This window comes from Macaca nemestrina, chromosome 2 (assembly GCF_043159975.1).
Source record: "Macaca nemestrina isolate mMacNem1 chromosome 2, mMacNem.hap1, whole genome shotgun sequence".
NCBI classification, from domain to species: domain Eukaryota; kingdom Metazoa; phylum Chordata; class Mammalia; order Primates; family Cercopithecidae; genus Macaca; species Macaca nemestrina.
Genome location: NC_092126.1, coordinates 142,075,698 through 142,147,786, shown reverse-complemented (window position 1 = coordinate 142,147,786; position 72,089 = coordinate 142,075,698). Strand labels below are relative to the sequence as shown.

Genomic DNA, 72,089 nt, shown 5'->3' with positions numbered 1-72,089 from the left:
AAAACATTCCAAATAGAAGTCTCCATCGCGCCTCAAATACAAGAAGAGCAGATTTAGAATTTTATTCAATTAACCTGTCAAGATTAGAAAATGAGGGCCTCTTGCTGGAAAACTGGATCTGCCTGTGCATCAGTAATAATGTTTGGTTGTTTCCTCATCTATCAGATTTTGCCATGGTTGTTACATAGCAGTGGAACGTACCATTAATTAGGATATACTCTAGTTTTTATAATTAACCCTAATATGTTAATATAGTGTGCTATTAAGTACAACATAAACCTGATTCTCTTTTATGCACCTGGGGAAGTGAAAATATTTAGCCAGCTTATTGTTTTGCTAAATTGGACATTTTCTAAAAACTGTATTTGAAAGATCTTCATTGTATTGACACATTTAGGGCCTGAATGTATGATAGATGGATAGATGGATGAAAAGGAAGAAAATGAGACTTGTTGAGCACATTTCATATCTCAAACACTCTTCTTAGCATCTCATATTTTTCTCATTGAATCAATGTATTTATTGATAGCCAGAACCCTAGGTTGTAGTTCCCAAGTAAGGGTCTCTTTGAGATATACATCCCACATAATCTTTCCCCTCAGAATGTGAAATGAAGTGTTTTTGTGGTGCTTTATCACTGCAATTTTCAAACATGTTAATGTCACTCCCAAAAGAATACTCTTTAAGGAGTCACATTTTGCACTTATTTTAATTTATATTTTTATAATGCCTCTGGAAATATACAGCTAGATTTTAACATCCGTAGTGACTCCCCCACTGCAATTAGGAAAGAAGAAGCCAATGCGTGTATTCATGTTCAGTGAATTGCTCTGTGTGGTTTCCAGCAAATTAAGATGTCTATTTCCTCATACAATTAGATAAAAATAATCATATCCTTGGGCTTATTTTTGGAGGAAATGGATAATATCAAAGTCATTTTGTCAAAAGTTGGCTCTTGTCAAGGTTGCAGTAATATGCAGAGAAGGAGGTGCCTATTACTATTATGATTGCTGTTGCAAATTTAGATATAACAACAAAATAATATATGTTATCCTTTATTGAACACACTGAAACTAAGGCTGTTTTGCACCCATTATTTCATGTTATACAAAAATAAAGGTTAAGTCTAAGAGATTAAATGATTTGCCTAATGTCCCATATACAAGAGAAAGAGAGAAAAAAGAGAGAATAATCCCAACATCCTAATCTTGGACTTTGGAATCAGGAATATTTTAGGTGAAAGCAACTAAAAATCCAACTCAAAGTGGCTTATGCAAAAATTAGGATTTATTGATTTATGCAACTGAAAAGTCACAGAAAATTATGCCTTTAGATGAGGCTGTATCCAGCAGCTCAAATGGTGTCTTACTCCTCCCTCACTCTCCCCATCTCTCCATCTCCTGGCTCCGCTCCCTTCTCTATTGTCATTTCCAACACAAAAGAATGCCAGCAGGAACTCTGGGCTTAAATTTTACCAGCTAAGTAATCCGGTAGTAACAGCTTTCCCTCTCACCCAATGATTCCAATCAAAAGTCTCAGAACTGAATATCAGTGGCTTTCCCTGGTTCACATCCCCATCCCTCAACCAATCACTGGACTAGTAATGGGATTGTCTTATTGGCCAGGCTTGGGTCATGAATCCAACTGATCCTATGGGTTGGAGCAGCACCACCAAGCCAAATGGAGTAAGAGTGGGAAAGGGTGTTTTCCCAAAAGACAAATGATGTTGTTTCATCAGAAGGAGAAATGGATGCTGGCCCAGATCCCAAGTGTCTACTATACCTACTTAGACAAAGAAACTCCTCTCATTCAGACTTGAGATGTCAGGCCTCAATGCCGTTCGTGAAGTTGGGTGGCTCAGTCACACTCATCTTAAAGTAACCGTCACAGTAGGTTATCTAACTTACTGCTTTAGAAAATTATTGAAAAGCTTTCATATGGCAAAATATACATATACAACTGGAAAGCATTTAATTATATAAATGGACTATTTTCCAAAAGAAAGCTTCCAGAATCATGAATAGGAAAGGATGAGGACTGAAGTTAAAGTAGTTACCATCAGTGAATAAACCAAAAATTATAATTACAATGGGTCCCTAGCTAGTCCTAAATATATAGAGTCCTAATATAGTCCTAAAATATTGAACAGTAAAGATTCAAGTCACATTCAAATCTAAACCAGCACAAGGTCAGGATTTATTTAAAGGGTGATAAAAAGATAATGTAAAAGATGTTAAAACTTAATCTATTTTAATACCGTTTGTTTTCTGTATATTTATTCTCTCTGAACTGGCTCACTCCTGAAACAGCCGCTTCTGGAGTTTATACAGTACATGGTTAAAAGGGAGAGCATTGGCAGCCACACAAATGACAGAATAATGACTAAATGGAAAAACAGCTGAGTGCTATAATTTACAGATGATATGACCACATCAAAACCAGGGAAATGAGCTCTCTCTGTTTAATAGTCTCCAGACTGCCGTCTCTGGCCATCCATTCTTCTGACTTTACAAGCCAGCTATGCTGCATTCAACTCTAATCAAAAAGAAATGAAGAGAGAAAGAACCTTGCTGTACTTTTTCATAAACTGCTCTGAGTGTTCTCTAAGCTTCTCCACTGGGGAACAGAAGCAATGCCATTATAACCATAGAAAGACTGACTTTTCTAGCAAATAAATATTATATATTTCTGGCAAATAAATATATATATATATATATATATGGATGGATGATTAACTGACAAGAATCTAATTGCTGGAGTAGTGAACATTAATAACCAAAGACTCTGACATCCTGTGAAAATCAGAGATGACGCATCTTCCTTCAAAATGTCTGTGTGTCAGTGCAGGTGTTGGGCTGAAAACCATACTGTTACTATTTCTTCATCTCCTGCAGGGATTCTATGCATATTTTTTTTGTATTTAAAAATCAGAATTTACTTACTACTTAATACTATTAGAGCTAAAGTAGCTGCCTCAAATTCCATTTTTGTTCACTCTCAGCTTTAGAACAGAAAGCTTTCTCTTTGTCCTTCCCAGTGATTTCCAGTCATAGGCGATCTTAATATTTTGCAGTAGTGTCATTGTAAAACCGGCAAGCCCAGCAGATACTTCTTGGGTGAGATAACCAGTCATGTATTTACCACTCATCATTTCAATTTAATCCTCACAGAAGTCTTAGGAGGGAAGCACTATTTCATATCTCTCTATTCCACAAACAAATAAGGAGGAAAGTGAGACTCCCAGAGGTTAATTAATTTGACCTAGGCTACACAGCAGCAGTGTAGACAGGATTCAAACTCGATTACTCCCTAAGACAAAGCCCAGCAACTCCTGCTTTCTAGTCATTAACACACTGCATAGCCTCAAATTATCTTCACTCCTCTCTGGATCAAAATCTACCCTCTGGGTTGTTCTTTCACATTTAGACAACAATCACTGCTAACACAGTCTTTAAGCAGTATGCATCTTGTTTATTCCAGGAATACTCATATTTTCACTTTTCTCAGATGTCTAAGCCATTGTTTCCCAGCATGGCTGTGCATGAGAATGACCTGGAGAGAGGTTGCTGGGTTTGTTTTCAGTAGAAATTTCCCATTCTCATTCTTGTGAGATTGATAACTCAGTCAAGTTAGAGAAGGCTCAATTTTTTTAAGCCAGAAGTTATTCTCATGCCTAGGCAGGGTAGAGTATCACTTATTTTAAAAAGATCAAGTTTTATTAGTGGCCTCAGGGACAGCAGCCTATATGCAAAGGAGATTTGAGGAAGCTGTTGATAGTCTGCAAAACATGCCATTAACAGATGTGCCAGATTTTGATATATTATCTTAGTCTATTCAAGCTACTATCACAAAATATCATAGATTGGGTAGTTTCTAAACAGCAAGAAATTAATTTACTCACAGTCCTCGAGGCTGGGAAGTCCAAGATCAAGGTACCAGCAGATTCGGTATCTGGTGAGGACCCCATTTCCTGATTCATAGATGGTGCCTTCTCACTGGCTCTTTACATGGTGGAACGGGCAAACAAGCTCCCTTGGCTCTTTCATAAAGGCAGTAATATCATTCATGAGGGATTTTCCTTCATGACCTAGTTATCTTGTAAAGGATCCACCTCTTAATACTATGGCATTTGGGATTAAGTTTCAGCATATGGATTTTGGAGGATGCAAACATTCAGACCATAGCATTTCACCCCTGGCCTCCCATAGTCGTGTTCTTCTCACACACAAGATATGTTCATGTCATACCCTTACCCCCCACACAAAATCCCAACTTGTGCCAGCATCTAGTCTAAATTGGAGTCTCATCTAAATATCATCTAAATCAGACATGGGTGAGACTCAAGGTAGGTTCAGTTTGAGGTGATTTCCTTTGCAGCTATGCACTTGTGAAATCAAACGAGTTGCATGCTTCCAAAATACAATGGTAGGACAGACACTCCCATTTCAAAAGGGAGAAACAGGAAAGAAGGGAGGAGTAACAGATCTTAAACAAGTCCAGAACCCAAGAGGGCAAGCAACATCAACTCTAATGGTTCCAGAATTATCTTCTTTGACTTGAGGCTCTGCCCTCCAGTCTCCACTGGGGCAGAGGTCCTGCCTCCACAGCTTTACTGGGCAGGGACTGGGCCTTCATGACTCTGTGCAGCCTTGCTCCCATGGCTTTGGATGGCCCCACCCCCACAACTTTGCTGGAGATAGCCCATATTGCTGCTTTTATGGGTTGGAGTAGCAAACCTATGGCTCTCCCAGGCTGGAACTAGTTCTACTAGTGTGAGGTATTAGAGGCAACCACAGTTCTACTGGGCATCACCCTCTGCCTGAGTCATGTGTCTGAGGCTCTGGGTACCTCCGTCCTTCAAAATCTAGGTGGAGGTACATACCCCCATGACTCACACACCCTGCCAGCTGGCAGTGACACCTCAAATACACTGCCGTGGTTTACCATCTGTGCCCTCCAAAGAAGGGGCAGCCACCACAGCCCACAATGCATCTAGAAGCACTGGAGCCAAACCTGGGGCAGCTGAGGAGTGCTGTGCCATAGGCAGGGAGCAGGGCCTTGAAGCAGGACCAGGCAGTGAGTGCTGAGGTCCCATAGGTACTTTAATTCCTTCCTTTGAAATTGTTCTCTTCTCAAGGCCCTTGTACTCTTGTTCTGTGATGACAGGGACAGCACTAATGATGGGGAAGTACCTTTGGGGTCATTCTTTCATTGTTTTGATGAATAGCACCTGGCCAGTGCATGCTAATCTCCTTATCAAACCGTTCTTGGCCACACTCTTGGTGTTCTCTCTTGAATATGATTTCTCATTTCCTATAACATGAACAGGCTGAAAATTTTCCAAATCTGTAAGTTTTACTTCCTTTTTGATTAAAAATTTCATCCTTAAATCATTCATCTCTTATTTTACTATAAGCAGTCAAGAGAAGCCATGACACACCTTCAAAACTTTGCTTAGAAATTTCTTTTGCCAAGCCAGGTGCAATAGCACATACCTATAATCTCAGTGCTGTGGGAGGCCAAGATGAGAGGATTGCTTGAAGCCAGGAGTTCAAGACAATTTGGCAACATAGCAAGACCCTGTCTCTAAGAAAATAAAAATAGAACAATATGCCAGGTGTGGTGGCATGTGCCTGTGCCAGCTATTTGGGAGGGTGAAAGAGGGGGTTCAATTGAGCCAAGGAGGTTGAGGTTGCAGTGAGTTATGACTGTGCCACTGCACTCCAGCCTAGATAACAGAGTGAGACCCAGTCTCTTAAAAAAAAGTAATAATAATGAAGAAAAAATTTCTTTCACCAAATATTCTATTTCATAGCTCAAAAATTCTACCTTCCACAAAATGCAAGGGCATGAATACAACTGGGCCAAGTTCCTTCTCACTTGGTACCAAGCACAGCCTTGCTTCCAGTTTCCGATAATATTTCTGCCCAAGACCTCATCAGAATGGCCTTTCCTGTGTATATTTTTATCAACTTTCTGTTCACCACCACTGAGATATTCTCTAAAAGTGAGGATTTCTCTACAACTCTCCTCTTCTTCTGAGCCCTCACCAGAATCACTTTTAATCATCCGTCTATGGCAATGTAGGCTTTTTAAAGCATATGCTTCAAAACTCTTCTACTCTCTACCAGTTTCAACCAATCCACATTGTTAGGTGTTTGTCAAAGCAACACCCCTACTTCTTTGTACCAATTTCTGCTTTCATCTGTTCAGGCTGCCATAACAAAATGCCATAGACTTGGGAGCTTCTAAACAATATAAATTTATTTCTCAGAGTTCTGCAGGCTAAGAATTCCAAGATCAAGGCACCAGCAGATTGGTGTCCTTTGAGGGTCGCTTTCCTGATTTACAGATGGTGCCTCACTGTGTCCTCACATGGTTGAAGGAGTAGACAAGCTCCCTCCAACCTCCTCTATAAGAGCACTATACCGTTCATAAGAGTTCTGCCCTCATGACCTAATCACCTCCTAAAGGCTCCATGTCCTAATACTAATACTGGCCCTTCCCTGGATAATTCAGGCTAATGTCTCAATTTTAAGGACACTTTGTTAGCAACCTTAATGCTATCTTCAACCTTAATTCCCTTTTGCCAGGCAAAGTAACATATTCATAGGTTCCAGGGATTAGGATATAGAGATCTTTGGGAAGCAGGGTATTATTCTGCCTACTATACTAGTATACAAATCAATAAGACTGAATGAATTCACCTAGGACATGAATTAGCCTAGTCATGAGTATGGGTAAGGAAGAAAAGCAATCCAGTGCCTAAGACTGGGGAGTTAAAGGGAACCAGCCAAAGAGATCAAGAAAGAGCAGATGGAGAGGAAGGAGGAAACATAAGAGAAGGTGGTGTTCCAGAAGTTAAATGAGCAAAGTCTTTCAAGGAAGAGAGAATGACCTATTGCACTAATGCTACTGATAGGCTCCATAAATGAGGGCTGAGATTAGGCCATTGGATTTGGCCATGCAAAAGTCACTGGGGACCTAGCAAAAGTGGGTGGAGAGTTCTGTGCAGGTCTGTTTCCCACCCTGATCACCAACACTGTTCATATTAGTTTCCCAGGCACCTGAATGAAGTGAAGTTGTCCATTCTTTGTCACCAGTATCTTCCATCTTTATAAACCCTCATTTCCACCAGCCTATTTTTCTTTTCCTCTTCCAACAAACTTCTTTATAGCATTCTTTTTGCTTCCTGCCTTCTTATTTTCTCTTGTACTCATTTCAGTCAAGCTTTTTTCCCTCCCTCTCCCTGAAAACAAGTTTATGAGTGGAAAGTTGCTAAGTGTTTCTAGGATGTTACTGAGAAATACACTATTGCAAATAAAAATAAGGCTGTCTCAAAGATGGAAAAGACAAGTTGTAAAGGAAAGGGAATGTTTTGTCTTCTTGTAATGCAGCAAGGTAGGAAGTTTTATTCAGATAGAGAAAAAATCAAAAACTTAGTGATGAGGCTTTTGCATTTTTTAATGACATATTCACCACTTGGCAGCTTTTATCCCTGTTGCTTTTCTTGTTAAAGATGTGCAGAAGGAGAGTAGCAGATATTCTGAAAATACAGATATTAGAAAGACACAATCACCTCTCTATGATTAACATGGAAGGAATAACTTAAATTATTGACTGCTGAGATGTGAGTAAGCTAGAAAGGCCTTTGATGCCAAAAGCCTAAGTCCTGGAACCATCTACCAGACTCCAGGGAGTCTGAATTCCAGTGTTTGCTGTGGTCTGTTTGGCTTTCTATTACATCTAAAATACATTTTAAGTGCTCAAGAGGAAAAATCATGACAAGAATTTTTACGAAACTGAGAAGTAGAAAAACCACTTATTTTTAACATCCATATAAAAGTGAGAAAACAAAGAGAATTTTTGCCCAGTACTTTACAGCAATTAAGTGACCATGCTGGACAAGTTCACAGTTCTGCTCAGAAGCTTGAAACTAAGGTTGTAAAAAGAAGTGGTAGTTGTCTGATTTTCTAATCAGACGACTGATTAGAACAGTTGTCCAAAGAGCTGATAAGAACACTTAGACACAGGAAGGGCAACATCACACACCAGGGCCTGTTGTGGGGTGGGGGAGGGGGGAGGGATAGCATTAGGAGATATACCTAATGTAAATGACGAGTTAATGGGTGCAGCACACCAACATGGCACATGTATACATATGTAACAAACCTGCACATTATGCACGTGTACCCTAGAACTTAAAGTATAATTTAAAAATAATAATAAAATAAATAAAATAGAGGAGATGTTGCTAAACATTCTATTAGAAAAAAAAATGAACAACAATAATCTAACTGGAATAAAATAGCAGTCATAGATTGCTATGGGACTGCAAAATGCCTTTCTCTGACTAGAGAAATTAATCATGTAAGATAATATACAACTGGCTACCATACTTACATTCTAGGATATTCAACAACTTCAAAGTCAGAGGCCTTAACCCTTCCCTCACACCATTTAAAAAACAGCTTCAAATTAGATCATAGACCTAAATTTACCATGTAAAGCCATAAAATTTCCAGAAGAACAAAGTAGGAGAAAAATCTTTGTAATTTAGGATTAGACCTAGGTTTTGATTTTTTTGTCTTTTGTGAGTGTGAGTGTGTGTGTGTGTGTGTGTGTGTGAGTTTTAGATAAGACTAAAAGACATGAAACCTAAAGAAAATATCTTAAACTTTTGCTCTTAACATACTGTAAATAAAATGAAAAAGAAAAGCCAGAGACAGGGAGAAAATATTTACAAAGTACATATTTGGTAAAATTCTTGTATCCAGACTATATAAAGAACTCTTAGACTCAATAAGAAGACATCCCAATAAAAGTAGCAAAAGATTTGAATGTACATTTGTCCATGATAGGTAAAGGATTGTAAATAACTCCATGAAAGGAGCTCAATATCATTTGCCATTAAGGAAATGCAAATTAAAACTACAGTGAGATAACTCTATAAGATGAGGAGTAACTGGAACTCTCATTTATTGCTGGTGGGAATGCAAAGTGATACAGCCACTTTGGAAAATAGTTTGGAGGTTTCTTTTAAAGTAAAACATACACTTACAATATGACCAACAATTCTACTCCTAGGTATTTACCCAAGAGAGATGAAAACATGTCCACACGATAACCTGTACATGAATGTTTATAGAAGCTATAATAACCAAAAAATTGTAAAAAAAAAACAAATGACCATCAACCAGTGTATTTTTCTGTTCTCGCACTGCTATAAAGATACTACTTATGACTAGGTAATTTATAAGGAAAAAAAGGTTTCATTGACTCACAGTTTCTCATAGCTGAGAGGCCTTGGGAAACTTATAATCATGGCAGAAGGTGAAGGGGAAGCAAGGCACATTTTACAAGGACACAGGAGAGAGAAGAGGGGAGCACTGGACATTTATCAAACAACCAGATATAGAGAGAACTCAGTCACTATCATGAGAACAGCATGGGGGAAACTGACCCATGATCCAATCACCCCCCCACCATGTCCCTCCCTCAGCATGTAGGCAGCACAATTTGTATTACAATTGAAGATGAGATTTGGGTGGGTACACAACCAAACCATATCAACTGGCTTAATAAATTGTGGTATGTCCGTACAATGGACTAATACTCAGCAATGAAAAGAAAGCAGCTACTAATACATGCAACAACATTCTGGAAAACTATAGGGATAAAGCACAGACCAGAGTTGCCAGAGCCTGCGGGTCTCAGGAGTAACTAACTATAAAGCACCGAGGAATTTTGTGGGGTGAGGAAAATGTTATATATTTTAATTGTAGTGGTGGTTGCATGCCTACACTTTTGCCAAACCTCATCACACTACATACTTAAAAAGGGTTAATTTTGCTAGATGCAAATTATACTTCAAGAAAACTGACTTGAGTCAGAAGAAAGAATGAATTTAAAGTAGAAAAAAGTTAGGCCAGGGAGATAAAATTGGGTATAGTTCTAGCTAAGAGAAATGAAATGTAGTAGGTCAATTTTAAAAAGGTGTTTTTCAAGTTGCCATCCATGGCCTGCAATTTAGTCATTTGTCATCTTATATTGGTCAGTTGTCCTACAATGTAGTATAAGTGAATATTTTTAATGACTTGCCAACCCCTGAAAGACCCAAGGAGTTTCACATAAAAACCCACACTTTCTAGCTATTTGTTAAAATAGCATGAAGATCTGGTCACACTGGGATGGCACTGAGATATAGCAAAGCCTAGATGAGTTTAGAAGCTCTAGGCCTGACCTTGTTTGCCTATCTGGCCCCCATAGGCATTTCTGTTTTCCACTGTGGCTTTATTTTAAAACAGCCCAACTAATGCCAACTAATGCCAACTAAAGCCATGATGTTAAGTGGCCAAAGATAGTAAATTCAGAATGTGCGGGCTAAAATGCTAAACCTTTATACTATCAAGATTCTTGAATGCAGATTTTAAGTTTTAAAAATTCAATTTGGTTAAAAGTATTCAGTTTAGTTATACTTCAGTAGTTTTTTTGTTTTGTTTTGTTTTGTTTTTTTTTTGAGACAGAGTCTTGCTCTGCCACCCAGGCTGGAGTGCAGTGGCCGGATCTCAGCTCACTGCAAGCTCCGCCTCCCGGGTCTACGCCATTCTCCTGCCTCAGCCTCCCGAGTAGCTGGGACTACAGGCGCCCGCCACCTCGCCCAGCTAGTTTTTTGTATTTTTTAGTAGAGACGGGGTTTCACCGTGTTAGCCAGGGTGGTCTCGATCTCCTGACCTCGTGATCCGCCTGTCTCGGCCTCCCAAAGTGCTGGGATTACAGAAGTAGTACTTATTTAAAACATGCTTTGAATGATATTTTAATGTTAATGAGGCTTAATCAATGTCAGTTTTAAGAATTATAATGGGAAAAGATGGAAAACTTCGGGACATCATTTATCAAGGCTGAGAGTGATTCTAGCTTTGGGAAATGAGGAGTAGTTGGCAAATTCATCTCCCATAAAATACCTATGAGATTCTTAGAGTAATGGCTACAAGTACATAAGCAGAGTTTAACCTACGTACCTTGCAAAGTCAACATTTTTCAGTGATATTCAAGTCACAAGTAGACTGGGAATGGTGGCTTATGCCTGTAAATCCCAGCACCTTAGGAGGCCAAGATGGGAGGATTGCTTGAGGCCAAGGGTTCAAGATCAGCCTGGACAACATAGTGAGAGCCCATCTCTACAAGATATTTTAAAATTATCTGGGCATGGTAACATGTGCCTGTAATCCTAGCTTACTCATGAGGCTAAGGTGGGAGGACCACTTGAGCCCAGGAGGTTGAGGCTGCAGGGAGCTATGATCATACCATTGCACTCCAACCTGGGTGACAGATCAAGGCCCTGTCTCAAAAAAAAATTGCAATTAGAAGGGGACATTTCATTAAAAACTGTAACTCTAAATAATAACAATTAAAAGATTTGTGAGAAAAATAAAATAAATTTTTACCTAGGTTTTTCTGTTTTCCTCCATATCTTCCACAATAAAAGTTATCTTCTTTACCGATTTAAACTTTATAAAGTTCAGATGTTTTAATAAAGTATATGTTTATAAGATTAATAACTGGTTACACAGAAAGGCCACTCTGAGTCACCTTGAATCAGTGGAAAAAAGAAGGAAGGAAAGCCCCCGCCCCCTCATTCCATGTCACAATTTAGAATATTTCCCTGTGGGGCTAGAATGTTCATTTATGGGTAGGAAGTTCGAGGGTAGCTCCTACTTTTCTCTATCTTGAATCTGAATATGACTATGGCAGTGTCACTCAGGTCAGTCATCATTAGACTTCCATACAGAAAGGGGATGGAAGTTTTTGAGAAGGCTTAGAGAGCCTTTGACAAATTTGATTCTCTATTAGTCGAGGTTCTGTGGAGGGACAGATTCATAGGGTATACATATATATGAAGGGGAGTTTATTAGGAGAATTGACTTACACAGTCACAAGGTAAAGTCCCATGATAGGCTGTCTGCAAGTTCTGGAGCAAGGAAGCCAGTGGTGAATCAGTCGGAGTCCCAAAGCTCAAAAGTAGGGAAGCCAACAGTGCAGCCTTCAGTTTATGGCCAAAGGCCCAGGAGCCCCTGGCAAAACACTGGTGTAAGTTCAGGAGTCCAAAAGCTGAAGAACTTGGAGTCTGATGTTCGAGGGCAGGAAGCATTTAGCATGGGAGAAAGACGGAGGCTAGAAGACTCAGCAAATCTGCTCTTCCATCTTTTCCTGCCTGGTTTATTCCAGCCACACTGGCAGCTAATTAGATGGTGCCCACCCAGGTTTAGGGTGAGTCTGGCTCTCCCAGTCCACTGACTCACATGTTAATCTCCTTTGACAACACCCTCATAGACATACCCAGGAACAATACTTAACATCCTTCAATTCACTCAAGTTGACACTCAGATTAACCATCACAGATTCTGAAGTCCAAAGTTAAATGTTATGACTGTTCTCATGAGAAGAAAAAAAGTGTGTTTGTGTGTGTGTGTACCTAACTACCTCAATCTTATAATTTTAACCAAGTTATCAAATAAACACGGAAGAGGTTTAATGTCAGGAAATGTCAACCTACCAATGCAAATTCTGCTTTCTGGTTTAAATCCTGCCATTTGTCCCAGAGAGCCAACATACTGTTGTGAGTATTAGGAGCAGTGTTATTTTCAATAACTGAGTTATTTTCAATAGACAAACCTAGATGCTCATAATTCAGGCTATCTGCTTTTTTTATTATCTTTCTGACATAGTACAGAGTCACTAGGCTTCACACAAAGATAAATGTGTATATGAGACGTGCAATTATTCCTCCATCTCCAGCATTTTATTTATGCTTGTGTACCAGAGCACAGTATAATTCATATCTGACAAATGTTGCCAAGAGTCATTTTAAACCCGTGAGGTAGATGAAAGCAGGAAGATACCAGGATTTGTTACTGAGACTGTGTCTGGTTCACAGAAGTCAGTGTCCTTCTTAGTGGATATAGAGCTGCAAACGTGAAGAATTATGACTAATAAAAAAGGTCAGATTCCAAAGCTGCTCCCTTTGGAATCTGTTCGAGCAGTTTAATAAACTGCTCAAAATAAAAGAGTACATAGGACTTTATTTCATGGTGTGAAAAATTTAGGAAATGGAAAATGCCATTTAAAAGACAGAAGATCCCAGAAAATTAGTACTCTGTCCTCAGAAATCCCTTGAGTCTTGTGCAGGTCTGTTCCCTGCCCCACTCACCAAAACTATTCATATGGTTTCCCAGACAAATTAATGCAGCCTAAGTTAGCCATTTCTTATTACCAATATTAAGAGGTTAAATTTAGCAGTGGGCTTCCATATAGCCAGGCTGACCAGTACAGACTTGATAAGAAGAGCATGTTTATTTCTTTTAAAGACCCATGGTATGAGCTAAATTGTTTTCCCTTCCCTCTTTTCTGTCATCTTCTCTTCCCTCTCTGCTTTTGTAGAGGCTTTCCTTTGCTTAAAATGCCTTTCTCGGTCTCCACAGTCTAGAAACTTCCAGGGAGGCTTTTCTAGCCCCTGAGTCTGAGAAATGGATTTATCTACTCCGTTTCGGGGGTTTTATAGCACTCTGTTCTTACCATACTCTATCACAACAATTGATTAACTTAGCTGTCTCCAACAAAATACTGCAACCCTTTTCAGAACGGTATCTATGTTGCATTTGACATTGAAGTTTATACTTCATACAATGCACAGAGCAAGCACAGAACAGGCTTCTTGAGAACGAAAGAATAAAGCAAAAGCCATTTCAGGAAGGTACCACATAGGTTTTAAGTTTGTTTTAATCCTTTAAACAAAGATCGGTGAAATTGCAGTAAGTGTCAGTACTTTTAGCAAAGTAGTTATACCTATACACGTTTACAACTCTTGCAGAAGTTACATTGACATCAGAATAGTCCTCCTACCTTGATGTTTCTATTTGTAAAAAATTAAAAACAGACACAAAGGACCTCACAAGAGCTGAATATTTGCAACCTGTACATTTTGATGTTTGAAAAGACATAGCATGTAACTGCTATGAAGCTCTCATTTTCTGCTAAGTTGAAAACATAACCATATTCCTGAATAGCAGATCAATAGTGCTGGCATAAAAGAAAAGGAGATAAAAATGTTCCTTTGTTTTTATGTTCTCCCCATCCATTCTAACAATCTAAAATACTACTGAGACATGGGGAGAAATGAAGGGATTTCTGAGGCTTTTATGCTTGTTGCTGTCCAATTATTCAGGAGGAGGAAAGTTGGGGAGGTGAGCTCTTGATAATCTGTTTCAAGTCTCTACTCCTGAGATGAAAGAGCAATGTACAATGGCATAAACCTTTGTATTTAAGAATAAAATATAAACATCATGTAATTGTTCTCATAAATGAGTTTTATAGGATTTTAGAGTATTCCACCCACACCTGGAGCCAAAAAGTATAGTCCAGGCATGGTGGCTCACACCTGTAATCCCAGCATTTTGGGAGGCCAAGGCAGGTGGATTGCTGGAGCCCAGGAGCTTATGACCAGCCTGGGCGACATGGCAAGACCTGTCTCTATTTTTTAGAAAATTGAAGTGTAGATTTACAGGCAAGACAAGAAAGAAACAGGTGGTGTCAGTCATATGAATGATGGGAGGTGGGTTATCTGAATTAGTGAGTTGGGCAGTTTTTTGTCTAAAATGAGAAGGTCAACCAAGGTTATATTTAAAGAATTTTTTCAGCTATAAAAGTATGTAATGTTGTGATTCTAAATCAGCCATGCTATCAGTAGGAAATGAAAATCATCCTGCCTCACATTTGTACAAAACCTTACAAGGGGTTTTCACATCCTTTACCAAATGCAGTCGACTCTTAAGTTTGACTAGATGAAAAGACTCAGGGTTTTATTCTTGAATTACGTGTAGATGCAATCCGTTCATTCTGCAAATGGTTTCTACTACGTGCTGACCATGGCACTAACAGTTTAGGAAACAAAAGTGAATGTAATACAGGCCCTATTTTTATAAAGTGTACAGTCTAATAGGACACACATTAAAAATAATACCATAAAATGCAAAGTATAATATACATATTGATATATGTACAGAAATTATATATATAAATATATGCATATATATAATTATAAGTTGTGAAAATGATATAAAAGGAAGAGTCCAATGAGTTGAAATATTTTAGCAACTTGCTGAAAAACAGCAAGTTGAAATATTTTGGACAGGGTTGCTGAGGAGGGCTTGAAGGGCTAACATGTAAACTGAGACCTGAATCATGAAAGTCAGCAGCCTGCCAAAAAGCAGGGGAAGAACACTCCAGGCAGGAGGAATGGCATGAATGAAGACTAAGGAGGAAAGAGGGTGGCAAATGGAAATCACTGAATGAAGGCCAGTGCGGTTGGAGCAGGAGGAGCAAGGGGTAGAGGGGAGAAGAGAGGGTGAGTCTCATACAGGTTTTCTAGGCCACAAGAAAGAGTTTAGATTTTAACCCGAGTATGGTGGGAAAACATGAACACATTTTACATAGGGATTGTATCTCAGTTATTTGCATGACAAACTCGTGGGGTTCTCTTTGGAAAATGGGCTACAGTGAGCAACGGAGGAATCAGGAAAGCAGTTAAGAGAGCTTTTCACTTGTCCAGACAAAGGATGATGGCATGGCAGCTTAGGCTGGGCAGAGGAGAGGGAGGGAAGGGAGCAGGTTTAGGGTACAAGTTAGAGGTGGAGTCAACAGGACTAGCTGGTGCTCTGGGTGTGGGACATAAGAGAGGAGGAGGAATTCCAGGTGACACCCAGGTTTCTCTCTTGAGCAACTGAGTTGATTGAAGTGCCTTTTACTGAGACAGGAATGATTGGAGGAGGAATAGATTGAAGATGAGAAGTAGAAACATGTGATTTGGGTTAACTATGAGCTGCCTGTGAGGCATCCATGTGGACATCTGCAACAGATAGTGAGACATACTGGCCCGGGAGCTCATAACAGAAGTCAGACCTGGAGATGAAATGGGAAAATTGTACACAGGAATAGTATTTAAAGTCACAGAGCAAAGGGATATAGAAAACTATAATGAAGCAAATGGTTCTATTCTTTATTGGAAAATTCAGTAAGTCAAGACTCTCAGCCTACCTCATTTGTTTTCAATTTTTTTATTGTGGTAAAATACACATAACATAAAACGTACCATCCTAACTTTTTTACAGGAATATCTGAGTAAATTCTTTAATATACTGTTATCACGTCATACTATGGCCATGAGTATTTTTTTCTGATTTTTTAATTGTGGTAAAATACACATTACGTAAAATGTCCTATCTTAACCATTTTTAAGACTGTAGTTCAGTGGCATTAAATACATTCATATTTTCATGCAATAATCACCACCATTCATCTCCAGAATTCTTTGTCCTGCAAAACTGATCTGACAGACAATGGAATTATTTTTTAAAGTTTTTAAAACTGAAACTCTATACCCATTAAACAATAATTCCCCATTTCTTCCTACCTCCAGCCCCTAGCAACCACTATTCTACTTTCTCTATAATTTTGAGTACTTTAAGTACTTCATGTAAGTGGTATCATACAGTATTTTTCTTTTTGTGGTAAGCTTATTTCACTTAACATAATATCTTCAAAGTTCATCACTGTTGTAGCATGTGTCAGTATTCTCTTCTTAAGGCTGAATAATATTCTATTATACATGTATACCACATTTTGCCCATTCATTCATCTGCCAGTGAACACCTGGTTTGCTTCAACATGTAAGTTATTGTCAATAATTCATCTCACCTCATTTTTAACCAACTGAATCCCACCACTCATCAGCCTGCCGAGAGATGCTTATTAAACACCTCTTATATGCACAGCACTATTATGTGAACAAGCCATAAACTTCTGATATTAAAATTAATACTATTTAATATTCTAATATTCTATAGCAAGTCAAAACTTCTGTGCTTGGTATTTTCTGAACTGGTTTTGCTTTGCATTTGATTGGTATTCATCAGAATCACTACAATGTTTGAGGAATCAAATTAGATAACACTGTTCATCAAGTAATTTTCTGCACGAAACTCAAATTCTTGTTCCTTTGATATGCTTTTCTAAAATGGCCAAAGTAATGCAAACATAATTTAAAAATATATGCATATATAGTACATATTACATTTAAGATGATTCATTTACATTTATCCTCCCTTTTTATAGGAAGGGAAGGTGGAAAGAATGTGTATAATCAGCAAATTTTCTCTGAGAGAAGCAGTTACATTACCCACAAATAAAATTTACTGCAAAATTATACATGAAAAATTGTAAGGAAAGTATTCACAATTGAAGCTTTACTGTAGGCGTCTATTAGGGAGAAATGTTAGCTAGAAACCCAATTTCCTTGTACAATAACCACAAAAGCAACAAGCATTTCTAATAAGCAACATCACAAAGTTGCCACAAGCCATACTTGCAAATTCAGGATATGTTTTCAACTGCAGAGAATGTTTACAGAACAGAAAGGTCAATGTTTTAAGCAATTTAGTGCATGGAGACAGATTTTATTTTTCAAAGGAGTATATAAACCTTGATATAAGTTGGCATAAAAGATATTAAATGATTATAGTGACTGGGGAATTATTTATTAGGCAATTTTCCCCTTTCTTTTCTGAAAATTGATATTCAAGGTGTCTTTTACCGAGATACTATTTTACACTAGGAAATCCATACTCATTCCCTATTAGAATGAGTGAGCATTTTGTGACAGCATTTGTATAAAAATGACTGTTTTCTATGTTAGAAGGCTGGTCTTCAGAATCCTCCACTTGGCTACAAGTCATGGGCCCATTAATCCCAGACACAGAATTTCTGAAATGAAAATATGCTCCAATGGCTTCATTTATTGATGACATCATCTAAGTGTTTTCTCCACAAGGTTATAAATGCATTGCTTGGCCATGTTGAATATTTGCTGATGGAATGCCTAAGTGAAATATGATAATGTTCTGTTCTTCTGTCCTTGTGATTTCAACACATTTCAAATCAAAGCATTGGCCTATCAGGTCAGCTGGACTGCATTGATCTTTGGTTTTCCTTTCCCTCGGAGACTCAGTGGAATGGAGTAAGCGCTGCAAAAAAAATCATTTCAGAGGAAGCACTCAGAGTGGGGAAATAAATGCCTTAAATAATGAATAATGATGTTGCTGATACTAATTTTAATCATTTGAACAAGAGGATGAATTTTTTAATGCCATCAATATGTACTTTGGGTTTAAGTTTATAGCTAATGGAACCCAGAAAAATCTAGAAGCAGTCTAATTGGGAGGGTCCCAGGATAGGGAGTTGCAGTGGACCCAAAGGGTCACTCAATTCCATGAATCACCTTTGCTCTCAGTCAACAAGCCACGGAGAAGTCAGCCTCAGACCTGCACATACCTGATGTGATTGATATGTCACATGTTTCCCAGAGAGAGGATCCCAAGGACTAGAGTAGAGCACACTTTATTGGATTTTTAAGAGAATAATTATAATACAGCTATGGGGTAAACCCCTTACTTTATAACATTTTTCCTTTCAATCCGAGTTTACATAATTCTAGGCAGTAAAAATTGTATACCTTAGCCATCATAGACTAGGTCTGTAACTTCCTAGGCAGGTCCAATTTCCACTAAAACCCCTAAGGATTTGTTTTCTTCATTTTAACAATCTCCTTCCACTCCCTTCTCCCAGTCTCTTTACAATTCCTCCAGCATTTCCTCCAACTCTGATCCATTTATTAAATGATACATCAACATGTAAAGCTCCACATATCTAGTGTGTAGGGAGATTACACTAAATGGAGAACAAATACATGCCCTCGATACGATGGAAGGGCAAGGTTTCTATGGTTACTTCTGATACCAAGCTTCTACTTATGTAAATTGTCTTCTGTGTAAATGTGGAAAAGAAACTGGCCTCTGAGGATACTTAACCAACATTCTCAAAAGACTTCATTCAAAGTCTAATTTTCAGCTGAATAAAACCTCACCTCCTTTTTCTGCTTTCCCAGTTGTCTTTTGAAGTCACTTTGTTTATATTCGAACATTCTCCTTTTTCTAGTCCTCCCATAGTCCCCTGTGTGAACTGGTGAGATGGGGATGATTGAATAATAACTAGAAGTCATTTTGTATTTGATACATTATCAAAGTCAACTGACAGTTGAACATTTTTGAGAGATTGTGATGAGCAGGTAGTATATATAGAATGAGTACCCAGGGGCCCAAGCATATAACTTAGTGAAGAAAAATATGGTCATGGTCATCAGACAATTAAAGGGTTTTAATTTCACTACTACTCAAACTGTCAAAAATCATACCAGAAGTCGGGCATGGTGGCTTACGCCTGTAATCCCAGCACTTTGGGTGGTCAAGGCGGGTGGATCACATGAGGTCAGGACTTTAAGACCAGCCTGGCCAATATAGCGAAACTCCGTCTCTACCAAAAGTACAAAAAAGTGAGCCAGGCATGATGGCATGCGCCTGTGATCCCAGCTACTCGGGAGGCTGAGGCAGGAGAATCACTTGAATCCAGGAGGCAGAGATTGAAATGAGCCAAAATCACGCCACTGCACTCCAGCCTGGATGACAGAGCAAGATTCTGTCTCAAAAAAAAAAGTCATACTATTCCGTTTGTTCAAATAATTTTTTCTCTGTGTTTGCCAGAATTGTAGAAGAGAGACTACTTGGGAGGAAACATCCTTTAAAAGCATATTTACCATTCATGAAAAGACACCATGAAGATAGTAAGAGGGCAAGCCACAATTTATATATAATCTTCTGTACCGTGTATATCATGTATATATGAAAATGAGTTCAAATTCAGAATACAAAAAGAATTCCTACAAATCAATCAGAAAAAGCCAGACAACCCAACTGAAAAATGAGAAAAAAAAAAACTTGAACCAGATGTATCAAAGAGAGATTGTCAAATGGCAATAAATATATGACAAGGTGTTCAACATCATTAGTCATCAGGGAAATGCAAATTAAAATCACAATGAGATACTATTACACACACACCAGCATGGTTTAAACAAAAAACAAAACAAAACAAAACACAGTAGTCCCTTATCCCTGGTTTCACTTTCTGTGATTTTAGTTATCTGCAGTCAACATCAGGTCAAAAATATTACATACAATAAAACATTTTGAGAAAGGGGGACCACATTTACACAAACTTTTATTACAGCATATTGTTATAATTGTTCTATTTTATTAGTTATTGTTGTTAATCTCTTACTCTGCCTAATTTATAAATTGAACTTTATCATAGGTATGTATGTGTGGGAAAAAAATAGTATAAATAGGATTCGGTCCTATCTGTGGTTTTAGGCATCTGCTAGGGGTCTTGGAATGTATCCCACATAGATAAGAGAGTACCACTCTGCCAGGTGTTGGCATGAACATGAAATAACTGGAACTCTCATGTACTACATCTGGAAGCACATACTGATACACTCTGGGAACATTGTCTGGTAGTGTCTATTAAGCTGAACATAAGCATGTCCCATGACCCAGCAGTTCTACTCCTAAGTATACACTCAACACAACTGCCTGCAATGGTCACCGAAGTACTCGCACAGGAATAATTAAAACTGTGTTGCTATTGAGAGCCCCAAAGTAGCAACTGCCTAACTTCCTTCCTTCCTTCCTTCCTTCCTTCCTTCCTTCCTTCCTTCCTTCCTTCCTTCCTTCCTTCCTTCCTTCCCTCCCTCCCTCCCTCCCTCCCTCCTTCCTTCCTTTCTTCCTTTTCTTTCTTTTCTTTCTTTTCTTTCTTTTCTTTTTCTTTCCTTTCTTTCCTGTCTTTCCTTTCTTTTCTTTCTTTTTTCTTTCTTTCTCTCTCTCTCTTTCTTTTTTTTTTTTTTCCAGAGTTTTGATCTTGTTGCCCAGGCTGGAGTGCAGTGGCATGATTTCGGCTCACTGCAACCTCCACCTCCCAGGTTCAAGCGATTCTCCTGCCTCAGCCTCCTGAGTGGCTGGGATTATAGATGCGTGCCACCACATCCAGCTAATTGCTTTTATTTGTAGTAGAGACAGGCTTTCATCATGTTGGCCAGACTGGTCTCAAACTCCTGACCTCAGGTGATCCACTTGCCTCAGCCTCCCCAAGTGCAGGGATTACAGGCGTGAGCCACCGAGCCCGGCCTCTACTGTCTTTCAAACATTGGATGGATAAATAAATACATACATTGAAATACTATGGAACAATGAAAACAAACTCCTGATACTTTTATGAATAAATCTCATGAACATAATATTAAGTCAAGCCAGGCGTAATTGAATTACTGCATATTTCTAGTTATATAAAGTTGCAGCATAGGCAAACCAATCTATAACGTTAGAGGTCAGGGTAAGCTTACCCTCTAGATAAGGATAGTCTCTGGGAGGAGATAGAAGAGGGTTTTGGGGGTGTTGGTAATATTTCCTTTTTTTGTTCACTTTGGGAGTTAAATGCTTACACTCACTTCACTAAGGAAAGAACATCATCTTTTAACTCTCACTCCTATCGGAGGATTCTAAGAGAAGCTAGTCAGGAACCATGGTGGATCTTTTAAGTTAAAGAAGACTGTCTAGGGGTGTGACGTGAAACAAATACCTAGAGCAAACAGAGTCACTTAACACAAGCAGCAAACAGAGTCACTTAACACAAGCAGCCGATGCTCCCACCGCCCCCCAGGTCTTCCTGGCTTTGCATGACCAGATGGTAGAGGGCCCTACTGTGCCAGCCCTTAAGTCCAGCCTTGATGGTTTTTTGACAATTTTCTGATGGCACCTCAGATCAGGGCTGGCTTTGCTTCCTCCTCACCCTGCTATTCAGTTTCTTGACACAGACACAACTTACCTTGCCTGCAATACGGTGCATCTGAGATTCAACAATTCTCAGCCACCACTCCCAGCTAGCCAGTCCTGAGAGTGAGGACTTTGTCAAGTGATTTTGGAAAATGAAAGAATCTGATCGATTTTGGCTAAATTTTCAACCTCTCTAGGATGCCAAACTAAACTTGTCTATGGCAAATCAGGAAATCAAGACCTATAATTTTGGCGCCTAACTGGCTAAACTTCTGAAAGGCAGGAGGCTGAAATGGCAGTGACTAGAGAAACGGAGATTAAATGAGAAGATAGCAGTCAATGATTCCCCTGACCCAGGAATTCCACCACTAGCTGTAAAGTTTACCTTGAATAAGTTAGACTCATAGAGTATAACAGAAAACAACTTTATTCTTTCTTATCCCTGTCCCTTCAAGCCTTCTGTGAAAGTGATTCTCAAGGTGTGGTCCCTGGGCCAGCAGCATCAACATCACCTGGAACTTGTGAGAAATGAAGATTCTCAGGCCCTTCCCTATACCTACTGAATCAGACATCGGGTGTAGCGGGGGAACACCACAATCTGTCTTTAAGGAGCCCTCAAGGTAAGTCTAGGACTTGCTAGAATTTGAGAACTGGCGTTTTGTTAACTTCGGTCTTCAGTGTACGTGTTAGAAGCAAACAGGCTTGTGGTATAGTTTAGTATTCTTTAGTTTCAGATGCAGGGGAGAGATATCTAGCAACAAAAAACAATCAGGACAATTAAGATGTTTCAAAGAGTGTTCAAGGCACCAAAAGGTTGAAAGGACCTTAGGCTGCACATTAATGTCACCAGAGGAGATTTTTTTCTAAATGTTCCTCATCCAGACCTCATCCTCAGAGATTCTGATTTAACCAGTTCTTGGTGAGGTCACTTTATTTTTTTTTAAGTGCCTGCCTTAGTAGGTTCAGGCTGCTATAATGGAACACCATTTGTGGAGTGTCTTACAAACAATAGAAATGTATTTTTCATAGTTCTGGAGGCAGAAAGTCTGAGATCAGGGCGCCAGTGCGACCACATTCTAGTGAGGGTCTACTTTCCTGTTCATAGATGGAATCTTCTTGTGACCTCACATAGTAGAAGGGACAAGAAAGCTCTCTGGATCTGTTTTATAATATCACTAATTCCATTGATGAGGCTGTTGCATTTGTGATCTAATTATCTTCCGAAGGCTCCAACTCCTGAAATCATCACAGTGTGGGTTAGATTTCATCATATGAATTTTTCAGGGACACAGACCTTCAGTCTATAGCAGTGTCCCTAACCCTACCAATAAAATACAGCCAGGGTTATGAATTAATAATATTGATCACCAAAACCCTTAAGCCTGCTGATGTGATTATTCTTGTTTTGGAAAAGTTGCTTCCCAGGCCACTGGTTCCAGTATTCAGGTTTATGTTCACCTTCGTATCTAATCAAAGTCTTTCTTCCTGTGATTTGACTCATTTGGATCAAATATTCATTGATTACCTGCAATGTAACCAGTGCAACTATAAAATGGGTATCCATCGCCTCCCATCTGGTCCATGTGGTTCTCATCTGGTTTTTCAAGAGTATGAAAGAGTTTTTTTGTGTGTAGATGAGTAATTGGAATTCTAGGGTCAACCAATGCTGAGTTTGTGTGCCAGACCCCACCCTGATTATGCATGAAGTGATCGTGAGCAAGTAATTTAGCCTCATCCATCAAAGGAGACTAATACAGTACCAACTCACAGTACATTGTAATGAGAATTAAACTAGCATGCGCAGGAAGTTCTTAGCTCAGGACTTGGACACTGGCAAGCTCTCAGTGTACAGTTGCATTTCTGAGGGCACCTTTCAGGCCTTCAGTCATGTCCTCACCAGCTGCCCTGGAATTAGACTCTGTGAGCTCAGTACCTAGCCCAGCTCACCCCTACATGCAAGCCCTATGATCACCATGTTATGCAACCTCTCTGAGCCTCAGACTCTTCACCTGTAAAATTCTCACCTGACATGAGAGTTAAATAACTCCTAGAGATCATTTAACCCAATGCAAATCATTTTTCAACATAATTTCATAGACCGATAGCACTTTAAAAATCATTTTAGGACAATTATTTAAGATCTTTCTGGATTTCCATCCCTGTGTTAGGCCATTCTTGCATTGTTATAAAGAATTACCTGAGACTGGGTAATGTATAAAGACATTTTATTGGCTCACATTTCTGCAGACCGTACAGGAAGCATGGTGCTAGCATCCACTTGGCTCCTGGGGAGGCCTCAGGGCACTTTTCCTCATGGTAGAAGATGAAGTGGGAGGAAGCAGTTCACATGGGGAATGCAGGGGCAAGAGAGAGAGTAGTGGGGAGATGCCACATACTTAAACAGCCATATGTCATTAGAACTCACAGTCATGAGGACAGCACTAAGCCATTAGGGACCTGCCCCATGACCCTACTTCCACCCTTGGGGATTACAATTCAACATGAGATTTGGCAGGGACATATATTCAAACTATATCAACCCCCTAGATTACTGACCTTCCATTAAGTTAGTATTTGGGTTGGGATTGGGGTTGGGAATAGTGTTGAGTTAGTATAAGGATTAATTTAGACATAATTAATTGTGTTCCAGGGGATCTGGATGCAGGAGGAAGCAAGCTGACTTTACCTCTTGCCAGTTTCCTCAGTCCTGCCTGATGCTTCTCACTTTTTCCTACTGGGCTTTCACCTCCCTTCTCCCGCCAAGATATCTTCTTCCTTTCATAGCCCTGTAACTCTTACTAGCAGTACTGAGAGACGCAGCCCTGGTGGACAAGTACCTCACATTCCTTTAGCCCTAGACAGACTTGATCTACAATCCATCTCCAGTTGCCCTTCCTTGTCTCCTTACTAAGAACTAAATCCTCCTGATGTTCCGAAAACATGCCACTTCCCTTCAAAGGTGGTTAAACTCTTTCAAACCCCCTAAAACCTCCTCCTTCCTAATGGCTTCTAACTTGAGAATGAATACCAGTCTTTCTTTTGTCTCTGCTTAGAAATTAAAACATCCTTTAAGCCCATCTGTGAAGCAACCAATTCAATTAAATTTTGAGTTAAGTGCACATGAAGCATAATTGAGAAAAGACAAGAGAAGCTTGCCTTAAGAAATGATGAGGAATTCTTGGTGACTGTAGGACTACATGCATTGTGATTTTCTGCATTCCAAATGTGCCTGCTATGCATGAGTCACACTGTCTTATGCCACTTTGTGCAAACTGTTGTCAGTGCTTCTAGGCTGATTTCCCTGTATCTGGGCATGAACGACTGTTCAGGATAGTTAATGGGAGTTCCATGTGTTCCCTGATTGGAGAAGTACTGAGGGAAGAATTAAAGGGATTATCCTAAATGCATTCATTAAAAAGATTTGAATGGAGTCAGAAGTCTAGTGTGATTCAAACCAGAGCCAACATTTTTCTTTATTCCCAGATCTTACTAGCAATTTATTATGAAACAATGATTTTGCTGGTAATCAGCTACTAACTAATCCAGGTTGGTGTTGTCAACTTCTTGGGTTACCATAAAAAACTGTTATATCTTAGAGCAGTTCCTCCCAGTGGTCCAGCCCTTACTAGCCTTCCCAAATTAGTTGGACTTCCTGCGTTTTAAGGTTTGAAGGTCATGCAGCCTAACTCTTGGTAAAGCATGAATTCCCTCTGCAATATCTCCCTATGTGAATATCCAGGCCATTCCGGAAACCTGGTAAGGCCAACTCCATTTAAGGTCTTTTTAAGGGGTAAAGGCTGGTCTGAGAAGTACTGAATGCTGATTAAAAACACAGTGGCTCTTCCCATTCAATAATCAGGCCTTTTTGGATCCTTACTGCAACATACCTGTTTCCATTGCCATGTTCCATCTTGCCAAATTCTGAGTCCACTTCAGCCCCAACTTTAATACGAGCCTTCAATACCTCTGTTCAATGACCCCTGGATGCTATCCAAACCAGCTTTGCTTCCCTTGGATCCTGTTTTGCCTGCCTCCTGCCCTCCACCTCTACTTATGTGGAGGAATTAACAGAGCTGATGATGTGTCTGCCCTGTTTCCATTTAAGAGAATCAACCCCATCACACCTAGCAGGTCAGCTGTGGGATCACTGCAGACAGGGAATTCACCCCCACAGGGGCAGCTGATTATATATTTAAGACCCCTGATTATTAAATTTCCTTTCTAACACTGAGCTCATGCTGCATCTCTGCAGTGACAAGACACCATAGCGATTAAGCACAAGGGTTTCGATGTCCTACTAACCTGGGTTCTGATCGTAGCTCCACCACTTCCTTGATAACCAGGCCTTTGCCAAACTGCTCAATCTGTCCACACCTCAGTGTTCCAGTCTTTAAAGTGGAAATGGTAGCAGTAAGCACTTTACAGGGATGTTGTGAATATAAATGAGGATGTCTATAAAGCATTTGGCAGCACGTGACTGGCATATACAGTTTTTTACATTTTTCTTGTCCTAGCTGGGTTGCTGTTTTTATTCTGCTTATTCCTCTTAATCTTTCTCATTAGAATCATGTAATAAGTTCAAATCTTCCAAATAACAGTATTTTATTTTCTTGAAGACAACCTTCATATACCACCAAAGGATGAGTTTCTTTTAAGATGAAGATTTCTAATACTTTATTCATTTATTTTGTGAAACAGATTTTAATTCCTTCCATATAATGTAGAGGATCATAGCATGTGTTATAGACTCAGGCGAGGGAAGTTTAAATATAACTTCCACTTCTTATTAACTGCAGGAATTTGAGCAAATCCTGTAGTGTCTCTTTTGTTAAAGGTAGTCTAATTTTGAGCTGAGGTTTTTTTGAATGTAGTCATATCCTTCTCTTCCTCACATTTAACTTACCATCAAAACCCCAAGTCTTTTTCATATATGTGACATATTTTTACAACTGGTGTTTATTTTAGGAGATGGTAAAGTCAAATAAGGGGTGGCAGGGAAGAGGGGTAATCTTACCCTGGGATCCCCTAAAGGGAACAAGAATAGGGGAAAGTCAAGAGGAGCAGGAGACAAAAGAGCCAAAAAGATAGTACAATATCCTACCTGCCTCTACATAGCAGCAGATATGACTGATTGCCAGATCTTGTAGGTCCACCAGTCTCTGAGAGGCTACAATATAAACAATTGCTTCTCAGAACCATGCAGAAATGAGATATATTGATCTACTCATGTCAGTTTCCATTTGCAAAGGCTTGCTCTATGGCACATTGATTCCTCCACACTTCCAAGTTGTATATGCATGGACACTGATACGGTTTGGCTGTGTCCCCACCCAAATCTAAAATTGTAGCTCCCATAATTCCCACGTCATGGGAGGGGCCCAGTGAGAGGTAACTGAATCATGGGGATGCATCTTTCCTGTGCTGTTCTCATGATAGTGAGTAAGTCTCACAAGATCTGCTGGTTTTATAAAGGGGGGTTCCCCTTCACAGGCCCTCTTGCCTGCTGCCATGTAAGACGTCTCTTTGCTCTTCCTTAGTCTTCTGCCATGATTGTGAGGCCTCCTCAGTCATGTAGAACTGAGTCAATTAAACCTCTTTCCTTTATAAATTACCCAATCTCAGGTATGTCTTTATTAGCAGCATGAGAACAGACTAATACAGATGCTAACCAGATCATCAGCTATCCAACTCCCAGAAGGAAGAAACAGGTGTCTGATGCAGGCAAGGCATGGTCAGTTGTGCCCATATGAAGCTGATCAGAAAATATAAAGTGCTTGTCACATGAAAAACAGTTAGGACTAGAAAAAATATCCAGGACTCTGGAGACCAATGAGACGAAGACCCTGCCAATATCAAGGTATATCACAGGTGTTGTTATACTCATGCAACTGATGTTTTTAACCTACATTAGGGCTACACGTGTGCCTATTACATGTCTTCTTACTAATTTTACTCTCCTTCCAACTTCACGATGTTGTGTTGATTCTGTCATTCAGTGTAGTCACCATGCCTAATATACTCACTGCAGTGTTGCATCTGGGTCTATGAAACACTAGAGAAAAAATGTTGAATGAGATGGGACCCTGTCAGGCATTTCACCTTAGTGTTTTTCATCAGGTTTCTATAAGTTAATGAAAATTTATGCCTTCATTGAAATTAAAGGAATCTCAAAAATCACAAGAATTTCAAAAAATCACCCATTTTGCAGTATGGCCCCTCAAATATGCATACATAGCACCAGCTTTAATAAAAGGAAATAGACATTAAGCTCTTCTAGTATTTAGATTTCTCTCAAAATTGGCTTAACTATTGTCCCAAACATATCCAACCTTTGCCTTCCAGTCGCATGAACCAACCATTTAGTTGTTCGAAGAAGTTTCATGCAAATACAGCGTCAAACTGGGCAGACAATAATTCCTACTTTATATGACACAGCTCCTCATGTTTGATCTAATCACTTTCATGAATCTTCAGCAGCAAGGATACCAAAATGCATGCAAGGCTTACAAGCACTTTGAAAGACATTTAAGCACATAAGAATCCCCTGACATTTTATTTTTATAAGCATTTCTATGTAAGTTATACTGATGTATTTATATAAATATTTCTATGTATTAATCCTCCAATTGGCCATTTTTAATAAAATATTAAAAGGATGGAAATATTGGAAATCCCATTTATTGGGACTATAGAGTAAATATAAATAATAAAACTAATTTTATTCACTGTATCTCATAATGTATGACTATTTTCTGTATTTTTTCTCCTTTTAACTCAGTTTGAATTCAAATATTGAGAAATGCACCTTCAGCAACAGATATTGTTTAAAAGTTAAAGGTAAAAATACAACATACAAAAATGAGATTCCATCATTATAGCTGATGAATAGTTATATTCCTTTCCAGGAATGAGGAAGTGTCCACGGTAAGGAAAGTAACGAAGTAAAGAAATAAGAAAGCATTTCCTTATATTCTTCTTGCATACCTTAAATATAAGTTGGCATGGAGTTCTTCCAGATTAATTTCCATGATAAGTCATCATGTTATCAAGTTCTAGAACAGCAGGAACATGTCAGCCCAATTGACTCTAAGTGGTACCTAGCCATCCACAAAAAGGCATTAATAAATCTTTTGAAGACCACAGGCGATGCAGAGACTCTGTCATTTTATTTCAGATCTATCAACATTCGTTCTGTTTGCTTACAATTGACAAAACACTCTTATGTGCATTGCCTCATTTGCTCTCCACAATTATCTGGTGAGGTACGCAGGGAAAACATAATCCTTATTTTATGAATGGATAATCTGAAGTTAGTAGTGATCGTGTTCAGCAGGTATTTGACTCTAAATAAATAAAGATGAGAATGTCTGGGATATTACAAATGTGGGGAATTTTACAAAAGACTCATAAGTGCGTATTGAGATTTAAGACTGAGATTATTTAATTTTATTTTTTGTTGCCTCAAATAGAATAGACAATAGAAGTAAAATACTGAACGTTTTCAGTGTATAACAGTTATCACACAGTGAACCACATTTAATGGTGTTGTACATGTACTAGTTGTCTAAAAACAGCATTGGTTAATAGAACATGACCAGGAAAAAATATCATTAAATGGAAGATATTTCTGACACTAGAGAGATTCTAAGATGTCTTGGGGGAAAATAAATCATAAAGATATTACCTCATTTGTAAACATGACCTCTCCCTCAACTCTTATGCCTAATGGGGTGCTGCTAAATGTTTAACAACCAACTCCTGGGGGAAAAAAAACCCTGACTTGAGCACTTGCCAACTTCTAGGGTATAAATACTCTCACTATGACTGACTTCCAGTTACTAATAGTTTAATAACTGGCTCATAAAACTCCTGCAAATCTGGTAATTGGTTCTCATAAGCTGGTACAAGCTGGCCAGCACACTACCATGTACAGTGTTATAACTGAACACTGAGCATGTCCATGTACAAATGATAATCATCTAAGACCTCTTACGCCAAAATCTGAACTCCTGAAACCCCCTGTCTCACAGCCCCCTAACATACGTACCTCTTCTGCCTGTGGTCTTCCCTGGCTCCGTTAATGACAACCCCATCCTTCCAATGGTTCACACCAAAATCCCTGACACCATCCCTGATGCTTTTGTTATTCTCCTTTTCAAATCGGTCAGAAAATCTAGTAGGTGGCTACCTCAAAATGTATGCAGTGTCCAGTCACCTTTCATAACCTGCTAACACCCAGATCCAAGCCATTACAATCTCTTGCCTGGTTTATTGAACTAGCCTCTTGTATTTGTCAGTGTAAAGCTCCCTAGAGCTGTAACAGAAAATGGTAAAAAATATCCCGAACTCTCAGTGGCCTAGCATGGTAAACGTTTATTTCTCATTTACATCTCTGTTTTATACAGGCTGGGGGCACTCCTGGGTAGCTCTTCTCTACCTAAGTGATGACTTAGGGACCCGCCCTGCTTCCATCATATGCCTCTACTGTTTGAGTTCTTGGCTTCCAGCCCCACAGGCCAAAGGGAGCATATAAAAGCATGAGACCTTTAGGGGGCAGATCTGGAAAGAAGATATATCCATTCACATTCTGTTGTCTACTTCAAGACATATGACTCCACCCAGATACCAAGGGGCTGGAAAATGTAGGCTTCGTGTGTACCTGGAAGGAAAACAAAGCTGTTTTGGTCAACATGTAACATTGTATGTATCAAACCTCCTAAATGATGTCTCTGCACCCAACCTTGTCTCCTCTAATCTATTCTCAACACAGCAGCAGCTGAACTACCTGTTTCATGATCAAACTATAAGTCAAACGATACACTCCTCTGCTTAAAACTACCCAGTACCTTTATAACTCATGCAAAGTTTAAAAAAAAACAAGGTACCTCAATGGCTGTAGAGACACCTCATGGCCTGGCTCCTGTTTCTTTTCCAGTCTCATTTCCTACAACTCTCCCCTACACTCACTCTATTCCAACCACGCTGAAATCTTTGCTAGTCCATTGACATGCTAGGCACACTACTGCCTCAGCAGCTTTGCACTGGCTTTTTGTTGGATACCCTTTGCCCAGATATCTACATGGGTAGCTCCCCCTCCTTCCACAAATATTCCTTCAATGTCACCTTCCTTAGCCACCCTATTTAAAAGGTCAATTCTTGTTCAGTTCCCTTTACCCCATCTGTATTACTTATCCACTTTTCTGCTTTACTTTTCCCTCTAGCACTTAGCACCTTCTAATAAATAATTTACTTAATTGTTATTTAATTATTGTCCTCTAATCCTACTAGAATTTTCTTTTAATTTTTTTCTTTCACTGACCACATTTCTACTGTTCACACCTAGCAGAATTTAAGGGAGTTCAGTGTATTTTCTTACTGTGATGTCCCAGAACCTGGAACAGTGCCTATAGATAATAGATATTCAATAAATATTTGGTTAATGAATGAATAAATGATAAGTGAAGTTAAAATGTTTTCTTATGTAGTGATCCATTTTGAAAATAATAATAAGTATTGAAGGATTTTTGCCTTTATCAAAAGCCTCACAAATGAAGATAGATGATGTATTTAAACCCATAATAATATGGTGTAGATATTATCCAAACTACTCTCATTGGACCATGTTATTTAGTCTTTACAAAATTATAAGGAGATCGATACTATTCTATCCTATTTTAATGTTAAGACTAGGCCAGGTGTAGTGACTCACACCTGTAATCTCAGCACTTTGGGAGGCCAAGGCAGGAGGATCACTTGAGCCCAGGAGTTCAAGACCAGCCTGGGCAATATAGCAAGACTTCATGTCTTAATAAAAAAAAATTTTTAAATAGGCTGGGTGCAGTGGCTCACACCTGTAATCCCAGCACTTTGGGAGGCTGAGGCAGGCAGATCACCTGAGGTCAGGACGACCCTGGCCAACATGGTGAAATCCCATCTCTACTAAAAATTTAAAAATTAGCCAAGTGTGGTGGCACACACCTGTAATCCCAGCTACTTGGGAGGCTAAGGCAGGAGAATCGCTTGAACCTGGGAGGCAGAGGTTGCAGTGAGCCGAGATCATGCAGTTGCACTCCAGCCTGGGCAACAGAGTGAGACTCCGTCTCAAAAAAATAATAATAATAATAATTAGCCATGCGTAGTGGCACGTGCCTGTGGTCCCAACTACTTGGAAGGCTGAGGTGGAAGGATCACTTGGGCCCAAGAGGTTGAGGCTACAGTGAGCAGTGATTCCACCACTGCACTCCAGCCTAGGCAACAGAGCAAGACCTTGTCCCAAAAATAAAAATGTCCTGGAATACAGGAAAAGTCATTTGCCCTGGGGTTATATGCCTGGTAAGAGGAAGACGGGGGATTTGAATCTATAAAATCTGACCCCAAAGTAAAGCAAACTAGATATCGAGATTGAAACATTTCTAATGTGTGTTTACAGGGAGTAAGACTTACTTTAAAGTGAATGTTAAGCCACTGATTAGCTGTGTGACCTTCAGCACATCTGAACCCCTTTGGATCTTAGGGGTTTTTTCATCTGTAGAGGGGATATTGATACAGATCACTGTAGAAGCCTCTTCTGGCTTAAAAATTAATGAATAAGTATCTTGCCGAGGGCCACACAAGCAGTAAATAGAAAAGCCACCCCTGAAAGCCACATCTTCTGAGCTCTCTCAGGGGCTTTTTCTACCATATCCTGTGGTGTCTGCCATGAGGAATATCTCAGACAGGCAGAGGCACTGAGTGACTGAGTTGCACTCAAAGTGAGTAAATACAAACAAAATCATGACACAAAAGAGGTGCAGACAATGGACACTATAGCTGATTTTATCTTAAATGTGTTTCCTTTGCAATGACTAGCACATCAACACTTGATCCTGTGCCTCACTTTCCTTAATCGTAAAGTGGAGTTGATGAAAGGACTAGGTCCATGATGGTTGTAAATGGTAAGCGAACTCATACATGTGAGCACCTAAATCATGATAAAGTTATTAAAAGTCTCTTCTGCTCTAACATTTGCTAATCTTACTGCCTGAGCATAGTGCCTGGATCATCGTAAATATCTCATAAATGTAAATGTTGGCATCATCGGCATATTTCATTCTACATTGGGATGGTATGTATTAGTTTCCGGGTTGCTTTGTTTTGTTTTATTTGAGATGGAGCCTTGCTCTGTTGTCCAGGCTGGAGTGCAGTGGCACAATCTCCACCTCCTGGGTTCCAGTGATTCTTGCACTTCAGCCTCCCAAGTAGCTGGAATTACAGGCATGCACTATGACGCCTGGCTAATTTTTGTACTTTTAGTAGAGACAGGATTTCACCATATTGGCCAGGCTGGTCTTAAACTCCTGACCTCAAGTGATCTGCCCACCTTGGTCTCCCAAAGTGCTGGGATTACAAGGGCTGTAGGTATTAGTTTCTTAGGGCTGCGGTTACAAATTACCACAAACTGGGTAGCTTAAAACAACAGAAATTTATCCTCTCACAATTCTGGAGGCTAGAAATCCAAAATCAGTATGTTGGCAAAGCCATGCTTCCTCTGAAAGCTGTAAGGGGGGACCCTTCCTTGCCTCTTCCTAGCTTCTAGGGGTTGCTAGAAATCCTCAGGATTCTTTGGCTTGTAGCAGCATCACTCCAACTTCTGCCTCTGTCTTCACATAGTGCTATTTTCTGTGTGTATGGCTGTGACATGGCTTACTTATAAGGAAAGCAGTCGTTTGATTTAGAGCCCACCTTGATCCAGTATGACCTCTTCTTAGCCAATTACATCTGAAAAGACTTATTTCCAGGTAAAGAGATGAGTTACATCCTCAAGTTCTAAACTGACATGCAATTTTGGGGGACTCTATTCAGTCTAGTATAGAAGATTCATAGTCTTGCCCTCACTTCATCTCCTTCCCCACCATGTCTCTACTCAGGTGTCCTATCACCCTAGAAACTTCCAATACTATTGAGAGTTTGAAACAGGCAGCGTACACATCTGTCTACTAACCCTGGGTGCCTCATTTGATAAAGTTGAAGTAGTCTTCTAACTCCCTACAGGGTTTTTGTTTTGTTTTGTTTTGTTTTTCTGTCCTGTAGGATGAAAGAGTTGAAACTAACCCTGAAACCCCTTCCAGCTAGGTAGCTGTAAAGTGATCTTTTTTGTGCTCCAATTATCCGTGAGTGTTCAGAGGGACACTAATTTGTGTAGTGTTGATCACATGTGAAAGGAACAAGATTGCAAATACTAAGTAAGCATTTTCAGTATTTTGATAAATGTGTGAAACTCCTATGGCAGGTGCAAGAGAAAGTGCCAATTAAAAATTAGCTGCCATGCACATTTATAGATTGTGTTGTTGACTCCAGCATTTCACTGTTGCCTATTAAAGCAGGAGTTTGACAGGTAAATTTCCTCTACTGGATTTTTCTATAGGTCAGGAAATAGTCTTGCATAGCTTTTGAAATCCATCCAAACTGTTTAATGAGTTTTCTCTTGGCTATAGAAGCTATAATTCAGCCTGTTTGCTTTGTTAAAGAAGTGTAAATATGACATTAGATGGTGTTTAAGAATCCCACAAATACAAGCTTTCTATGGAAAGAAAAGTTAAAGGTCACCTGTTCACTCTAATCACATTTAAATTTGTGTCCCTGTAACATCTTTGTCAATATGTCATTCATGTAATGTGTACCCAGAAGCTCACTTCTCTAGGGACAGCTCTGACCATCAGAAATTTTTTTCTGTTAAAACTTAGGATAAATGGAAAGTGCGTGATTTGGTCATGTAAATAACAGAATCATTTTTAGGCATTTGAACACCATCTTTAAGAATCCTGGTCTCGGCCGGGTGCGGTGGCTCAAGCCTGTAATCCCAGCACTTTGGGAGGCCGAGACGGGCGGATCACAAGGTCAGGAGATCGAGACCATCCTGGCTAACACGGTGAAACCCCGTCTCTACTAAAAAAATACAAAAAACTAGCCAGGCGCGGTGGCGGGCGCCTGTAGTCCCAGCTACTTGGGAGGCTGAGGCAGGAGAATGGTGTAAACCCGAGAGGCGGAGCTTGCAGTGAGCTGAGATCCGGCCACTGCACTCCAGCCTGGGTGACAGAGCAAGACTCCGTCTCAAAAAAAAAAAAAAAAAAAAGAATCCTGGTCTCACCTGATGCAGCTCCAAGATAGCTGCCACTTACACATTCCTTCTCAAGGTGTAAGGTATAAGGTGTGCTGGGATTCCAGTTTGAGACAAGGATTTTTACCTGCACTGCTAGCCCTTTCCTCATACATTGTAAGATCTTCACCAGCCTGTTAATACAACACTTAACCCTACACCTTCAGATAACTGAGAAGCAGCTTCTCACCAAAAGGCTGCAGAGTCATTTAGAGCAGCAAGTCTCAAATGTGAAAGTGTATATGGAGTACCTGGGATCTTGTTAAATTGCAAATTCTGATTCTGAAGATGGGGCCAGAGATTCTGCATTTCTAACAAACTGTCATGCAGTAATAAAAAGTCGTCATAAGAATTTATGGAACATATCTGGATTTGGGTTCCAATCTGAATAAAAATAAAATTCTATATTTGTATTAGTTTCCTGTGGCTGCTGTAACAGATTATGACAAACTTGTTGGCTTAAAACAACAGAAATTTACGCTTTTACTGTCCTGGAGGCCAGAAGTACGAAATCAGCTTCAATGGGCCAAAATCAAGGCATTCGCAGGGCCAGGCTCCCTCCAGGGGAACAAGGGGAGAATTTGTTCTTGCCTCTTCCAGTTTCTCAGGGCTGCTGGTATTTCTCAGCTTGTGGTCACACCACTCTAATTGCTGCCCCCAGAGTTAAATTAGCTTCTCCTCTTCTGGCTGTCTGAAATCTCTCTTCCTTCCTTTTATGGGAATTCTTGTGATTATATTTAGGGCTTACCCAGGTTATTCAGGATAATCTTCCTATTTCAAGATCCTTAATGTAATCTCATCTGTGAAGACCCTTTCTCCATATGTTAATATTTATAGGTTGCAGGGATTAGGACCTGATATCTTTGGGGGTCATTATTTAACCTACCATGATATTCCTCTTGCAGATTGCAAACTTCTTGGGTGGGTTCCAGATAGTGGTACCAGAACTTCAGGTTCAAGTCAGACCTGGAACTCTGTTTCATTGCAGGTAATGGAGGATGTTTTTCTTTCCTGTCCTTTCTTGTGCGTTCACACACAGTGCTTCAAAGCAACTTGCTTGTAGATATTCCTTCTTTTACTGTTTTAACAGGGCATTTAGGGACAACATCTCCCAATCTGTTTTGTTTTAATCCACGTAAAGGTATAGAAAGACAATACCAATAAAATGGATCCTGACATGAAGCCAGGGGGTGCACATTCCAAATATATTTTAAGCCCTCAGTAGCCAGCTTCGTAACTGAAGATTGTTGAACAGAAAATTTTAGGAAGGAGGAAACATATTTCTACATCGACTTTAGAGACAGAACTCCTAAGGGATTAATGTTGGCTCTTATATTGAGTAGCATGCTGTTGAATTTACATCATTGCATGATGTTTATTTGTTCATTCATTTATTCATCCATGTATTATTAACTTAGCCAGCTTTAGTTTAGTGCTAGGCTAAATTAATAATTTTTAATTTTTAATTTAATTATTAATTTAATTAATAATTTAATTATTTAATAATAAGTTATCAAATTATTGTGCTAGGGGCAACAGAAACTAGAGAAATGTCAAGATATAGTGCTTGCCCCCAGGATGCACATGCAGTATGTACTTAAACCAAGGCCAAACAAAAGAAGCCGTGTAAAGATATTGAGATATTTTTAAATATTTGCTTAAAAATGTTGCTTTAGGCCGGGTGCAGTGGCTCATGCCTGTAATCCCAGCACTTTGGGAGGCTGAGGCAGGCAGATCACAAGATCAGGAGATGGAGACCATCCTGGCTAACACGGTGAAACCCCCTCTCTACTAAAAAATACAAAAAATTAGCCGGGCGTGGTGGTGGGCACCTGTAGTCTCAGTTACTCGGGAGGCTGAGGCAGGAGAACGGTGTGAACCTGGGAGGCGGAGATTGCAGCGAGCCAAGATCGCGCCACTGCACTCCAACCTGGGCGACACAGCAAGACTCCTTCTCAAAAAAAAAAAAAAACAAAAAACTGTTGCTTTAATCTGGTGCTGCAATTGCTGCCTACTATGGAAAGTCTGTAAAACCATAATGAGCCCTTCAAAGAGGGTCATGCTAATGAAAAACAGTCATCAAAACATATTACCATGCAGCATTAATATTAAAATTATATCTGTAGTTTTATAGTTCATGTCTACTTCTGAAATGGCATTGATTTTCTCATCTTTATCAATTGTTTGGAATAGGAATAAGTTATGGTCTAATAAAGCATATGGTATCATATATATCTTGGAAAGCAAGGACTAACAGAAATACTTTGCAAACAAGTTCTGAGTTTATGCTCATGTGTATATGTTTTCATCAAACTCTGAGGACATCTTTTCTGCCCTTTACTTTGACTCAGATAATTCTTTAAGGTCTGCTAAACTCAAGTTCATTTTGAAAACATAGAGAGTGTAATCTAATCGCCATTTAGCAGCAATTAGCAATCCATCCTTTAAGGGATTCTCAGTCCAAGTCCACTCAGTGGATAATTGCAACAATTAACTCCTCGTACCTTTCTGTAGTTTTGGACAAGCGAGTCTTGCTTTCATTAGCAGAAGTCTCGGTTTGATGAAGACCAACCAGTGCTGAATGTTGAAGCAGAGATTTTTTAAAAAATAGATTTTAAGATGACTGTTTTCAACTAACCAGCATCCACAGGATCACTTTTTATTTTCCTCATGTTGTGTAAAATTTCTATGATGACATAGTAGCTCAGAATTCATTCTTCCTACCGAGAGAGCTGTCCAGGAGTGGGTGCATGTTTGTGCATATAAGCCAAGGACAATTACATGGTGAGAAACAGAAAACATGAGAAATCTCTCTCTGATGATTTAGTTTGTTTATCCTGGTTTCTACGCAGAATAAAGTGATATTAGAGGTCTCGAGCATAGTGTAAGCAAAGACAAAGAAATGGGTATAAAACGTTTAGTGGGATTATCTCTGATATGAATTTATTCATTCAAGAGATGAGAATAAATTGAATGATGATGATGATTGATAGATAGTAGATAAGTAGGATAGATTACAATAGATATAAAAATGGTAGATGATAAATAGTTGTTATATGGATGGTTGGATAGATAGATATTGCTCATATGCTTACTATGTGGCAGGCACCATACTTAGCTATTCTCATTTTATACTTACAACAACATCATGGATTTGGTGATGTGCATTTTACACATTAAAAAAGGCTTAACAAGTAAATTTCCTAAGAGTTTAGGAAGTGGGGTTCTGGAATTTAAATGTAGGCAATGTGACTGAGGAAGCCAACTTTTTGTTCATTTATTCAGCAGATATTTATTGAGTACCTGCTGTGTGTCAGGAGCTATGCTAGACGGCCGATCCAAAAATCAAACCCATGAGTAGATAAGGAGTTGCAAATCATAACAGTGTTGGGAAGGGAAAGGACCAGTACTAACATGCAGAAAGAAGGTGGGTGTCTGTGTCATCAGAGTGGTCAGAGAAAGCTTCTCTGAGGATGTGACATTAAAGCTGAGTCCTATGTCACAAGGAATGAGCCACAAAGAAGACCATTGCAAGCAGAGGGAACAGCTTATACAAAAACTCATGGGCCTGAGGAGGCTTCATGGAGGAGAAGGAGATAATTTATTAATTATCCAAGCCTGGAGAGACTTTTACCAGCAGGGAGGGTTTTGCAGGTGAGCAGAGCTATTGAACTAAGATGTGGTAGGGCAGAGGGAAAGAAGCAGAATATTTCTATTTACAGCACTATGTCTGGGGCCCTTATTTTATTTTATTTTTATTGATACCCACATTACACAGATGTAAGGGGGCCCTTCTCTTGAGCATACAATTCAATTACAGAAGATGCTAAAGGATTTAAAACCCCTTTTAATATTATCAAGTTGCATTGATTTTGAACTTTTTTCCTGCTGGGTGTGGTGGAGGACAAAGAGTGCATCATGTAATTTATACCCGACTGATATGGTTTGGCTGTGTCCCCACCCAAAGCTCATCTTGCATTCCCACGTGTTATAGGAGTGACCCAGCGGGATGTAACTGAATCATGGGGGCAGCTCTTTCCCCTGCTGTTCTCGTGATAGTGAATAAGTCTCACAAGATCCGATGGTTTTAAAAAGGGGAGTTTCCCTGCCCAGGCTCTCTTCTCTTGTCTGCCGCCATGTGAGACATGTCTTTCACCTTCTGCCATGGTTGTGAGGCCTCCCCAGTCACATGGAACTGTAAGTCCATTAAACCTCTTTCTTTTGTAAATTGTCCAGTCTCAAGTATGTCTTTATCAGCAGCATGAAAATGGACTAATACAGTAAATTGGTACCAGTAGAGTGGGGTGCTGCTGAAGAGATAACCAAAATGTGGAAGCAGCTTTGGAACTGGGTAACAGGCAGAGGTTGGGACAGTTTGGAGGGCGCCACGAATACAGGAAAATGTGGAAAGTTTGGAACTTCCTAGAGACTTGTTTAATAGTTTTGCCCAAAATGTTGATAGTGATATGGACAATAAAGTCCAGGCCGAGGTGATCTCATATGGAAATGAGGAACTTGTTGGGAAATGGAGCAAAGCAAAGATGACTCTTGTTATGTTTTAGCAAAGAGATTGGTGGCATTTTGCTCCTACCCTAGAGACTTGCAGAACCTTAAACTTGAGAGAGATGATTTAGGGTATCTGGCAGAAGAATTTCTAAGCAGCAAAGTAGTCAAGAGGTGACTTGGGTGCTGTTAAAGGCATTGAGTTGTATAAGGGAAGCAGAGCATAAAAATTTGGAAAATTTGCAACCTGACAATGTGATAGAAAAGAAAATCTCATTCTCTGAGGAAAATCCAAGCAAGCCAGCTGTAGAAATTTGAATAAGTAATGAAGAGCCAAACGTTAATCCCCAAGACGATGGGGAAAATGTCTCCAGGGCATGTCAGAGGTCTTCATGGCAGCCCCTCCCATCACAGGTTTGGAGGCCTAAGAGGAAAAAGTGGTTTCCTTAGCCAGACCCAGGGTCCCTGTGCTGTGTACAGCCTGGGGACTTGGTGCCCTGCACCCTAGCCACTCGAGCCATCAGTGAAAGGGGCCAACATAGAGCTCAGGATGTGGCTTCAGAGGATGCAAACCTCAAACCTTGGCAGCTTCCATGTGGTATTGAGCCTGCCAGTGCATAGAAGTCAAGAATTGGGGTTTGGGAACCTCCATCTAGATTTCAGAGGATGTATGGAAATGCCTGGATGTTGAGGCAGAAGTTTGCTGCAGGAGTGGGGCTCTCATGGAGAATCTCTGCTAGGGAAGTGCAGAAGGGAAATGTGGACTTGGAGCCCCACACAGAGTCCCTACAGGTGCACTGCCTAGTGGAGCTGTGAGAAGAGGACCACCAACCTCCAGACTTCAGAATGGTATAGATCCACCTACAGCTTGCACTGTGTGCCTGGAAAAGCCACAGACACTCAATGCCAGCCTGTGAAAGCAGCTGGGAGGGCTGTGCCCTGCAAAGCCACAGGGGAGGAGCTGCCCAAGACCATGAGAAGCCACCTCTTGCATCAGTGTGACCTGGATGTGAGACATAGACTCAAAAGAGATCATTTGGAGCTTTAAGATTTGACTGCCCTGCTGGATTTCGGACTTGCATGGGGCCTGTTGCCCCTTTATGTTGGCCAATTTCTCCCATTTGGAATGGCTGTATTTACCCAATGCCTGTACCCTCATGGTATCTAGGAAGTAACTAATTTGCTTTTGATTTTACAGGCTCATAGGCAGAAGGGATTTGCCTTGTCTTGGATAAGACTTTGGACTGTGGACTTTTGAGTTAATGCCGAAATGAGTTAAGACTTTGGGGGCTGTTGGGAAGGCATGATTGGTTTTGAAATGTGAGGGCATGAGATTCAAGAGGGGCCACAGAATGATACAGTTTGACTGTGTCCCCACCCAAATCTCAATTTGAATTCTCACATGTTGTGGGAGGGACCTGGTGAGATATAATTGAATCATGAGGGCAGTCTTTCCCCTGCTGTCTCGTGATAGGTAATAAGTCTCACCAGATCTGATAGCTTTCAAAAGGGGTTTCCCTGCACAATCTCTCTTCTCTTGTCTGCCGCCATGTGAGACATGCCTTTCACCATCCCCCATGATTGTGAGGCCTCCCCAAGCCACATGGAACTATAAGTCCGTCAACCCTCTTTCTTTTGTGAATTGCCCAGTCTTGGGTATGCCTTTGTCAGCAGTGGGAAAATGGACTAATTCACCAACTAAAGCATTTTCTCATTAAACATTTGAGTCATCCATCCCACTGGCCCACATGAAGACTATGGTGGGCAGGAAAGGTGATTACTCATGCAGTCTGAGGTGCGTAGAGATCAACCTCCAGCACACAAGCCAGGCACCCTGCTATGTCCTAGATGTGCTAAGATGGGAGGTCCTCAAGGGGAGCTTTTACTGTGTTGAGTTTAAAAAGTCAAGTAAACAAACAAGAGCTTAGATCAGAGATCAGCAAACCATGGCAAAGTCCAAAGACCAAATCCAGTCCACATCCCTTTTTGTACAACTGGGAGCTAAGTATGGTTTTTACATTTTTTAAATGGTCAGAAACAATTTTTAAAAAGAGTAATATTTCCCGGTCCATGAAAATGATATGAAATTCCAATTTCAGTGTCCATCAATAAAGTTTTGTTGAAACACAGCCACATGCATGGTTGCTTTTGAGCTACAGTGACACAGTTGAGTAGTTGTGATAGAGACTTTATATGGCCTGCATAATTAGAAATATTTACTTGCTGGCCTTTTATAGAAAACGTTGTCTGAGCCCTGGTGTTGGTAGTTGAAGGGGCCATGAGCATATCACAGAGGGCACATAACTCAGATGCAAGGATAAGGGACATCTTCCTGCAACTCAAGTTGCAGTTGGCTGTTTAGCATAAGAAGTGAGTTAGGTAAGAAGGAGCAGGAAGAACACTCCAGGGATGAGAGAGTAAATGTGTTCCCTTGTTGATGATATAAAGATAGTGGCTCTTGAAAACAGTTTGCCAACCCCAAAGACATGAAGACAAGCAAAGATAAATAAAGATAAGGACTTTCAGTCCTAATATACTTTCAGTATATAGCAGTGTTGTAACCTAACTATATACCAGTGCCCTTTCACCCACCACACATACACACAATGTTGGTGACATCCTATTGCCGGGCTCAGTTCATTACCAAAGAAATGACACAGGGAACAAAAGCTATAAATTCAGAGTTCAACTCTGGATGCTGGTGAGATCTGGGAAGGCTCCATGAAGGAGGAGGAGGAGGAAGAGATAGGATCTGTCCAGACTTTGTAAAATCTGAACCAGAAAGAGGGCCTGCCAGATCATCAGCACAACTTGAACAAAGACTCATCTTCCAAGTAAGTAAATCTGTTTCCATTTAATTGTCTGGGGTCCCTTCCCTCAAGCATATGATTCAATAGAAAAGGATTTCAAAGGATTTAAGACATTCTTAATGTTCTGCAGTTTGCACTGAAATTGCGCTTCTCTGTGTGTGAATTTGAGGGGAGGCGGCCTTCAAGTAAATTAAACCTAGTCTTGGCATTTTCTCATTAAATACCTGAGCAGCTCAATCCCACAGGCCTACACAAGGACCACGGTAGACAGAGCGGGTGATTAGCAGTTTCAGAACCATCAAAAAGATGCCCACAGTACCTGACTTTTAATTAATAACTATTCTGCATCTAGCCATTTATCTCAAGCATCTGGGGGATGTTGAAAAGTGTTTCTCTCCACATAGCTCCAGTATATCAAGGTTGGGGCTGAGCAAAGCTGATATAAAAATTATGACTGGCAGGAAGTTACTGAAAACCCTACACCTCATTTTCTACTTCTTAAACTTCAAATCACAATTGTAAGTTTGACTTTAAGAACATTCTGGAATTATAAACAAATATCTTAAAGAGAAAACTACATTTAAGTATTTCTATTTTTCCAAGGGACAGGATTTGGAGCCTCCCAAGCTGAGACAGATGTCAGCTTCTGGCTGTATGCAGTTGGATGAGCTTCTTACCTGACCCCTGGGCTTCAGTTTTTTATCTGCAAGATGAAGTTTACCAGAGAATGGGACAAGCAGGAGGAAAGTTCCTCTGCTTGTATGCCAGATAATCTTAGTTGAATGTGCGATGATTTTACAAGGAGCATGGAAAGGACTTTAAATGGTATTGAATTACATCATGAGAAAGTTATTCCTTTCTGATCAGCTCTCTTCCCAGTTTCTACATTGAAGCAAAGTCTCAGTTTAATGCTGGAATATTGCAACATAGCTAATCTCTCCTTAAAAATAAAAAGAAAACAGCAGGCTTAGACTAAAATATTTCTACATAGAATTGCTAGATTAAGCAAATGAAAGTACACAAGGCAATGAATGACTCGTAAGAGAAGTATGTCCAAATATTGTATGGATCATACTTATTCTAAAAATGATTTGTTGTTTATCTGAAATTAAACTTTAACTGAGTATCCAGTATTTTATTTGGAAACCCCATTTCTGCAGGCAGTGGTGGCTAACTAAAATTTTAAAGTATTGTTTTGTTTTCATCATGCTGACTATTTCTTTTTCACATGTGGTGGATAAAGGTTCATCAGATACTCACCCCGTTCTCTGTGAGCAAATTATCTTTCCCTGCCTTATTGATGTTGGGATTGGTGTGTGACTTGCTTTGGCCAATGAAATATGAGTAGACATGATGGGGTGCCAGTTTCAAACCACAGACAGCCTCTGTTCTTTAATTTTGGGCTCCAGAATAAGATATGTGAGGCAGACCTACAACTTGGAGCCTGGCCAACTAAGCCCAGCTAGATCAAACTAAGCCAACCTGCAGACCTGTGCATGTGAGAATAAGCACACCTTGTTATAAGGCACTGAGTTTGAGGTTGGCTTAGCTACAAGAATATTTTGAAAATAGTTCAGCCGTATACTTCTTGTTTATGGCAAATGACACTAGTTTTTTCATTGTCAGTAATGACAGAAAGCTTTTATAAAAATATTTTATTAAAAATTATAAATCTATTTAAATAAAAATATTGTCATATTAGTTTAGGTGTTACATAGATAGTTTAAAATGTGTGGAGATTTGAATGATAGACTGACTTCTGGGAACTGTTTCACTTGATGACATCCAGGGTCCCTTCTAGCCTAATATTTTAGGAATGGGGCATAGAAGGAATATGAGATTTGCAGTGTGATAGAGATCTTAGCTTTCATTCTGGCTCTGACACCATCTGCGTGACCTAGGAAGTCACTAAGTGACTGGTTTATAATGAGCCTGGGCAAGTCACCTAACTTTTCTCAGTTGCTTCATTTCTAAAATTAGATTGATAATTGTACCAATCTCAAAGGGCCAGGCATTTTGGAAAACAGTACAGAGGTTTCTCAAAAAATTTAAAATAGGACTACCATATGATCTGGCCATCACATTCCTGGGTTTACTCTATCCAAAGGAAATGAAATCAGTATGTCAGAGGGATATCTGCACTCCTGCTGTGAATATACACAAAGAAAATTCCATAAAGTGCCTGGTAAACATAAAGTCCCTGATATTAGCTCCCTTCCCTTTCTCAGTGATTGGCAATGGTACAGACTACAAAGAAGATCAGAGAAATTTCTATAAGGCCCAATCAATAGTTAACACATGTAGAGGAAAAGTGAGGAAGTCATGGGCACATGACAAAGACATGTTTGCTGAGAAAGACAAAAGGACACAGGACTTTAAACTCTTCTTCTAGTCCTTTAAATATCCTGTTTCTTTTTTACTTCAGGGATGATGCTAGGAGTCTTCTAATTCCTTAGCAATAGAAGTTGGTTGGGCCAGTTTCTGTCCTAACCAGCCACTTCACAGACCAGCCAGTTCCTATTCTTTCTGTCTGTTTTCTTTCTAAGCACATGACTCACATTGGCGTAAATTTAAATTTAGGGGTCCCAGACAGAGGCTTGGATGTCTAAGCCAGAAACTGGGACCCTTTGTCCTCCAAGTGCTTTAGGGTTGACCTTCATAGAAGCTGGAACTCCAACATCTAGAGGAAACCAGCATTTGGGGCAAGCCACCCAGGAAATGTTAAAGTCTCTGTTGACAAATGAGCACAGGCACCAAAGAGAGGGGGCTGAGCAGACACTGTGCCCAACCGAAGCCTGAGGGATTATCAAAGGAAGTACAGGCCCATGTCCTGCTCTTGTCATCGGGGATGGACTGAGAAGAACTCTTTCAAAATTGAAGAAATAAAGAAAAAAGAGAAGATTAACAAAATTAAAAGGCAATTCTTTGAAAGTATTAATGCAAATAAACAAAATACAGAATGAAATCTAAAAAAGACAAATCTGTGGAAACAAAAAGTTGATTAGTGGCTGTCTGGGGCTAGGAGTGAGAACAGGAGTGACCAGCTGACCCCATCCCCACATGGGATCTTCTGACAGTAGATTGGATTAATGGTTGCATAGCTCTGGAAATTTACTAAAAATTATTGAATGTACACTTAAAACAAGTGAATTTTAGGCTATGCAAATTATATCTCAAAGCTATTAAAATATATACAATACAAAGTGAACTAACCATAGATATAATGGACAATTATAAAAATACTAAGGATTATTAACAACTATACAGAAATGATTCTGTAAGCATAATTGGATAAATTCCTGAAAAATTGGCACAAGAAGAGATGTCTTGCATAGTACAATAGTTATTTTTAAATGTAGACAAAGACTAGCCTCTAAAACAGTTCCAGGTCCAGATGTCTTTACAGGCACTTCTTTCAAATTTTCAAGAAGCAGTTGATTCCTGACTTACACAAGTTGTTTAAGGAAAAATACAAAAAAAAACCCCCAAAATCTACCTAGTTTGTTCTATGGTGCTAGTGTATTCTTAACTCCAAATATAGATAACAACAAAAGCAGAAAAATATATAGAAATAATGGGCACATTTCATTTATGAACATAGGTGTAAAAATATACTCACTAACTGAATTGAAGAGTGTATAAAAATATAAATCAGGACCTTGCATGGTAGTACACACCTGTGCGCTCAGCTACTTAGGAGGTCAAAGTAGGAAGATAGCTAGAGCCCAGGAGTTTTAGGCTACAGTGAGCTATGATTGCACCACTGTACTTCAGCCTGGGCAACAGAGAGAAACCCTGTCTCTAAAAATAACATATATGTGTGTGTGTGTGTGTGTGTGTGTATGTATATGTGTATGTATATGTATGTATTTATATATGTGTCAAAATCAAGTGGAATATATTTCAGAAATATAAAATATAGTTAAACAGCAGAAAAGTCATATGATTATGGCAACTGAAGTGAAAACATTTTTCAAAATGGCTCCTGCAACTTCAGGATTAGGCAGGGAAGTCCCAGGGACTCTCACCCAGATCCATAAGACATGTATGTGAAGGTTCATTGCCAAGATAGCTGGGTAACTGAGGAGCTGGAGACAATGTGGATATTATTTCTGCAATAGCGCTGAATATGTCATGGCAGATGCACACCCAGGTGGATGACGCAGCGGAAGAAGCATCAGGGCAACACAGATCTCAAAAACAGAGCAAAAATAGAGTCAGAAACAATAGGGTAGATAACACTGCCATGTATATAAATTAAAACACGTGCACACAGAACAACAATGCAATAATCACAAATTTTATTTATACAAAATAATATATAAAATCAACAGAATGCACTTTTTTGGGGTTTTTTTTGTTGTTGTTGTTCTGAGGCAGGGTCTCACTCTGTCACCCAGGCTGGAGTGTAGTGTTACACTCTTGGCTCACTGCAACCTCTGCCTTCCGGACTCAGATGATCCTCCCACCTCAACCTCCTGAATATCTGGGACAACAGGTGGCCGCCACCACACCTAGCTAATTTTTGTATTTTTTGCAGAGACAGGGTTTCACCATGTTGCCAAGGCTGGTCTTGAACTCCTGGGGTCAAGCAATCCATCTCCTTGGCCTCCCAAAGTGCTGGGATTACAGGCGTGAGCCACTGTGCTCGGCCAACAGAATGCACATTTAACACACTGAAATGTTGGAGCAGAGGCGTGGGAGCAGAGTGTGGATAGACAGTGAATCAATGAATCAAGCAAACAGCTCAGACAATTGGAGACTATTTACCATGAATTGAAGAGTGCAATTAACTCCTGCACTGGGTCTTACAGAAAAGTGTTCTCTTTCTGAAGTTCTTTCTGGGACTGAAGTAGTATTCTCCTATGCTCTAATACTAGTCATATTGTTTAATATTTGACAAGACTAATTTTGCACATAGATTGAGTTGCCCGTATTTCAAAATAGTGAGTCTCAGACTGGGATTTTAATAACCAGAAGAATTTTTTTAACCTGGATACCAGCAGAGTTGTCTAATGTTTACTATTCTAAGAAAGGAAAATCTCAAAATCAAAATGCGGAATTCTCCCAAGAAGCCCTGTTACCAAAATCACATGGATTGTCTATCTGATCTATCTACTCTATGCAGAGGGGTGTGTGTGTGTGTGTGTATAACACAACCTATTTTTCTTTGGGCTTGGAAAAATATTCTTGTAAACCAGTGCTTCTCAATCTTTTTTCCCACTATCATCCCCCTTTCCCCAAAGGATCTTATAAGATTTTTTTCGAATCACCCACACCCCATGCAATGTTAATACCACAGACATACTGTACAATTTGTCTCTGTGTCATGGCCCTTTGGGGAGGGGCACAAACCATTGTAATATCTGACAATGTTTTCATCCCTCCCCAAGAACCAATTTTTACCCTCTTAGGGGACAATATGACCCCAAACGAGAATGCATGCTATACACCAAATGAGAATGCATGCTATACACCAAAGCCAGTCTGTGAACCAGGACTTGAAACCCCTATTTATGCAGTAAGATTCAAAGGACTATTTCCTCTACCTTTGCATGAAATCCCTCCTTCAGCAGTTCATTCTTATTTGTTCATCCTTTTCTATTCTTATCCCATTTATCTTCTAAGTAGCAAATATTTCTGAGACACAACACGTTAAGAATATAAAACATTAATTTTTAAATTAAAATATACAGAACACCTGCTAAGAACAATATGCTTTGTTCAGCAGTTGGGGAAGGACTGAAAGTTGACTTAGCTGCGGGCTGATGCCTCAGAAGAGTTCAGAACTGGTGGGTCAGGGAATTGGGTACAAGAGAGTGAATGAAGGAATGGAAAGGGAGGTGATTAGTGTGAGTTGGAGGTAGAGGGACCTCGGCTCAAAGTGTCGAACTGAAATACTATGGTACCATCATGTGCTTAGTTTATTCAGTCTGTCTTCTGGCAAGTGGAGGTAAAAAAGAAGGAAGTAATAAGGTTGGGTGGGAGAGATGTTTATTCAATCATTCATCCATTCAGCAAATATTTCTTGAGAACATGCCATGTGCTAGGCACTGTCTTAGGGATTATGCAGAGGGCCAGTGCAGAGCATTGGGGCTTTGCCCTCAAGCCAACATTTCTCCCAGGAAGCAAAGCCAGATCCCAGGAGAGCTAAGGTCCTAACAATAAGGAGAGTTCCTCTATTTTGTCAGTCACTACCGTACTGGCCCTTGTAACTCCACTGATGAAACAAGTTTTGGTTTTTTTCTCAGCCTGGGCTGTCAGCAACACAGTAATGAGATGGGCACATTGTGTAGCAACCCAGTCTCCCCTGCGACTGCCTGACAGGGCTTAGAATCATTTGTCACACCGCTAAACAATAAGCTCGCAGCCTTAGCAAGGTGGCAATTAAGAAAATTCAAGCATATCTTCATTTACCCCAGTGGAATTCTTCATTCTTGACAGTTTGTGAAATTACAATGTTAAGTAAAGACATCACCAGAATGTTCTTAGCTTATTTGAAAACTCGTTAACTAGAAAATGATGAAGGAACTTTATATACCTAATTGGTGTTTACAATCATGTGAAATGTCTGGAGATTTTTTTTTGTTTTTGCCTTTCTCTTATTTTGCTGTTGTTTGTTTGATGCCCTCTAAATTTCAGGAGTTTTTGTTTAGTTTTTATCTTTGATTCTTAACAAACATTAGATTTGGTACCATGTAAGATGAGATTTACTTTCTGCAGAGTGTGAAATGCATGTTTATGGAAAGTCTAAACTGTTGGGCTAGGCTTTGCTGAGGAATTGTGCCCTTAATTATTTGCACAATGCAACTGATATATAGTGTGAATAATCCCCTGCGAGCCACGAGACCAAAATAGATGCCCTTTCATCAATTAAGATGGGCCCTAAGATTCAGAACACAAAGTTAACCATGGGGTTGAGGAGTGCAGACCTGGCTGCCATAGCAAATTTTAAATTTCTGCTATAAAAGAAAAACATACCCTTGCTAAACTCCCTAACAATAGGAGTGATCAGGCTGACTTACTACCCAGACCACTACAACTCTGATTGGACAGGGGACCAAGGACCAGGCTTACAAACATTCTTTTCTGATAAGTTATTGCAGAACTTAGACCAGTTTCAACAGCTTATAGAAGTTGCACACAAACTGTCCTTGTGTCTTATAGTTCGCCTTTTGACATAAGGGGCCAAATTCCACTTCATTTTAATGCTAAAATCCCACCCCAAAGTGAACATGGAATGTATATTACATGCAAGTTTACTCAGTCTGAATGCTCTCAGCTTCCCCTCATAAATATGTATGGTTTTTCCCTCAAACCTGCTGAATATGTATGATACAGGCCTTGTGAGTCATAAAATTCAACCTGTCCTTCCCCCTTTAAAGATAGAATACGTTCAGTCCAAGCTGGAGACTTTCTCTTTCTGGCCTGCAAGCGGATGTCACCAGTAAAGGTCTCCTTTCTAGTATTTAGCCATCCTGATGGTGTTTTGGATAATACCCCAAATCCTATTTAATTAGTTTTTTAATACAAGCTGATTAAAAATACTAAAAACGAAATCCACTCTGCTCAAGTGTTGGATGTTATTCTCTCTGTCCCTCATTATAGCTGAAATATGTTTTTTTCAGTGTGGTATGTTGGAAAAAAGCCTGTCTAGGAATCAGGACTGAGGCTTAAAGCAATTCTGTTATTTATTTGTTGGATAACAGTACCAGTCAGTATAGGCTATATGATGCTGCAGTAACAAATCAACCTCAAGTCAACAATACCAACACAGGTAGCTTGCAACAACAAAGGTTTATTTCTCATTTACATTGCTGAGAGCAAACTGTGACTCTCCATCCCTTCATCTGTGATCTATCTCAGACATTGCTTGTCACATAGAAAGAGATACAGAACATAGTAGTACCATGTGATGGCTTTTAAAGTCCCTGCCTGAAAGTGACATACATCATTTCTGCTTATATCTCATTGGTCAAAGCAAATAACATGGCCAAATCCAATGGCAGAGAAGTAAAGAAAATCATTCCACAAAGAAGGGGGAGCGATATCTTGAAGAGTAACAATCTGCCAAAGTGGCCTTGCATGAGGCATTGAACTTCAGTTTCTTCTTCAGTAAAATGAGAGGATAGAACTGAGCATCTCTGAAAATCCTGTGCTTCTAATAAAGTGTAAAGTATTTGTGTAACTGGGGAGGGCATATAATGGGAAATTCAGGCTGAGATTAAATACTGACTCTGGAAAAAATGTATGAAATGGGTACCTCTTCTGGATAATAAAATAAAATGCCTATATCACATGGGGTGAAGGAATAGCAATAGTTGTAAGCCATTCAAATGCCATTATTTGAGACATGCTAAAGTCCTCCTCTGCTGAGATACTTTGGATATTTGACCCCTCCAAATATAATGTTGAAATTTGATGCTCAGTGTTAAAGGTGAGGTCTAGTGGGAGATGTTTGGGTTATGGGGGCAGATCCTGCATGAATGGCTTGGTACCATCTTCATGGTATTGAGTGAATTCTTGCTCTATTAGTTCCCACAAGATCTGGCTGTTAAAAAGAGTCTGGAACCTTTCCCCTTCTCTCTTTCTTCTTCTCTCACCATGGGACACACCTGCTCCCCCTTCACCTGCTACATGATTGGAAGCTTCCTGAGTCCCTCACCAGAAGCAGATGCTTTCTGTACAGCCTGCAGAACCATTAATCAAATAAATTTATTTTCTCAATAAATTATCCAGTCTCAGGCATTCCTTTATGGCAACATAAAATGGAATAAGACACCTGCCACACTGGCTGCAGGGCCAGAGATCCCTGTGATTAGAGACACACTGCATCCTCTGCTTCACCAGAAAGCCCCCAAAATGACAGATGTTGAGACAAACTCATGCTCATGTCACCTTTGCAAACAGTAGGTCCAGATTATCAAAAGTGATAAAGGAACGGGAAAGATCTCAGACATTTTGAGGAAGACCCACCCCAAATGCGCAGTAGGATATACTCTGGGCATCCAGGTGCTATAGAATATTAGAATAAAGAAACAGCTGTGATTGAGATAAAGGAGAGGAGGTACCCACATTACAAATTAAACTCTGTTTACTTTGTGATTATTCCTAAAGCAGCTGAATTGAATAGTTTTCTTTAACCCCAATTTGACTTGTTCCTATTATGATAAAAATGAAGTTTTCTAGCCCTGTGAAATGTGGCCATGTGTTTAACAGAGATAGAACTGAGGTAGCAGAGAAAAGCCACACTACTTCAAGGTCTTGTGGACCTGAGGTGGGTTTGGTAGGAAATTTGCTGTATTATTTTGATTCTACCACAAACTAGTCACTGTCTGCCTGCACAACATAAGGCAAATTGTAGGTAGAATGACTTGAGGCATAAACAAGCAATATTTGGACATGGAAAGCAGATGTTTTAAGCACATTTGTTCAATAATCTCATGCTTTCTTATTCCCTTACACCTTTTGTCACCTGGAAGCTGGCTCAGTAAATATTTTAAGTTGTAAAGGTCAAGGCATTTCCAAACAACCAAGGGCTGGGGACTGGGAGAAAACAGCCAGATGGAATTTCCCAGTTGAGCATCACTTTGGCCAGCTGTGGCCAGCCTGGCCTTTTCTCTGATGCATTAAGCTGTCTGTTTCTGTAGAGGTGTCTCACAGCCAGCAGACAGGTGGCTGTGATATATGCCCCTGCACTGGAGAGCAGATAGAGCTACAAGAAAAATGAAGGGATTTGCCAAGGCCTTTGTGCAGAATAGAGACCTCAACCAAAGAAAGTGGGAGATGAGCCATTCATCTCAGACCTATCATTGCTGCTCCTTTTCTGGGTATTCTCATGACCTGCCTTCTGAGCTCTGTGTCAGGGCAGTTTATGACTCTGAGGCACCGTCTAGGGCCAGGGCTTCTCAGCCTTGCCACTATTGACATTTGGAGCTAGATAATTCTGTGTTGTTGAGGGCTCTCTTATGCCTCACAGAATGCATAGTTGCCTCCCTAGTTTCTACCCTCTAGATGCCAGTAGCAACCACTCCACAGGTTCAGACAAGTGAAAATGTCTCTTGCCATTGCCAAATGTCTCCTTGAGGACAAAGTCACCTCTAGTTGAGAACCACTCATCTAGAGGATGTGATGTTTGAACCACCCGAGCCAGTCTCTTCTTGGCCACAGCACACCGGCTTGTGGCTTGAAATGATGCACTTCCGCATAGTTCATGTTTAAAAGTATAAAAGAATGATCAAGAGTCTGGCTCTCCCAGGTTAGTAATTACCTCTGTCGTTATTAATTTTCTCAAGCAACCCAGTCAAATGAGTCATTATTATCTCAATCCCTCTGCCATGGCTGATTGATTTTGCTCCCCTATTGTTTCTAATTTCATGTAATGTCTGATTACATAGAGAAGCATTGAATACAATTCTTATGTAAGAGTCATTACAAATAGGCTTATTCCTCAGTTGTAAGTAGGAACGGATAGGGGATTTTCTATCACTTTATTGCCATAAGTGCCTTTATAGAAGTAAAATGCTCGAACACTCCACAAATTGATAGCATAGTACAAAAAGTCAAAATGAGTCAATACAGGTACCTAATGATTTTTAAATATGTTTAAGATGCATATTTATGATATGCTCTCATTTACATTGTATAATTAGAGCATCGGTTCAATGAAAAACGTCCATAAATGATCAACATACTTCTTCTCACTGGAATTCCAGGGATGTGTCTGTTCGATTTGTATGGTGTTTGCTCCTATCTGAAAATTGATCAAGAGCTTTCTGCCTGTCTTGGGGACAAGCTTTGACAGATATAAAATAGTGTAAAAGACATGGGCTTTTAGCCCAGTGAAGGTCTAGTCCCTGGCAGTAAATGAGGCATGTGGGTGGCATATACCCTTGCTCAGTTCCCTGGAGGCCCCGCCACTTAATCCATTGCTAGGAAAGCACCTGGCCATGGCGAGTCTTTGAGCAGATATTGGTCTGGGTTATTGCAATGCTGACTTTTCACCAAGCACTACGACTATATGATGACTAATACTGGCCAATTCGGGAGGGACAGTGGTGACAGACAAAAAGGGGATTTGATGGAGGTGGGTGGGAGGCACAGGAAGAGAAGTAGCCCATCAACTGAAGCTGGCTACCAGATGATATCAAGCCTTAGGGAGATATATCTGGGGCTTTCTTCAGGATTAAGGGTGCTTTTTCCAGGGACTGTGCTTTTGGTTTTAAGGGTTGAACCAACAGTTGAGCACTAAGATTTACTATGTTAAAAGAGCTATGGTGAAACATTTCCTCAATCTATGTGGCCACAGACCTCACCTGGCATAATTATATCATAATAAGGAGCACAGATTCTGCAGTCAGACTGCCTGGGTTCAAATTCCTCACTCTGCCCTTTATTAGCTTGCCTTGGGCAAGTTACCTAGGCTCTCTGTGTCTCAGTTTCTTCCTCTGGAAAAAAGATATTGTAATAGTACCTACCTCGTAAGATTTTGTAAGGATTAAATGAATCAAAATATATAAAGTGCCCAGAACAGAGTCCAGCATATAACACATGATATATAATATTGATGGGACTATCTTTAACATGTGCTCAACTCTTTTTTGTAAGTAAGTTTAGACTAAAATCCTTCTCCATTGGGTTTTCAGGTTTAGCAAGTGAAATACAGAATGTTCTGTTCAATTTTGACTTCAGGTTTACAAACATTTTTTATAAACATTCTCCATGCAATATTTGGGAATTCTTTCACCAAAACAATAAACAGTTAGTACTTCTGTGGTTACCAGATACTACTCCTTAAAAGAGATAAATGTGTTATATTCCACTTCATTGCCATTTTAGATAGTGTATAATGACATATTCTTCAATCACACCACATGATAACTGTTTTCTGACCCTCATTTATAAACTCCCTCCCTCCACCACCCATAACCAACATGCAACTCATCAAATACTCCAAAAGACATACATATTCCCTTTCTTCTAGAAAAGCTCAACCCTTCCAGTAAACTTTTAGTCATTAATTCCATCTAACACTCTTGCATGCTTTCTCTCTCTCTGCAATTTTTATTCTATTTGTTATATTAATTAGCAGGAAGTTAAATGTCTCCTTGAAATGTTTTCTTGATGTCTCCAATGGACTTCCAATGAGTACTTTGTGATTTGAAGCAAGAACTGTGTTTTGTATTTTCCCATAAGGTCTGCTTCTCAACTCTTCACACAGTAAGTGTTCTAAAAAGGCTAATTAATATAATACATGCATATGTTGACACCAATTCCCTATCAGTTCAATGCACGTTTATTTGTTCACATTTAGGTTGCATTGGCCTGAAGGGCTTTGAAAAATGTGGCAGGATGCAGATTAGCAGTTGATTTATAGCCCTTTAAAAAGAAGTAATTTAGCTGTATTCTTTGGCAAGTGTGGATCACATAAACTATCTTTCTCAAAGCCAGGTTTACTTTGGGAAATCCTGAGAACATCTGTAATTCACAGTTTAACTCTTGAGCACATTATACTAGCTTATACCCAAGGTTTATGATGAAATGACAGTATTATTTCCCTAGAGAAGTTGGTAGTAAAATAAAGTGGATCTCTTAAAGTTCTTTCAGTACAACTTGTACTCCTTTTATACAAAAGATCTCTTTGGGAAGCATAAAAGTAATTTTCCCATGCTGTTTCTGGGTGACAAGGATTCTGATGTGACCCAGAACGTATTTTCTCTGACTTTACTTATGGACAACAGCGTTCAACACCAATGTTTTGTTTTGCAAAGTCCTTGCAGCCAGGATGCTAATTAACTCACATAATGCATCACAGTCTTATTTTTTTTTTAAATTTATTTATTATTATTATACTTTAAGTTGTAGGGTACATGTGCATAACGTGCAGGTTTGTTACATATGTATACTTGTGCCATGTTGCTGTGCTGCACCCATCAACTCGTCATTTACATCAGGTATAACTCCCAATGCAATCCCTCCCCCCTCAGCTGAAATTCTTGTCTTACCTCCTCCCCCTCTTTTAAAATTTTAAAAATCTGCCACTCAGAGAAGGGATATAAATTCCAAGGGTCACACAGCTTGGGAGTATCTGTGTTCCTTTTCCCTTTACAGGAACAAAGTGAAGAGAAGAGAAATATATATTAGGGGTTTTTTTTTTAACCTCTTTAGAAGAAAACACCACAGAAATGGGAGCATCATTATAACATTTTCCATACTGTCTTTGCAATGGTGTGTGGGCTCTCAAGATTCACAGTAGCTTCAGTGCAATGTTGTGGGTGGTTCCAACTGCCTTTGAACTAGGTGTTGACAGAAAAATAACATAGCACAGCAGGACTCTTCAGGGAGGAGTCTCATGAGGACATGTAGGACATGTTTCCTCAGCACTCATTCAATTGTAAGTGACAGGATCTAACTCAAATTAGCTCAAGAACAAATGGAAAATGTGTTCCCTTAAGTAGGAAATCCAGTATTTGGTTTAGACACTTGTGGGTCCAGTGGTTAAAATGATGTCACCCAGACTCCACCTCTCTGTATCTGGATTTAGCTTTGTATTAATCCATTCTCATGCTGCTACAAGGACATACCCGAGACTGGGTAATTTATAAAGAAAAGAGGTTTAATTGACTCACAGTTTCACATGGCTGGGGTGGCCTCAGGAAACCTATAATCATGGTGGAAGGGACCTCTTCACAGGGCAGCACGAGAGAGAAGAAGGGAAGAGTGAAGGGGGAAGCCTCTTATGAAACCATCAGATCTCACGAGAACCCACTCACTATCATGAGAACAGTATGGGAGAAACCACGCCCATGGTCCAATCACCTTCCTCCAGATCTCACCCTACACACATAGGGATTATAATTCAAGATGAGATTTGGGTGGGGACACAAAGATAAACCATATCAAGCTTAATTCTCAAATAGACTCTCCCCATGCCATGATGAGGAGGTCATCAGAGTTCTCAAGCTTATATTTTTCTCATGATTCCAGAGAGAGAGAGTATATTTCCTGATAGCAACAGGAGAATTTGTAGGAGGTATTCTCATTGCCCCAGAGTGATGCAGTTACGTATCTCTTGACCAACAGCTAACCAGAGTAATGGAGTAATCTGATTGGCCAGGCTTGAGGCATGTGTCCAGCATGGAGCTGAGGGGAAGGAAATTCTCCATCCCAGCCACATAGACACTAAGAATTTCCCCAAAAGAATGGAAGTTAGAGGCCAGGCCTGGTGGCTCACACCTGTAATCTCAGCATTTTGGGACACTGAGGCAGGAAGATCGCTTGAGGCTAGGAATTTGAGACCAGCCTGCACAATGTTATGAGACCTCATCACTACACAATTTTTTTAAATTAGCTGGGTGTGCTGGCATGCACCTATAGTCCCAACTACTTGAGAGGCTGAGCCAGAAAGATCCCTTGAGCCCAGGAGTTTGAGGCTGCAGTAAGCTATGATCGCACCACTGCACTCCGGCCCGGGTGACAGAGCAAGAGCAAGATTCTGTCTCCGAAAAAAAAAAAAAAAGAATGGAACTTACACAAGCTACAGACTACAGATGTTCTCTCTGTGGTCTATATATACATTTATTTATATACACACACATCTATAGCTGCTGCACCTAATCCTGAGGGTAAGTTTATTCAATCCTTGGGATCCACAGCAGAGATAAAGATACTTATGGATACTGTATAGAGTCATTCCTCATTTCTTTCAGAAGTCCTTAGCTCCTTAAGGATCTCTATTTCTACTTTAACCAAATAGTGAGAAAAATTGGCTCTGTGTCTCTACTTTTTGCCATATTTATGACCTACAGTTTTTTTTTTTTCCACTCAGACAGCTGCAAGGTGCACAGGATCGTATATAGTTGTTTCCTTCATGGTAAAGAAGGTTGCAGAGTGCTTGGAACTGACCACTGACCCTCAGAGCTTCAGAAAGCGTGAGACCTGGGATTCTAGAGGGATTACTAATCTTCAGGAGACTGCGGATCTTAAGACAGTTTTAGAGGCTCAATCATTCATTTATCATTCATTTACTGAGTCAAACTATGTGCCAGGCATGGTTCTAGGTATAGAGCTCAGGTATAAACCGTGAAGACAATGGCCCTATTCTCATGGAGTTTGCACTCACAGTATGGGCAGAAAATAAGTAAAACCAATAGGAAAAATATGAAAGAGGTGACAGAGTTACTGAAAGGACAACTGTAACAAGAAAGGAAAGAGCTCTCTGGGGAGACCAACCTTGAACTGACACCTAGATCATAAAGGGGATCCATTCATTTAAAGATTTAGGAAAGGAATATTCCTGGCAGAGGGATGGTCAAAGGCTCTGAGGTAGGATAAAGTTTGAATGACGAGAAATGGAAAGGAGGCTCAGTGAACAAGGAGGAAATGAGGTTAGTGCGGTCATCGGGAGCATATCAAAAAGGACTTCATGGCTTGCTGGGCACAGTGGCTCACATCTGTAATCCGAGTGCTTTGGAAGGCCAAGGAGGGAGGATCACTTGAGGTCAGGAGTGAGCTATGATTATGCCATTCCACTCCAGCCTGGGAAACAGAGCAAGAATCAGCTAGATTTTTGTAATGGGTATAAATGAGAAGGTATCAAAAAGAAGCTTGTGTATAAAGGACTGAATTAATCTGATTTGAGGTTAGGAGAGATCACTCGGGCTATTATATGGCAAATAGATTGTGTCAAGCAGCAGTTTTCAGATCATGGTCCCTAGACTAGCAGCAGTGGCATCACCTGGGAATTATTTAGATGTGCAGATTCTCAGGCACAATCCAGACCTACTGAATCAGAGACTCTGACACGGGATCCAGCAATCTGTGTTTTAATAAGGCCCCCAGGAGATTCTGATGCATACTCAAATTGAGAACCGTGGATGATAAAGCATGACAGGAGAGAGCCCCCTTGGGAAGCTACTGCACTCATCCAAATGAGGATAATGGTAGTGTAGACTCAGGCGCAGATGTGGGATCAAACCAGATGAATCCAGTATCTATTTGGTAGGAAAAATTGAGAGGACCTGCTAATGGATTGGATGTGAAGATGAGAAAGAAAGAGAAGTTACCTCCTGGGTTGTGGTTGGAGATGCTGCTTTTACATAATCTTTGCTTTCCACATGCCATGAAGTATAGACACAACAGCAAAGGCAGGCAAGCCCAAGTTAGAAAGAGGAGAAGGAGCCAGATGACTCAGTTATGTGTTGGTTCTGCACTTAGTTCTGTTTCCTTGGTAATAGTCACCTTTATTCTCTGAGCCTTAGTTTTCTCAACTCTAAAATGGGATTATATATAACCTATCTCAAAAGATAAGCATTAAGACTCAGCATTGACTTTGTGAATAATTAACTATCACATACATGGAAAACATTGTCATTAACATTGTTTATCCTGGGAGGGCTGGGCAGGGACATGAATCTACACACGAATTTGGTGGAACTCCACTGCACAACCCCGCTTCGGTGACATCCATGAATACTTAGACTGAATTCCAATTTATAGATAGCTTTAGTTCCAACAAGATCATATTTTTTTTTTACTTTGAGAGCTATGTCCACTTAATTTCTATACTTAGAAAACTCCCACAATGGAAAAAAATACTCATTTGTAAGATCCCTTTGTAGGATATGAAGATGACTAAAATTGATGCACTTTTCTTGAAGAGTTTACATTCTAATAAGAGATAGAATGTATATGGGGTGTTAGGGTATAACTACATTCTATAGAAGTTCAGAAAAAACAAATATGTCCAAAGACCACTTCATCCTCCTTAAAACCTGCTTGTAACTTGTTACGTATGACTAACACTCTGGGACTCTTGGTTACATTCCTTACTTCTGTGAAAGATCCCAAGTCTCAAAAGGGAATAAACAATGTGGAACCTCTTCAGAAGCCCAAAGATTAGCAAGTCTAGTTCTGCATTTTAAAGAGAAGGAGAAAAGCAGATTCAGTACACCACTGACAAGTGTATTTATAATAATCTCTGGCAATTTTTCCAGCATACAATATCAAAAGAAACCCAAAGTAAATCTGAAAGTTGGCCATTGGCAGAAGGGGGCTATGCCTTAGAAATTTATCATAGATTCACCTAAATCTGACGGTAAACACTCAGAAATATGCTGGGGTTGTTTTCTACTCATTAATTGCACCTGGTGAGTAGTGGTTCATAGCCAAAATCTAAAGGGCAGTTGGAAGGCAAGGAGGATATAAAGACCTTTGAGAATAGGATAGTGCCGTCTTTTTTGCTTATTGAGGATTCAATACCACATGAAGCGGGTACCAGGTGTGGATCTCCATGGGAAATTTTGGGAGACCTGGAAAGTCAAGAACATACTATCTCCTGCTTTGAGTAGTCATCTCTAAAAAGATAAATGTCCTTATCTTTTGCAATTACAGAAATCTCACAACTTTTTCCTGTGTCTATCAATGTCTTTTCATGAATCACAGACATTGCAACAAGCAGGTAGATGGTTTTGGAGCTGTTAAAAAAGGTAGGAGTAATCACAGGAACCAACCACCATGCCAGACCAATTGCATTTCCCTTTTTGAAAGGATTTTCAGAACAAAGCATAAGAAATGTAGGAGACATAGTATGTTGAAGTTTCAGTAAGGCATAGTTATTTTATATGATTATAGATAGATACAGAATATGTAGTAGAGGACAGTAACAATTGAAAGGGTCTGGTTTAAAAGTCAGTCTCTAAGGTTGTAGATTGATAGATTTTCACTTGCTTCCAAGCCTGTGCCTTGTGACTTGGTGCAGGCTGATGTATCCATTCTCATAAGGCAAGATGGAGGTTGACTCCCAGGGAGATTCCAAGTCAGTACCAGGCAAGCACAAGTGAATATCTGTCCAATTCCAGCTGTGATAATGGAAGATAGATAAGGAAGGGGTCAAATAAGATTTGTAAGGAGACACTCAAAGCCAATCCAGAAAAAGTCCAAATCTGAAGATCAAGGGCATAGTATTAAAGGTACCAGATAGTTATCATAGAAGAAGCAAGATGTAGTCAGAAAGTAAGCCAGACAATAGCCCCAACACAGCTCTCGGCACCCCAGAAAGTTTTTAATGGGACTGTATTATGTGGCAGGGTTTGCAGGGGTGTCTTAAAGGTACTGTAATTGGGGCAGAAAAATCCCAAAGTCAGTAACCAATACATAAACAGTAGGTAGGTTGGCCAGTTGATCCGGTTTTCCTGGGACTCAGGGAGAGTTCCAGGATATGGGACTTTTCACTCATAAAACCAGGACATGCTGGTCACCCTGATGGTGGAGGGTTTCAGAACTATGTCATATGAGGACATATTGGAATTTGTTTCATCAGAAACGTAGTCATAATATGAATAGTAATAAATAGTGTTTACTGACACCATTTTACAGGCTACAAAGGACTTTAGATGGATATCCTCATTTAATCTTCACAACCAACCAGTAACTAGGCATAATTATTTTCTCCATTTTTCATGAAGAGGAAACCAAGGTCTTCCATGACTAAATAACTGCCCAGTGACACATCTAGTAAGTAGTAGAACCCCAAATTGAACCTAAGTGGTTGGATCCCAGATCCCACAATCCTAAACCCTTCAGAAGACTTAAGGGAACTCAACAGATGCTTCAATAATTGAAGGGCTATCATGGAAGAAAGATGGGTTTAATTTATGAAATGATGGCAGAGAGGATGTTATGGAGAGACAGGATTCTGAGTTTCTAAAGTTTCCAGAATGGAATAGGCTGCTCCAGAACAAAAGACATTCTCTGTACTTGGTAGGAATACTTAGAGAAAGACAAACAGTGTGTAATTAGCCTAATGTTAAAATCCCTCCTCACAAAAACATGGTTTTGCAAAATTTATTTTTCTAGCAAGGTCAAAATTAGGAAAGCACTCCATACCCACTCTCAAAATTAATATTAAAAACACAGTGGAAAATCAACTTATTTTACAACTAAACTTATGATTTATCATAAATTCCCATGCTTTCTAAATAAATGTTGATATACCACATGCCTCCTTCAGTTCAAATTTGAGTATAAATTATAAAAAGTCCATAATCCAGAATGCTTTATGTGTTTTTACGATCACAGAAGGCTGCCCTGCCTTCCATTCATGATTAATTTTTTTGGATGGCTCCCTCTAGATCTTAGAAAATAATTAAAACTAATGAACAATCCTAAATGGCAGTAAAGCAAGGAGCATATTGTTTCCTGCCTGCGCTCTGAGCTTGATCAAAGGGAAGACTCCCTGAGATGCAGACATTGATGTTTTACACTTCACTTCCTGACCACCCACTGAGACCACATGACAGCTTCAGGGGAAATCATGAATTAACATTTTTTAGTACTTCATAGAATACTTAGAGTTTGCAAAAATACAATTAGTCAGTATAACTGCTGATTCCTCAACAGAGAAGGATTCTAAGACGTGCGCTTTTCATTTTCTCTTAGCTCTGTCCTGTCATGAGTGGGGTAACGTTTTCATTGAAGCAGGTCCCCTCTTCACACATATCACAAAAACCAGTGTGACTGCTGCAAAGAAGAGTAGAAAAAAAAGGCATTCGCAAAGTGCCCGTTTATTATATTTTCCCAGTTTGGTGATGTTTTCAGCAGATATTTTAAAGAATATTTTATTCAGAGGTTTACCCAGTCAAATACAAGAAGAAAAGCAAAGTTTCAAGTTAAGTCAGTTGTTTTGGGCACAGAAGTTTGGTTTGTGAAGTGTTTCTATAGAAGTTTAGAGGGAAGTAGAAATTTGGGGGAGGATTGATTACTTCCATCTACTTTCTATTGTATATCCTGTAACTTCATCTACAGAAAAACATTCGACTTTTTTGCTTGACCTGGCATTCAATTCAATTTCACTCCACTGGTTAGGCAACTAACAAATCGTGGTCAATCAAAATAGAAGCATTATCTTCTTTCATTTTTCTTCTGCAAATGACTTTTAAAAAATAAATCCTACACATTAAAGATACAGCCAAAGCAAATTAGCTTTTAACATTGGCCACAAAGGGGGTTTAGATGGTAATAATAAAAATATAGTCAAGTCTTTTTTTAAATCTCAACTTTTATTTTAGATATGGGGGTACATCCGCAACTTTGTTACATTGGTATACTGCACCCTGGAAGTGAGCATAGTACTCAGTAGATAATTTTTCAACCTATGCCTCCTCCATCCCCTATCTAGTAGTTCACAGTGTCTCCTGTTCTCATGTTTAAGTCCATGTGTATTCAAAGTTTAGCTCCCACTTATAAGTGAGAACACGTGGTATTTGGTTTTCTGTTCCTGCATTTTGTTTACTTAGGATGGCCTCTAGCTCCATTCATGTAGCTGCAAAGGACATGATTTTATTCTTTTTTATGGCTGTATAGTTTTCCATGGTGTATATGTACCACATTTTCTTTATTGAATCCACTGTGAATGGGCACCTAGGTCGATTCCTTGTCTTTGCTATTATGAACAGGGTGGCAATGAACATACAAGTCCATGTGTCTTTTTGGTATAACATTCTATTTTCCTTTGGGCATATACCCAGTAATAGGATTGCTAGGTCAAATGGTAGCTGTTTTAAGTTCTTTGAGAAATCACCAAACTGTCTTCCACAATGGTCACACTAATATACACTCCCACCATCAGTGTATTCCTTTTTCTCCACAACCTTGCCAGCATCTGTTGTTTTCTGATTTTTAATAAGAAACATTCTGACTGGTGTGAGACAATATCTCATTGTGGTTTTGACTTGTATTTCACTGATGATTCATGATGAGCATTTTTTCATATGTTTGTAGGCCACTTGCATATCTTCTTTTGAGAAGTGTCTGTTTATGTCCTTTGCCCATTTCTTAATGAGGTTATTTGTTTTCTGCTTTTTGATAAGTTCCCTATAGTTTCTGGATATTGGACCTTTGTCAAATACATAATTTGCTAATATATTCTCACATTCTGTAAGTTGTCTGTTTACTATGTTAGTAGTTTATTTTGCTGTGCAAAAACTCTTTAGTTGAATTAGGTCCCACTTGTGAATTTTTGTTTTGTTGCAATTGCTTTTGGGAACTTAGCCAAAAATTATTTGCCAAGGCCAATGTCGACAAGGATATTTCCTAGTTTTTCTTCTAGGATTTTCATAGTTTGTAATCTTACATTTAAATCTTTAATCCATCTTGAGTTCATTTTTGTATATGATGAGAGGTAAGGGTCCAGTTTCCTCCTTCTGCATATGGGTAACCAGTTATCCTACTACTGTTTATTGAATAGGGTGTCCTTTCCCCAATGCTTGTTTTTGGCCTTGTTGAAGATCAGATGGTTGTAAATGTGTGGCTTTATTTCTGAGTTTTCTACTCTGTTCCTTTAGTCAATGTATCTGTTTTTGTATCAGTGCCATGCTATTTTGGTTATTGTAGCCTTATGGTGTGGTTTGGAGTAGTTTGATGTCTCCAACTTCGTTCTTTTTGATTAGAATTGCTTTGGCAATTCAGGTTCTTTTTTGTTTTTATATGCATTTTAGAATAGTTTTTTCTAATTCTGTGAAGAATAACATTGGTAGTTTGATATGAATAGCGTTGAATCTGTAAATTGCTTTGGACAGTATGGCCATTTTAACAATATTGATTCTTCTAATCCATGAGCATAGAATGTTTTTCCATTTATTTTTGTCATCACTTATTTCTTTTAGCAATGTTTTGTAATTCCCCTGTAAAGATCTTCTACCCTCTTCGTTAGCTGTATTCTTAGGCATTTCATTTTCTTTGTGGTTTTTGTAATGAGATTGTGTTCTTAATTTGACTGTCAGCCTGGACAATTATTGATGTATAGAAATGCTACTGATTTTTGTACATTGATTTTTGTATCCTGAAACCTCACTAAAATCATACATCAGTTCTAGTAGAATTTTTGCAGAGCCTTCAGGGTTTTCTAGTTACAGACCCATATCGTCAGCAAATAGAGATAGTCAGACTTCTTCTTTTCTCATTTGGATGCCTTTTCTTTCTTTCTGTTGTCTGATTGCTCTGCCTAGGACTTGCAATATTCTATGGAACAGGAGTATTGAGAGTGGGCATCCTTATCTTGTTTCAGTTCTCACAGGAAACGATTCCAGCTTTTGCCTGTTCAGTATGATGTTGGATGTGGGTTTGTCATAGATGGTTCTTAATTATTTTGAGGTATGTTCCTTCGATGTCTAATCTGTTGAGGGCTTTTATTATGAAGGGATATTGGGTTTCATCAAAAGTTTTTTCTGCATCTATTGAGATAATTTTATGGTTTTTGCTTTTAATTCTGTTTATGTGTTGAATCACATTTATTGGTTTACACACGTTGAAACGGCTTTGCATCCCAGGAATAAAGCGTACTTTATTGTGATATATTAACATTTCAATGTGCTACTGGATTTGGTTTGCTAGTATTTTGTTGAGAATATTTGCGTCTGTGTTCATCATAGATATTAGCCTGAAACTTTGTTTTTTGGTGTGTCTCTGCTAGATTTTGGTATTAAGCTGATGTTGGCTTTATAGAATGAATTAGGAAGGAGCCCCTACTCCTCAATTTTTGGAATAGTTTCAGTAGAATTAGCACCAGTTTTTCTTTGTATATCTAGTAGAATTCAGCTGTGAATCCATCTGGTCCAGGACTTTTTTTGGCTGATAGATTTTTTATTACTGTTTCCATTTCAGAGCTCAATATTGATCTATTCAGGGTTTCAATCTCTTCCTGATTATATCTTGGAAGATTGTGTGTTTCCAGGAATTTGTCCATTTCCTCTATATATTCTAGTTTGTGTGCATAGAGTTGTTCAGAGTATTCTCTGAGGATCTTTTCTTTTTCTGTTAGACCAGTTGTAATGTCATTTTTGTCATTTTTGAGTATCCCTACTTGGGTTTTCTTTTTGTTTCTTTTTGTTTTTTTTGTTTTTGTTTTTTTTTTGCTTTGTTAATCTAGCTAGTGGTCTGTCAATCTTATTTTTTCAAAGAACCAACTCTTGGTTTCATTGATCTTTTGTATAGATTTTTGCATCTCAGCTTCATTCAGTTCTTCTTTAATTTTTTAATTATTTCTTTTCTTCTAGCTTTTGGTTGCTTAGTTCTTTTTTCCTACTTCCTTTGGGTGCAAAGTTAGACTGTTAATTTGAGATCTTTCTAACTTCTTGATAAAAACATTTAGCACTATAAACTTTCCTCCTAACACTGCTCTAGCAGCATCTCAGAGATTTTAGTATGTTGTGTCCCTGTTTTCATTAATTTCAAAGAATTTTTCTGTTTTTGCCTTAATGTCAATGTTCTCGCAGGAGTTGTTCAGGAGTAAGTTGTTTAATTTCCACGTATTTGGGTATTTTGAGACATCTTCTTGGTATTATTTTCTATTTTTATTGCACTGTGGTCTGAGAGTATCCTTGGTATGATTTCCATTTTTTTAAGTTACTGAGATTTTCCTTATGACTAAGCATGGGGTCTATCTTAAAATATGTTTCATGTGCAGAGGAGAAGAATGTACATTCTGTGGTTGTTGGGTGGAGTGCTCTGTAGATGTCTTTTAGGTCCAGTTGGTTAAGTGTTGAGTTTCTTTGTTAATTTCTTTGTTAATTTTCCTCCTCGATGATCTAACATTGTCTGTTGCATATTAAAGTCTCCCACTATTATTATGTTGTTGTCTAAATCTCTTCATAGGTCAACAAGAACTTGTTTTATGAATCTGGGTGTTCCAATGTTAGGTGCATATATATTTAGAATAGTTGAGTATTCTTGTTGGATTGTACCCTTTATGATTATGTAATGTCCTTTATCCTTCTTCACTTTTATTGGTTTAAACTCTGTTTTATCTGATGTAAGAATGGCAACTCCTACTCTTTTTTGTTTTCTTTTTGCATACTAAATCTGTCTCCATTATTTTACTTTGAGGTCGTGAGTGTCATTATGTGAGATGGGTCTCTTTACAGTCAATTCTTAATTGCTCTGAAGCTGATTACATTTGGGGCCTACTTGGGATCTTGAATTTCTTCCTTCTTTCATTTTCTGTCTATGTTTATTGGCTCCAAATGGGTAGGACGAACCCACAGATGCTCCAATAGCACCTGACATACACAAAAGGATTGGCATAGAAGAGTTGCTAGGAGTTGTTAGATTTCGATCGTCCAAGCTTGCTCCATTTGCTTGTTGGCACACCAAATTGAAAGTTGACAATACAGTTCCAGAACCCTAAGTCAAGATGCTTCTGTAGATTTACAAGCAGTATTGTCTCTAGGCAAGGAAGTGAAGTGCTGCCTTCAGAATGCTCTCTGTGTCTCCACCTTCTTCTGTCTCTATTCTAGAATCTTAAAACCTCAAGAATGGAAAACCTTAGCTATTTCCTTCTTCTCCCCTCAGGTCAAAGCCTGCTTTCAGTAAAGGATCTGACACCTATAGAATTTCAGATGGGTTTTTAAAATCTCCTTATTTATTGTGGAATAAAAGATGTCATTGGTTGAAAAGGACAACAAATAGCTGTGAGTTGATGGAGCAAAAATCTTCAGGAATAGAGACATCCAGAGCTTGAAACCACCTCAGGAGTTGAAGTCATATTCTGTACACTACACACCAACTTAGCCTGCATCTAAGATTGTCCCTGACCCTTATGTATGAGAAAGGGCAGAGTTCTTCCCTAGGGTCCCTTGATAAAGTCTAAATCAGGGTTCAGCAATCTGTTGTTCAGAGGCCAAATCCAGTCACAGCCTGTTTTCATTTGGCCTGTGAACTAAAGATGGTTTTTGCATTTTAAAATGGTTGGAAAAAATCAAGAAAATAATAATATTTTGTGACATCCAAAAATGGTATGAATAAATAAAGTTTTATTGAAACACAGCCATGTACACCCGTTTAAGGAATGTCTATGATGCTTTTGCACTGCAATAGCAACAGACTAAAGAGCCTAAAAGACCTAAAATATTTACTATCTTGCTCTTTAAGAGACAATTTACTGAGGTCTAGGTCGATATTTTTTAAACAGTGTGCTAAAGATCCCGATGGTTCAACAGAGCTCACCTCAATGCAGGGAAGGGGAAGGATGGCCCTGAGAAAGGGGCCACATAGAAGATGTACCATCTTCATTAAACCAGAATGGTTCTGCTTTTACCTCTTTTATACTTTGGAAATCAAAGGTTGATTTTGTAAGAGATTATAAAAAGTTTATAAATGTGGCAAGCCATGAGTCTTCAAACTGTAAAGTATTATAGATCTCTATTTCTAGCACTTTTCCAAATTAAATACTCAGTAACACACAATATACTTTTGAGGAAATGGGGAACTGCTATCATTATTTCACCATGAAAGCAGAGGTTTCTAGAGAAGGAAGTTAGCACTGGAGACTTGTCAGGGCCAGGCTAGAGCTAGGGATTCTTTTACCTTTTCTCCCCACTTCCCATCTCAAATCCTCATCTTCACTTCTTCCAAAATCTATTTTTATTTTTCTCTTCTCTGTTTATACTACTTTTCTCAATCACTATACGTATTTTTTCATTTCTTTTTTTTAAGACAAGATATCTCCATGTTGTCACGGTTGAGGTGAAGTGGGATGATCATAGCTCACTGCAGCCTTGAACTCCTGGGTTCAAGTGATCCTTCTGCCTCAGCCTGCCAAGTAGCTGGGACTACAGGCATGAGACACCATGCCTGACCCCTTATTCCTTCTTAAACAAAGCTTACCTGTGGCTTTGGTTTGCCATGGCATCCTTATAATTTCTGTTCCACTACTACTTTTCAGATTTATTTCTGTTTCCCTCTAAGAGAGAAAAACCTAGTGGGTAAAAGGCATGAGTTTTGTAGCCAGACTGCCCAGGCTTGAATCTTGGCTTCTATTTACCAACTGAGCAAGTTATTTAACTTTCTGTACTTCATGAGTCTAATGGGGATAATAACAGTACCTATCTCCTGAGGTTATTGTGAAAATTAGGGGTGTGTGTGTGTGTGTGTGTGTGTATAACACATATATAACACATATAATTTTCACAAAACAATATATAATGATCTTATATATATATCGTATATATATGCAATCTTATATATATGTACACACACACACATATAAAATCATTAGAATAATACCTGGAATATGGTAAGCATGATGTAGGTGTTTGTTCTTATTAATATCTGAATGGCTCACTCAAAACATGCCATGGACCCCTCGTCAACCAAAAAGAGTTTTAGGAATTATCTCTTGTCAGCTACCACCCACAGATCTGATCAGCGTAGTCTACGTTATGGAACATGGTAGATTGCATTAAAGGTCACAATTCTTTATTTCTCCCTGTATCTACTCACTTTTTTGTGTAATTTTTCAGTATCTTCCTATTTGAATAGGACACATTTCCCATGTCTTGATGCTATGCTTGGCATGTGACTTGCTCTGGCCAATGGAAAGTTTGCTGACATAATAGAAACAGAGGCTTAAAAAGGGCTTATACAGTTGAGTTTACCCTCTTGATCCTCTGCCATCATCATGAGAAGGTCATGCCCAAGTTGATCTGTTGATTCGAGGAGGAGGATGAGAAACACGTGAAGCAGAATCGTCCTGAGCCTAGATGAGCCAACTCCCAGTCAGCCTGCAGACTGATGAGAAATAAGATGTGATTATTGTTTAATGCCATTGGGTTTTGGGTAGTTTGTTACACAGAATAAATAGGAAAAAAATACTGGGTTGAACCCAGTAGCATATTGTATTAGGCCATTTGCACTGCTACAAAGAAATACCTGAGGTTGGGTAATTCATAAGGAAAAGAGGTTTAATTGGCTCTTGGTTCTGCAGGCTGTACAAGCACGGAACTGGCATCAGCTTGGGTTCTTGGGAGAACTCAAGGAGCTTTTACTTATGGCAGAAAACAAAGCAGGAGCAGATGTGTCACATGACCAGAGCAGGAGCAAGAGAGAGAAAGTGGTGGGGGAGGTGCCACACTTTACAACAACCAGACCTCCTGAGAGCTCCTTTATTATCATGAGGACAGCACCTAGCCATGAGGCATATCAACTTATTCAATTTTTTAAAATCACACTCAAGCACTATTATGAAATGCTTTTTACTGAATTCATCAAGCTATTCTTTTTCTTTCAAACTGAGTTACTCAGAGATCCTAACTCCAAAATTCCTGTTTTTCTCTTCCCATTGACTCCCCTGACCTTGAAAGATTTTTAGCCTATTTTTTCCATAAACTCAACAAATATCTGTAAATGACTGAAAGATGTTTTGCCTTGCCAGTGCAAATTCTCTTTGGGATTCCCTTAAAATTCATCTGCTGTGAAAGGGCACTGTAGGTGGTTTGCATAGCTGTGGACAGTGAAATCGATTTCCAGACTTCCAACTCAGTGAGTTCCCATGTGGGTTGTGGAGAAAAGGAATAACGTTTATCAGAATAAAGGAGCAAGCTGACTTATACATATCTGTAAACTTTAGATTTTTGTTCAAGAGAGAGTGGAAAGAACAATACAGATACAGACATACCTATATAAACAAGGGTAAACTTCAAACCTAAGCCTTCTTTGTAGAAATCCATCTGTTGAGGCTGAGAGTAGAGAAATAGGACCAAAATAGTGTCTATAAATTGAAAGATAAGATTTTTAGCCTTTGATCCTGGATGTATGCATTTTCCAAATGGTCCAGGCAGTCTGAGATCAGGATGCAATTTACAGGCTATAGAAGAGCATAGGAAAAAACAACTTCCTAGAAGAGATATTGACCACTAGTTTCAAATCCTGGTTCCACTGCTTCTCAGCTTGTAACTTTTGGTAAGTCATACAACCCGTCTTCTCCTGAGGTTGTGATGAGGATTAAAGTACTTAAACCATTTAAGATGCACAGAAGAGTGCTGGGCACATAATAAGCACTCTATAAATGTCTGTTGTTATCACCTTCCCTTTTGTTACAGCTATTACTACTATTTTGGGTAACACAACTCTGAGTTTATTCTGGGAAACCATCCCTTCCTTTAGTTTAGATCCTGTTCTATAAATGCTGGCTCCACCCTCCCAGCCTGGCCAATTATAGCCATCATCCTCAGGCCACAGTTTGAGGTTTGAGCATGTGACCCAGTCTGATGAGGTGCAATCTTTAGATTTGATGGCTTTATGAGAGTGATATGTACTTCCTCTTCTACTGGACATCAATTCATACGGAAGTAGGTGAGAATGAAACCCATTACAAAGAGCAAAGCCAAGAGATGGAAGAGTAGGTCCTGATAACAAAATATAAAACCAGAGATTGAAGTCTTGAAACCCATGGGTTTTTTGTTTAATGAGGCTATAAAATGTTTCTTTTTGCTTAAACTAGTTCAAATTGGGTTTCACAGGAGAACTTACACACCTTCTAACAGCTTTTACAGAAACTTTCATTGAAACTTTAGTTCCCTTTCTTAAATTTTTCATGGAGATTTAGACTACTTCAGGTCAAACTTGAATGAGCAAATGTTAATTAATTTTTTAAAAAATAACAATCTCATTCAGGTTGAGCTGCCAGGAATTGTCACGTGTGGGGATTTTTCCTTTTATTTTGTGGGGGTTTGAAGTGCAGGAGCTTACAGCAGAAATCACCACCTTGCTCTTCTGTCCAGAGCTATGCATTAAGCCAAGTTGAATCTAAGCTTTCATGGAATCTAAAAATGGCAAATAAAAGAAAGCAGCTTTGATTTCCCCCCCTCATGAGATTTATTCTGACAGTTTGCAACTCGATGAAATAGATAATGGAACTCCCTTGTCACAATAACTCAGTTTAAATGCATTGTCAGATTAATAGACTCAGTTATCCACTTCACTAAGGACTGTAAGAGGCAAGGTTTGAAATCATCCCTTCTCATAAACATCCCAAAGGACTAAAAGATGTTTCTAAGCAGAAGAAATTGTGAAGTGGGCATATTTTGCCTTGAGTTAGTTATTCCCCAGATCCCCCTTCTGTTCGTGTGTTTGGCTTCCTTATCTTTCCTATACTTCCCCTTCTAAAAAGGCCTCCTTCCCCCTCTTACACTCTCTCTCTTTATGCCTAGTAAGAATCCCCATTAGTTTATGGAGATGGTACTGGAGTTAGTTAATGGCGTTCTGGAAATTGTCACATTTCCCTGGCACCAAGGGAATGCATGTGGTTCAGACTGGACCAATCAGAGTCTCACCTCTCCATAGCCACAGTGATTGGACCAAGCTGTGGGTGTGTGAAACAAGGTGAGCCGATCACAATCCTCCTGCAGGATTTTTTTTTGTTTTTGAAGCTGAAGGGGAAGATCTTTTGGTTATGTGGTAACAGCTTTTAGGGTGTGAGTCCAGAGGTTCCTGCAGACAGAGAGAAAACATGCTGACAGCAATAGTAAACAGTAACATTGTCACAGGGAGAATTCAAAATGTGGAGAAGGAGTCTCTTGGCAGTATTCAAGGCCTTAGTCCTGGTGATTCCTGAAGCCAGCTCTGCCTCCCTTCCCATGAATTTGTTATATAGGTAAATAATATATCTTCATTTCTTGAGAAAGAGACTTCCAGTATCAACTCTGACATGTGAAGAGCTTGGGAGACAGCATTCCCATCCTCAAAATAACAAAAAGATAGAAAAACAAAATCAGTTTTTATGGACTTTCCTTGAAATTCCAGAGGATTACAATTTTGGGGGGCCCTCACTTCCATGAGCATTACCTCCAGGAACACTACCAGGTTTTCGTGCTGAAGATCCCAGAAAGATGCTCTTATAGCTCTGGCAGGGGTAAGGAAAGAGTAGCCATTGTAAAATTTAACCGGAGCTTTCTCCATTACAAAGACCTACTACCCATGGGAAAAGACTTTGCCAGAGCCTTACTCAGTAGATGAAAGAACATTCGTTCAATTCATAGCCTCCTCCAGCTTTCCTGCCTCACCTACTAGAGAGGGAACAAAACAACAACAACA

The 72,089-nt window shown here is 39.4% G+C and overlaps 1 long non-coding RNA gene across 1 annotated transcript; it reads right to left on the bottom strand.

Moving 5' to 3' along the window:
• Positions 1 to 30,129: 30,129 nt before the first annotated feature.
• Positions 30,130 to 71,474, bottom strand: LOC105477612 (uncharacterized). Its single transcript, XR_984812.3, has 3 exons — positions 71,330 to 71,474; positions 68,499 to 68,786; positions 30,130 to 30,435 (listed from the first exon to the last, which is right to left on the bottom strand). It is a non-coding gene; the product is annotated as an uncharacterized lncRNA (long non-coding RNA).
• Between the last annotated feature and the right edge of the window lie 615 nt (positions 71,475 to 72,089).